At 42.4% G+C, this 62,540-nt stretch overlaps 2 protein-coding genes across 2 annotated transcripts; one reads left to right on the forward strand and one right to left on the reverse strand.

The window, feature by feature from the left end:
* Positions 1-42,104: 42,104 nt before the first annotated feature.
* On the forward strand, positions 42,105-50,243 carry LOC137097617 (NADH-ubiquinone oxidoreductase chain 5-like). The gene is made up of 4 exons (XM_067471462.1): positions 42,105-42,164; positions 47,803-47,820; positions 48,141-48,608; positions 50,034-50,243. Exons 1-4 carry the CDS (start codon positions 42,105-42,107, stop codon positions 50,241-50,243), a joined length of 756 nt encoding a protein of 251 aa, XP_067327563.1.
* FOXB1 (forkhead box B1) lies at positions 49,776-59,293 on the reverse strand. The gene is made up of 2 exons (XM_067471481.1): positions 58,948-59,293; positions 49,776-52,126 (listed from the first exon to the last, which is right to left on the reverse strand). The coding sequence occupies exon 2, from the start codon at positions 52,110-52,112 to the stop codon at positions 51,147-51,149; it is 966 nt and encodes a 321-aa protein (XP_067327582.1). The 5' UTR covers positions 52,113-52,126; positions 58,948-59,293; the 3' UTR covers positions 49,776-51,146.
* Positions 59,294-62,540: the final 3,247 nt, after the last annotated feature.

A 62,540-nucleotide genomic window follows, 5' to 3' on the forward strand; every position in this document is an offset into this window, starting at 1 on the left:
AAAGGTCTGGAGAACAAGTCCTATGAGGAGCGGCTAAAGGAGCTGGGCATGTTTAGCCTGAAGAAGAGAAGGCTGAGAGGAGATATGATAGCCATGTATACATATGTGAGAGGAAGCAACAGGGAGGAGGGAGCAAGCTTGTTTTCTGCTTCCCTGGAGACTAGGATGCGGAACAATGGCTTCAAACTACAAGAGAGGAGGTTCCATCTGAACATGAGGAAGAACTTCCTGACTCTCTTTTATGACTATGAAATGAAGAGAAAAGAGAGAGAAACAAAGAAGAAGTAAATAAACAATGAAATAAAAGATAAGAAGATCCTGAGATTGGAATGGAAGTCATTTTATTGTCGAAGGCTTTCATGGCCGGAATCACTAGGTTCTTGTGGGTTTTTTCGGACATCAGAAGAGCTGCAAGACCAAGAACAAGCCACGAGAGTAAAGATGAAGATCCACCCAGAGGAAAAGTGTTCCTGCCATACATCAAGGGAACCACTGACTGCATAGGGAAGCTGACGAGGAAACACAACATACAAACAATCTACAAACCCACCAAGAAAATCCAACAAATGCTCCGTTCAGCAAAGGACAAGAGGGATCCTCTCACCTCTGCAGGAGTCTACCATTGTGTACCATGCAGCTGTGGACAAGTCTACAGAGGGACCACCACACGCAGCATTGCCCAGGCACGCATCAAGGAACATGGAAGGCACTGCAGACTACTTCAACCAGAGAAGTCAGCCATAGCAGAGCACCTGATGAACCAGCCCGGACACAGCATATTATTTGAGAACACAGAAATGCTGGACCACACCAACAACCACCATGTCAGACTACACAGAGAAGCCATTGAAATCCACAAGAAGCATGTGGACAATTTCAACAGAAAGGAAGAGACCATGAAAATGAACAAAATCTGGCTACCAGTATTAAAAAACTCTAAAATTACAACAGCAAAACAGCAGAGAGGAAACAACCAGGCACATCTTAACACCTCTCACCAGGATATTTTCCCAGGCTCAGGCAGGCCTTCAAATGCTAATGAAGGTGGTCAGTTGAAACATTCACACCTAGCTCCAGCAGGGAAGAGCTCCTTGCCCCACCCCAGCCATTCCACAGATATATAAACCCATTGTCCTAATTCCAACAGACCTCACTACCTCTGAGGATGCTTGCCATAGATGCAGGCGAAACGTCAGGAGAAATGCCTCTAGAACATGGCCCTATAGCCCGAAAAAACCCACAAGAACCTGGAAGTCATTTTATTTTATTTTTTGGTTTTTGCATTTTTGTATTTTTGTATTTTTGTATTTTTTTTCATAGAATCATAGAATCATAGAATCAAAGAGTTGGAAGAGACCTCCTGGGCCATCCAGTCCAACCCCATTCTGCCAAGAAGCAGGAATATTGCATTCAAATCACCCCTGACAGATGGCCATCCAGCCTCTGTTTAAAAGCTTCCAAAGAAGGAGCCTCCACCACATTCCGGGGCAGAGAGTTCCACTGCTGAACGGCTCTCACAGTCAGGAAGTTCTTCCTCATGTTCAGATGGAATCTCCTCCTTTCTTTTTTTCTTTTTTTTCTCTCTGTTTAGGTTGCCGCTTTGTTGAGTTATTGTCTGTATTTCCTACTTTTCGATCTTCTTCCTCATTCTTCCCCCTCTTTCCATGTATTTATGTGTTAAACTGTTTAATAAAAAATTATTCAAAAAAAAAAAAAAGAAAAGAGAGAAAGAGAGAAGGAAAGAGAATGGAGAGATAGAAAAAGAAAAGAAAGGAAGGAAGAGAGAGAGAGAGAGAGAGAATTTTGTGCAGGTATATGTATGTGTTTATATATATCCATGCAGAAAAGAAGGAAAGAAAGAACATGGGTTGTTGTAGGTTTTTCCGGGCAATATGGCCATGTTCTGGAGGCAATTTTTCTCCTGACATTTCGCCTGCATCTGTGGCAAGCATCCTCAGAGGTAAATGATGCTTGCCATAGATGCGGGCGAAACGTCAGGAGAAAAATTGCCTCCAGAACATGGCCATATAGCCCGGAAAAACCTACAACAACCCATGGATTCCGGCCATGAAAGCCTTCGACAATACAAAGAAAGAACAGATTGTTAAGTGCCAACTTTAATTGCCACCCTGACTGTTCACAAAACAAGCATTTCCTGCAGAAATCCACAAAACCTGCAAGTTTTCCCCCCCAGTCCATGCAGAGTGCGATCGATGCGCTTGAGAGGGGACCTCCAGCCCAAACTTGGGGCATTTGTCTCACCTTTTCATGCTCAGAGGGCCTGAGTCAACAAAATGGGGTGTAAACACATTACAGACATGAGCGAATTGACCGCCTGGTCACCCGGGGGGGGGGGGCGGGAGCACTTCCACCCCATAAAGACAATGCCGTGCAACCGATGCATATAAGGCCTTTCAGGGCCGTTGCTAAGGGACGCCCGGGGAGCGTGGAAACATGCGCCGAGTGGAAAGGACAGAAACACACAATGCGCTCTGGTTCGATGTGCGCCTTGATTCAGTGGGTTATGAAGATGGTGACAAACTCAGAGACTGACCAAAGGAACTGAGAATGAGAAGAGTCCATATATAGACTAATAGAGTTGAAAGAGACCTCATGGGCTATCCAGTCCAACCCCATCATGGAAGCAACAAGTTGAGTAGAATGATAGACTTGGAAGAGACCTCATGGGCCATCCAGTCCAACCCCATCATGGAAGCGACAAGTTGGGTAGAATCATAGACTTGGAAGAGACCTCATGGGCCATCCAGTCCAACCCCATCATGGAAGGAAGAGACCTCATGGGCCATCCAGTCCAATCCCATCATGGAAGCAACAAGTTGGATAGAATCATAGAGTTGAAAGAGACCTCATTGGCCATCCAGTCCAACCCCATCATGGTAGCAACAAGTTGGGTAGACTAATAGAGTTGATAGAGACCTCATGGGCCAACCAGTACAACCCCATCATGGAAGCCACAAGTTGGATAGAATCATAGAATTGGAAGAGACCTCATGGGCCATCCAGTCAAATCCCATCATGGAAGCAACAAGTTGGGTAGAATCATAGAGTTGATAGAGACCTCATGGGCCATCCAGTCCAACCCCATCATGGAAGCAACAAGTTGGGTAGAATCATAGAGTTGGAAGAGACCTCATGGGCCATCCAGTCCAATCCCATCATGGAAGCAACCAAGCTGGGAAGAATCATAGAGTTGGAAGAGACCTCATGGGTCATTCAGTCCAACCCCATCATGGAAGCCACAAGTTGGGTAGAATCATAGAGTTGAAAGAGACCTCATGGGTCATCGAGTCCAACCCCATCATGGAAACAACAAGTTGTGTAGAATCATAGAGTTGGAAGAGACCTCATGGGTCATCCAGTCTAATCCCATCATGGAAGCAACAAGTTGGATAGAATCATAGAGCTGAAAGAGACCTCATGGGCCATCCAGTCCAATCCCATCATGGAAGCAACAAGTTGAGTAGACTAATAGTGTTGAAAGAGACCTCATGGGCTATCCAGTCCAACCCCATCATGGAAGCAACAAGTTGGGTAGAATCATAGAGTTGGAAGAGACCTCATGGGCCATCCAGTCCAACCCCATCATGGAAGCAACAAGTTGGGTAGAATCATAGAATTGGAAGAGACCTCATGGGCCATCCAGTCCAATCCCATCATGGAAGCAACAAGATGGGTAGAATCATAGAATTGGAAGAGACCTCATGGGCCATCCAGTCCAACCCCATCATGGAAGCGACAAGTTGGGTAGAATCATAGAGTTGAAAGAGACCTCATGGGTCATCCAGTCCAACCCCATCATGGAAGCAACAACTTGGGTAGACTAATAGAGTTGGAAGAGACATCATGGGCCATCCAGTCTAACCCCATCATGGAAGCAACAAGTTGGATAGAATCATAGAGTTGGAAGAGACCTCATGGGCCATCCAGTCCAATCCCATCATGGAAGCAACAAGTTGGATAGAATCATAGAATTGGAAGAGACCTCATGGGCCATCCAGTCCAACCCCATCATGGAAGCGACAAGTTGGGTAGAATCATAGAATTGGAAGAGACCTCATGGGCCATCCAGTCCAATCCCATCATGGAAGCAACAAGTTGGGTAGAATCATAGACTTGGAAGAGTCCTCATGGGCCATTCAGTCCAATCCCATCATGGAAGCGACAAGTTGGGTAGAATCATAGAGTTGGAAGAGACCACATGGGTCATCGAGTCCAACCCCATCATGGAAGCAACAAGTTGGGTAGAATCATAGAGTTGAAAGAGACCATGGGGCCATCATAACTTCAAGAGGTGACTTAGAGGAACGTATTAACGCACAAGGAGAGTCAGCCCTAGTTCATCCTTGGATATTTCTTGGACCATCAAGAAATATCAAGGTAATGAGCCTTGATCTTCAGAGTTGCCCAGTGCTCAGACCACAGCATCCTGTTGGTCTTTGGACATGGAAGTGTTTCCCTATGAAGATGGTGACAAACTCAGAGACTGACCAAAGGAACTGAGAATGAGTCCATTGCATTTCCACTCCATCAGAAAGCAACAAGTTGGGTAGAATCATAGAGTTGGAAGAGACCTCATGGGCCATCCAGTCCAACCCCATCATGGAAGCAACAAGTTGGGTAGAATCATAGAGTTGGAAGAGACCTCATGGGCCTTTCTTCTTTCCTTCCTTCTTTCTTTCCTTCCTCCCTTCCTTCTTCCCTTCCTCTCTTCCTCCATTCCTCCATTCCTTCTTTCCTTCTTTCCTTCCTTCCTTTCTTCCTCCCTCCCTCCCCCTTCCTTCCTTCTTCCTTTTCTTTCTTCCTTCTTTCTCTCCTTCCTTCCTTCCTTCCTTCCTTCCTTCCTTCCTTCCTTCCTTCCTTCCTTCCTTCCTTCTTTCCTTCCACCCTTCTTTCTTTCCTTATTCCCTTTCTTCTTCTTTCCTTCCTTCTTTCCTTCTTTCCTCCCTCCCTTCCTTCTTCCCTTAGTCTCTTCCTCCCTCCATTCCTTCTTTCCTCCCTTCCTCTCTCCCACCCTTCCTTCTTCCTTTTCTACCTTCCTTTCTTTCTTCCTTCCTTCCTTCCTTTCTTCCTTCCTTCCTTCCTTCCTTCCTTCCTTCCTTCCTTCCTTCCCTCCATCCTTCTTTCTTTCCTTATTCCCTTTCTTCTTTCTTTCCTCCCTTCCTTCCTTCTTCTCTTCCTCTCTTCCTCCCTCCATTCCTTCTTTCCTCCCTCCCTCCCACCCTTCCTTCCTTCTTCCTTTTCTTCCTTTCTTATTTCTCTCCTCCCTTCCTTCCCTCCTTCTTCCCTTCCTCTCTTCCTCCCTCTATTTCTTCCTTCCTTGCTCCCTCCCCCCCACCCTTCCTTCCTTCTTCCTTTTCTTCCTTCTTTCCTCCCTCCCTTCCTTCATTCCTTCCCTCCCTCTTTCCCTCCTTTCCTTCTTTCTTATCTTCCTTCCTTCTTTCTCTCCTTTTTTTCCTTCCTTCTTTCTTCCCTTCCTTTCTCTCTCCCTCTCTTCTTTCCTTCCCTCCTCCCTCCTTCCTTCCCTTCTCTCTTCTTCCTTCCTTCCTTCCTTCCTTCCTTCCTTCCTTCCTTCCTTCCTTCCTTTTCTCCTTCCATCTTCCCTTCCTTCTTTCTTCTTCTGAGAAAGGCCTTTCTTGCTGGACCCTGGAAGAGTCCTCGGTCCACACAAAGTGCTTCTGCATTCAAACTTTGAGATGGTAAACAAAAAAGCGGCAAGTGATGGATGAAAGGGAGAGCAGAGGCGGCTTCCCATCCATTTGTCTTCCTTTTGTCCTCAATCTTGATTTGCCCTGTAGGTTAGTCCTATCATAAAGACAGTATGAATGACTCTCCCTGCGCTTTTTCTCATTAATGCGGCAGAAAAATTGATGAGCAGCGCACTTGAACAGTGAGGGGTGGGATATATATATATATATGGCAAGAATTATCGTCCCTATTTATTTTGGAGGGACCCGTGTGGCGCGCTAAGTCAATACGACGCACAGATCCTTTCCCCCAAAATAAACAGCACGAGTAATTGCCTGATATATGAAGTTGACATTTTGGTTTTTGCATTTTTTGCAATATATATATATATATAAATCTCATTTTCTTCCTGGGATGATGCCTTTGCAAAAAAAGGGGGAAAATGCAAGTAAATTAGAACCAGCAGTTTACCGAGAAAGTGAGTAATAAGACTCTGTTATAATAGATCAATATTGATTCTGCGGCTTCTCAAATTAACCCCCCAAATCTAGTTTCTCGGGACGCCGGAGGAAATAATGGGAGAGAAAACATGATGTTTGTTTGATTCTGGCTGAGACGAGCAAAGGAAAGGGGTGGGTTTCCTGAACCCACACATGCAGGCATTCCTTTGCAGAAATGCTGGATATTTGCATCTCATTTGCATTTAGTTCATAGTTGTGGAAGCAAAGTTGTGCCTGAAATGTCATTGGGCAGGAAGTCCATCCTGCGTTCAGCACAGAATCATAGAATCATAGAGTTGGAAGAGACCTCGTGGGCCATCCAGTCCAACCCCATTCTGCCAAGAAGCAGGAATATTGCATTCAAAGCACCCCTGACAGATGGTCATCCAGCCTCTGTTTAAAAGCTTCCAAAGAAGGAGCCTCCTCCACACTCCAGGGCAGAGAGTTCCACTGCTGAACGGCTCTCACAGTCAGGAAGTTCATCCTAGAGTTGGAAGAGACCTCGTGGGCCATCCAGTCCAACCCCATTCTGCCAAGAAACAGGAATATTGCATTCAAAGCACCCCTGACAGATGGCCATCCAGCCTCTGCTTAAAAGCTTCCAAAGAAGGAGCCTCCACCACACTCCGGGGCAGAGAGTTCCACTGCTGAACGGCTCTCACAGTCAGGAAGTTCTTCCTCATGTTCAGGTGGAATCTCCTCTCTTGGAGTTTGAAGCCATTTTTCCGTGTCCTAGTCTCCAGGGAAGTAGCAGAATTCAGAATGATCTTGACAGATTAGAGAGATAAGCCAAAACTCACAAAATGAAGTTCAACAGGGACAAATGCAAGATACTCCACTTTGGCAGAAAAAACGAAATGCAAAGATACAGAAATGCAAAGATACAGAAATGCAAAGATACAGAATGCCTGGCTCGAGAGCAGTACGTGTGAAAAAGATCTTGGAATCCTCATGGACAACAAGTTAAACATGAACCAGGAATGTGATGTGGCAGCAAAAAAAGCCAATGGGATGTTGGCCTGCATCAATAGGAGCATAGTGTCTAGATCAGGGGTCCTCAAACTACGGCCCGGGGGCCGGATACGGCCCTCCTAGGTCATTTACCCGGCCCTCGCTCAGGGTCAACCTAAGTCTGAAACGACTTGAAAGCACACAACAACAACAACAACAACAACAACAATTCTATCTCATCAGCCAAAAGGAGGCCCACACTTCCCATTGAAATACTAATAAGTTAATATTTGTTAAATTTGTTCTTCATTTTAATTGTTATATTGTTTTTAAGTGTTTTTTGCACTACAAATAAGATATGTCCAGTGTTCATTTGTGTTTTTTTCAAATTATAATCCAGCCCTCCAACAGTTTGAGGGACTGTGACCTGGCCCTCTGCTTAAAAAGTTTGAAGACCCCTGGTCTAGATCTAGGGAAGCCATGCTCCCCATGCTCTATTCCGCTTTGGTTTGACCACACCTGGAATATTGTGTCCAATTCTGGGCACCACAATTCAAGAGAGATATTGACAAGCTGGAATGTGTCCAGAGGAGGGCGACTAAAATGATAAAAGGTCTGGAGAACAAGCCCTATGAGGAGCGGCTTAAGGAGCTGGGCATGTTTAGCCTGAAGAAGCGAAGGCTGAGAGGGGATATGATAGCCATGTATAAATATGTGAGAGGAAGCCACAGGGAGGAGGGAGCAGATCAAGGGTCTGGAGAACAAGCCCTATGAGGAGCGGCTTAAGGAGCTGGGCATGTTTAGCCTGAAGAAGAGAAGGCTGAGAGGAGCTATGATAGCCATGTATAAATATGTGAGAGGAAGCCACAGGGAGGAGGAGGGAGCAAGCTTGTTTTCTGCCTCCTTGCAGACTAGGACAAGCTTCAAACTACAAGAGAGGAGATTCCATCTGAACATGAGGAAGAACTTCCTGACTGTGAGAGCCGTTCAGCAGTGGAACTCTCTGCCCCGGAGTGTGGTGGAGGCTCCTTCTTTGGAAGCTTTTAAACAGAGGCTGGATGGCCATCTGTCAGGGGTGATTTGAATGCAATATTCCTGCTTCTTGGCAGAATGGGGTTGGACTGGATGGCCCAGGAGGTCTCTTCCAACTCTTTGGTTCTATGATTCTATTCTATGACCCTTCGCCCCCTCAAAGGCCAAAACCAACACCTGACCGCTCCATCTCTCCCGCTTAAGGTGAATGCGAGTTTATTATTATTATTCCAGCGCCTGCCCTTGTGTATTAGGCAAAGCATAAATTGCGCATACTAATTACCGCAAATGGGGCCCCGCTTTAATGAATTCTTTTAAATTAAACGGCAACGCGGTGTCTTTGCTTGGTGCGGCCTATATTTCATCACAAGCTCGGCTAACCTTCATCTTTGTCGACGGCGAGCCACGTCCAACTTGTTTTTAATTCTTTTAAGTAGCGTGTGTGTGAGAGAAGGAGGATATTTCATTATGAACATATAGTGCGATTACGCACTCAGGTTGCCTGCCCTATTGAAGTCGAGCATGTCCGCTCCCCCCCCCCCCCCAATAAAGGATGGTGACTTATAGTTCTGCAAAGGGCAAGGGTACCAGACTGCACAAAGGGGTTACGTTTTGGTCAATTTGCCAAGACACTAGCAACAACAAGGACCCCGTGAGGCTTTCAGGGAAGAGCCTGACCTTGGGGCCCCAGTCCTTGGAGGGAGTTATAGTTTCCCGAGGACCAAAGACCAACTCGATCCTGGATGCTAACACGGGCCCCTTACAGAGAGAGGTCAACCCCCCTGTTTAGGGAGCTCCACTGGCTGCCGTTTATTTTCCGAGCCCAATTTAAGGTGCAGGTGCTTACCTACAAAGCCCTGAACGGTTTGGGACCATCCTACCTACGAGACCGCATCACAGTCTACGAACCCACACACTCGTTCCGGTCATCTGGAGAGACCCTGCTCGTGATCCCACCTGCCTCGCAGGCGCATCTGGTGGGGACGCGGGACAGGGCCTTCTCTGTGGTGGCCCCCTGCCTCTGGAATGCCCTCCCGAAAGATCTCAGACAGGCCCCCACCTTGGCGGTTTTTAGAAAAAAACCTGAAAACCTGGCTATTCCAACGTGCCTTCTCAGATTAGGAACCCCACTATCAAAGCCCAGAAGCACTTTAGTAGAGTCAAGATCACCCTCAACGCACACCGCACTTATACTTTAATCTCATATCCCCCCGACACTTTTTCAGCACTTTTAACCCTGTACCCCACTTCAGCCGGCTCACTTTTTAATAATGTCCTGTTGTATTGTTATCGCTGTTGTTTTTCTGCTTTAACTGTTTTATTTGCTACTAGCTGTACCTGCCACGCGTTGCTGTGGCCAACCTTCCCCCTATCTCCCCTTCTTTCCCTCCTTCCTTCACTCCCTGTCTTCCTTCCTTCCTTCCTTCCTTCCTTCCTTCCTTCCTTCCTTCCTTCCTTCCCGTCTTTCCTTCTCTCCTTCCTTCCTTCTCTATCGCTTTCCTTCCTTCCCCCTTTTTCTTTCTCTTCTGCTGTCTCTCTTTTCTTCCTTCTCTCTTTCCTCCTTTCTTTCCCTCCCTCTTTCTCTACATCTTCCCCCCTTCCTTCGCTCCCTCTTTCCTTCCTTCTTCCTTTTTCTCTTCTGCAGTCTCTCTTTTCTTCCTTCTCTCTTTCCATCTTTCCTTCCCTCCCTCTTTCTCTACATCTTCCCCCCTTCCTTCACTCCTTCTTTCCTTCCTTCTTTCCCTTTTTTCTTTCCTTCTCTCCTTCCTTCTTTCTCTAACTTTCCTTCCTCCCCCTTTTTTTTCCCTCCCTCTTTCTCTCCTTCCTTTTCTACCTCATTCCTTCCTTCTTTCTTTCCCTCCCTCTTTCTCTCCTTTCTTCCTTTTCTACCTCATTCCTTCCTTCTTTCTTTCCCTCCCTCTTTCTCTCCTGTCAGGGGTGATTTGAATGCAATATTCCTGCTTCTTGGCAGAATGGGGTTGGACTGGATGGCCCAGGAGGTCTCTTCCAACTCTTTGATTCTATGATTCTTCCTTGACAGATTAGAAGGGGGCGTGGCTTGGAGGTAACGTGAGGAGGGTAAGAGGGAGGAGGGGAGGGGGGATGGGGGCGCGCGCGTGTGCCAGTAGGAAATTTCTATATATAGATATATTGTATTGTTGTATTGTTGTATTGTGTTGTGTTGGGCTCCGGCCTGTTGTAAGCCGCACCGAATCCCTTGGGAGATGCTAGCGGGGTACAAATAAAGTTTAATAATAATAATAATAATAATAATAATTGCAGAACAATCGCGCTTGCGACGCAGGTGGGATCGTGAGCAGGGCCTCTCCAGATGATCGGAGAGATCGTGTGGGTTCGTATACGGAGATGCGGTCACACATTGTGTATTGTGCATTATGAAATAGCACCCAGCCATTGACATGCATTGTGCCATGTTGCTATCCTTTGTGAAGTGCTGATGTGGCATAATGTCTATTATTAGGCCTGGGTAACAACGGAAAAATTTGTTTCTAAAATCAATTTGTATTTGGGTTTTTTTTTTGTTTCGATATTTAAAATAATTACAAAATTTTCCTTTTAAAAAGTTCAATATTTACGAAATTTCGTAAATGGTAAAAAAATTAACGAATCGATTTCCGAAACAATAACGAATCGATTCGTTAATGGCGGACGTGACCGCGAAATACGCTAAAAAACCTCCAAAACCTTCTGAAGCTTCCCTCTCCCTCTGTTCTTGACTGTTGGTGTGATATTATAATTTTTTTTCACTAATTAAACCATAAAACTGGCCCAGACATGCGGAAATAATAACGAAACGACCTCAAAACAATATCGAAACGAATACAATATCGAAATACGAAGCATTTACAAAACGTTTTTGAAAATTCGTTTTTTTTAATAATTGCTCCAGAATGGTTCGTTATCGTTTTGTAATTGAAAAATTAACGAATTATTAACGAATTACGAATTAACGAAACGAAACCGCCCAGCCCTATCTATTATTATTATTATTATTATTATTATTATTATTATTATTATTTGAAACACAACAAGATGAGTCCACAGCAGACATTCCGCTGGCTGTTGTATTGGATCACACGTCGGACACTTCCCAAGTGTCTAGGACTGTGTGATGTCTCGACGAATAAGACAGGCAGACAAATGTCAGCGTGCTGGAAGAAGCAAAGACCACCAGCATCGAAGCAATGGTCCTCCGCCATCAATTCCGCTAGACCCAGAGGCGACCCTAGGTAATTTTCAACGGTAAGCAAACAGTATTTTGGCACCCCCCACCAATCACTGAAATATATTTCCTGTTCGTCGTGGGAGTTCTGTGTGCCATATTTGGTTCAATTCCATCATTGGTGGAGTTCAGAATGCTCTTTGATTGTAGGCGAACTATACATCCCAGTAACTACAACTCGCATATGTCAAGGTCTATTTTTCCCCCAAGAGCACCTCAAGAGTGCCCCCGGGAAAAATCAACTATACTGCAAATGCTTACTTTGCGTAATGGGTTGCCGAGGCTCCCCCCGGACTGCTAGGCCTGTTGTGAGCCGAGGGGGCGCTCCTCAAGTGGCGGTCGAGGGGCATTTACAGAGGCAGCTCTGCGCCCCTGGCAAAAAAAAAGTGTACTGCGACCGCTTACTTTGAGTAATGGACGAGCTGCCCCTGGCTAGACCAGCCACATTGTCCAGATGCCTGACCACCGTCTCCCAAAGCAGTTGCTCTACTCCAAACTCAAGAGCGGAAAACAGAATGTTGGTGGACAGGAAAAGAGATTTAAAGATGGGTTCAAAGCCAACCTTAAAAACTCTGGCATAGATATTGAGAACTGGGAAGCCCTGGCCCTTGAGCGCTCCAGCTGGAGGTCAGCTGTGACCAGCAGTGCTGCAGAATTTGAAGAGGCACGAATGGAGGGTGAAAGAGAGAAACGTGCCAAGAGGAAGGTGCGTCAAGCCAACCCCAACTGAGACCGCCTTCCACCTGGAAACCAATACTTACTTACTTAGGCAATCCCTCATTGGACGAGTAAGATGGTCTTCCATGATGGGTTTCCTTGTGGATTTGTAGGTGGCTGTGGAGCCCTATTCTTGACCCGCATCTTCTCCCACAGTGAAGGCATTGGTTTCCAGGTGGAAGGTGGTCCTGGTCGGGGTTGGCTTGACGCGCCTTTCTCCTGGCACATTTCTTCCGCTCGTGCCTCCTCGAATTCTGCAGCACTGCTGGTCACAGCTGACCTCCAACTGGAGCGCTCAAGGGCCAGGGCTTCCCACTTCTCAGTGTCTATGCCAGAGATTTTAAGGTTGGCTTTGAGCCCATCTTTAAATCTCTTTTCCTGCCCACCAATGTTCCGTTTTCCATTCTTAAGTTCAGAGTAGAGCAACTGCTTTGGGAGACAGTGGTCAGGCATCCGGACAATGTGGCTGGCCCAGCGGAGTTGATGGCAGAGGACCATCGCTTCAATGCTGGTGGTCTTTGCTTCTTCCAGCACGCTGACGTTTGTCCGTTTGTTTTCCCAAGAGATTTGAAGGATTTTCCGGAGGCAGCGCTGATGGAATCGTTCCAGGAGTTGCATGTGACGTCTGTAGACAGTCCACGTTTTGCAGGCATAGAGCAGGGTTGGGAGGACAATAGCTTTATAGACAAGCACCTTGGTATCCCTACAGAAACCAATGCCCTCACTGCGGAAGAAGATGCAGATCAAGAATAGGGCTCCACAGCCACCTACGAACCTACCCCCAGAACACCGAACTTGGAGGAACATCATCCTTGGACTACGAGGGGTCGCCGAAGTAAAGCAAGCCCTTCCTTGTGTTGACATGTGCCAATGTGAAGTGTTCTGCTCTCCATTTGGCCCGTGTGTGCTTCCACGCATCTTCTGGCGCACGCTCTTCCTGCTCATGTATTCAGCACTGTCCGCCTCGATTCTCCGCCGCTTTGATCCCCGTTTGATATCAGCTGCTTCCTTGATGCTCGCTCGGGGGCCTTGCCTCGCATGCGCCGCCTGCAAGCTGCACTCGTGTGCGACATATGTTTCCGATACCAGCACCATCTGGTTCCCCTCCCAGTGGCAGCTGTATGACAACCTTCCCTTTTATCTCACTCTCGCTTTGGCAAGAGAGACGCACTGAGTACATGATGTGCTTTGCCCTTTGGTTTGCGTTTCTTGCGTTTCTTGCTTTAACAGGTGTCAAAGCCATGCGCAGGGCGAAAGTGGATAAGGAAAGGACTTCCTTCCATGTCTCTATCATATAAATAGTTGGGGATGCACCATTCATTCTGGGCATGGTGCCACGCCAGCAGGCGTTTGGTCTCCACAAAAGCAGGCGAAGCATTGCTGGACGGTGCAAAGGAACTCGCAAGCAAGGAATGACCCAGTTCCAGGCAACACAATGCAAGAATTGAGTGCCGGGCAGGGGCGGCTCGTCCATTACGCGAAGTAAGCGGTCGCAGAACACTTTTTTTTGCCAGGGGCGCAAAGACGCCTCTGTAAATGCCCCTCGACCGCCACTTGAGGAGCGCCCCCTCAGCTCACAACAGCCCTAGCAGTCTGGAAGGAACCTCGGCTTTCTTGCCTCGCTGCCGGGCGATCCTCTCCCCAAAGGGGCCGGGCCCTTGAGCCTCGCCTAGCCCCTCTCGTTCCTGCTCCACCCGGCCACCGGATGCACAAGCAGAGCCGGCGCTCAATCATTCTCCGCGTTCGATCCCTTCCCCATGACCGGCTCCCTTTCCCGATCCCCCGGCGCTCCACCCGCCTCCTCTCCCCAATCCGCGAGTGGGCCAAGGGGCGGAGCCGCCGCGCCTGGCCCTCTTCGGGTCCGGAGGCGTGTCTGAAGACCCCAGCATGCGCACCAAAAGTCACCTCTTCTCCTGACTTTCTCTTCAGCCATTGGGACCAAGAGAGAGAGAGAGAGAGAGAGAGAGAGAGCCCCTCCAGCTGGAGGTATCTCCCATCTCCGCTCCCTCCTTTGTTTTTGTGCCTACCTTCAGGAAAGGTGGGCATCTCCACCTCTGCCTCTCTCTCTCTCTCTCTCTCTCTCTCTCTCTTGGTCCCAATGGCTGAGGAGAAAGTCAGGAGAAGAGGTGACTTTTGGTGCACACGCTGGGGTCTTCAGGCACGCCTCTGGACCCAAAGCGGGCCAGGCAAGGGAGCAAGTGCGGCAAGTGTAGTTACTGGGATGTATAGTTCACCTACAATCAAAGAGCATTCTGAACTCCACGAATGATGGAATTGAACCAAATATGGCACACAGAACTCCCACGATAAACAGAATATATATATCAATGATTGGTTGGGGGGGGGGGGGGTCAAAATACTGTTTGCTTACCATTGAAAATTACCTAGGGCCGCCTCTCGTGCTGGGATACAGAGTGGGTGGCATTTGGCTTGAGAGCAGTATGGGATCTAGGAGTCTGGCTAAACCATATGAGCCAAAAGGGCGATGCAGCAGCTCAAAAGGCCAATGCGATTCTAGGCTGCACTAATAAGAATAATAGTGTCTAAAGCACAGGAATTGTGGGAGTTGGAGTCCAAATCAAAGTTTGCCCATGTCACTGTCCCATCATCTTCCACTTTGGTCACCTGGAATCATATTCTCTCCACTTCCTGGCATTCGTAATTCAAGAAAGAGATAGGCAAGCCTAGAGAGGTGGCCAAAGAAAGGCTATCAAAAGGGTCAAAGGTCTAGAAGCCAAGCCTAACAAGGAAGTTGGAGATGGAGAATGAAACAGCCGTGGCTTTTGCATGATAGAACATGAAACGTCATCAGCAGTTGGATGCAATAGCGCCCTTCCTAATATGTTTGTACAAATTTGCACTATATGCAATCTTCGTTTAGGATTTGGGCCATAACTAACTCCCAAATGGGGTAGCATGCAATTAGCAACAAGAATACCTTCCTTCCTCATTTACTTCTTTTCTTCCATCTCCATTCCTCCTTTCCTTTATATTTTCCTTCCTTCCTATATTCCTATCTTCCTTCTTTTATATCTTCCTTCCATCCTTCCTTCCTATCTTTTGTCCTTCCTTCCTTCCTTCCTTCCTTCCTTCCTTCCTTCCTTCCTTCTTTCCTTTTATATCTTCCATCCTTCCTTCCTATCTTTTGTCCTTCCTTCATTCCTTTAGACCTACCTTCCTTTTATAGGTTCCTTCCTTTCTTGCTTCCTTGCTTCCTTTATATCTTCCTTCCTTCTTTGCTATCTTCTGTCCTTCCTTCATTCCTTTACTCCTTCCTTCCTTCCTATCTTCCTTTCTTTATATCTTCCTTCCTTTATATCATCCCTCCACCTTTATATCGTCCTTCTTCCTATCTTCTTTCTTTTATATCTTCCTTCCATCCTTCCTTCCTACCTTCTTTCCTTCCTTCCTTCTTATCTTCCTTCCTTCCTTTATATTATCCTTCCACCTTTTATATCTTCCTTCTCTCCTTCTTTTATATCTTCCTTCTGTTATATCTTCCTTCCATCCTTCCCTCCTGTCTTCTATCCTTCCTTCCTTCCTTCCTTCCTTCCTTCCTTCCTTCCTTCCTTCCTTCCTATCTTCCTTCTTTTATATCTTCCTTCCATCCTTCCTTTCTATCTTTTGTCCTTCCCTTCCTTCCTTTATATCTTCCATCCTTCCTTCCTATCTTTTGTCCTTCCTTCATTCCTTTAGACCTTCCTTCCTTTATAGGTTCCTTCCTTGCTTGCTTCCTTGCTTCCTTTATATCTTCCTTCCTTCTTTCCTATCTTCTGTCCTTCCTTCATTCCTTTACTACTTCCTTCCTTCCTATCTTCCTTCCTTTATATCTTCCTTCCTTCATATCTTTTTCTTTTATATCTTCCTTCCATCCTACCTTCCTTCCTTCCTTCTTATCTTCCCATCTTCCTTCCTTTATATTATCCTTCCACCTTTATATCTTCCTTCTCTCCTTCTTTTATATCTTCCTTCTGTTATATCTTCCTTCCATCCTTCTTTCCTGTTTTCTATTCTTCCCTCCTGTCTTCTATTTTTCCTTCCTTCTTCCTTCTTTCCTCCACTTCCCGTCCCTTCCCTTTCTCTTTCTTTCTTTATTTCTTTATTTCTTTCTTTCTTTTTTTCTTGTCTTTCTCCTTCCCTTCTGCCATGATGCCCGAGGCCTGACCTCCCCTTCAAGATGGATCCTCCCGGCCGCCTCCCTTCCTCCGTGTCGCTCTTATGTAACAGGGGCAATTACTTTATGTTTCCAGGATTATAATATAGGTAATGGATAATAAAAACTCGGTAGAGTCATCAACGTAAGTGTTGGCTAAGTAGATGGGCAACACAACGCCTCCCGTTACCGGAATGCGCTTCATTCATAAAGTGACTTATCTGCTCAGAGGGACTGTCAGCTCTCCCTTTGTTGCAAGATAATTAAATCAGCTAACCCCTAATTATTTATTTTCTCCCATTTACATAGTAGGGCTCTTTGGGAGAGGAAAAAAACAAAGAAAGAGGCATTGCTTCCCTGTACTCTCATTTAAAATGAAGGGATAAATCTAAGAGTTGTCATGGACTCAAGGTGGTTGGCCAAGGGTGCGTCTACATTGTAGAATTGATGCAGATTAATACCACTTTGCAAGACAAAACTTTATTACGGTCGCTGACCAGCACAAATGGACTCCCTAGCATTGAAGTACTTGAGTGCATGACAAATGTTTCGGGGTACGGTGTCATCTGTACGCAGATGACGTCCAACTCTGTCACTCCTTTCCACCTGCTACTAAGGAGGCTGTCGAGGTCCTGAACCGGTGCTTGGCCGCTGTGACGGTCTGGATGAGGGCAAACAAATTGAAATTGAATCCAGACAAGACAGAGGTACTCCTGGTCAGTCGCAAGGCCGAACAGGGCATAGGGTTACAGCCCGTGCTGGATGGGGTCGCACTCCCCTTGAAGGCGCAGGTTCGCAGCTTGGGTGTGATCCTGGATTCATCGCTGAGCCTGGAGCCCCAGGTCTCGGCGGTGACCAGGGGAGCATTCGCACAGCTTAGGCTCGTGCGCCAGTTGCGCCCGTATCTTGGGAAGTCTGACTTGGCCATGGTAGTCCACGCTCTGGTTACATCCCGCTTAGACTACTGCAACTCTCTCTACGTGGGGTTGCCTTTGAAGACGGCCCGGAAGCTCCAACTGGTCCAACGTGCGGCAGCCATGACACTAACAGGAGCGGGATGTAGGGAGCATACAACCCCCCTGCTGTACCAGCTCCACTGGCTGCCGATCTGCTACCGAGCTCAATTCAAGGTGCTGGCATTGGCCTATAAAGCCCTAAACGGTTCCGGCCCAAAATACCTAACTGACCGCCTCTCGGCCTATGAGCCCTCGAGGACTTTGAGATCTTCCGGGAAGGCCCTGCTCTCGATTCGACCTGCCTCACAGGCACGGCTGGTGGGGACGAGAGATAGGGCCTTCTCGGTGGTGGCTCCTCGGCTGTGGAACACCCTTCCCGTGGACATCAGGCTAGCCCCCTCCCTGCTAATATTCCGCAGGAAGCTAAAGACCTGGCTATTTAAGAAGGCATTTGATCAATAGTGCAATGACTGGCAATTGACCATAGGAATGCAACACCGGAAATGAGATCGGATTGTGGCTTGACGATGAGACGATTCGGAATGTAGTAATAATTTTGTTAAGATATTTTTATGATTATGATGAATTGTACACTGTTTTGCACTATGCTCTGTAGATTGCACTTGTTTTTGTCATGTTGTACACCGCAATGAGTCGCCCTTGGGGGCTGAGAATTGCGGTATATAAGCGCAGTAAATAAATAAATAAATAAATAATAAATATTGCCAAGTTCTTCCTTGTACAAGAAGCACGTAATACAATATGAAATAATGCAAAAAGCTGCACAGAAACGCTGTGTTTGCTTTCCTTGATGATATGTATGAACAAAGCTGCATATACCCAACACAAACTATAGCACTCCCCTTGTTTAAAAACACATAGGGATCAAAAAATACTCAATCTATATTTGATGTCCATAAATATTCATGGCGCTCGAGGCCCTTAGAACTCATTCCAAACATTGTGTTGGTGTTGATCCTCTTCTCTTGTTTATTGTGGTGCTATTTCCCTCGATCCCAAACCGTGGATCATTATGATGTCCCTTTGCTGATGAAAATAAAAACCCCAAGTTTGGTCTCTGGAAAGCTTTTGTCAAAAGTGCGATGCAAACACAAATCCCGCGGTACAAGGTTTGTATGGGGATGAGTCCCTAAAACAATTATTTAGGCAGAAAAAGCACACAATTCGGGGAAGAAAGGGATTTCCTTGGGGGGGAACCCATTGGGATGTTGAGGAAGTGGCTCCATGGCCTAGAAATACATTGTTTTCATTGGTTCCTATTGAGTTGATTTCATCTTATGGTGACCTCATGGATGGAGACCTCCAAAAGTGTGTCTACTAGGGCTGGGCAACCACTGGAAAAATTTGTTTCTAAAATCGATTCATTTTTTGGGGGGGTTTGCGTTTCGATTTTTAAAAGTATTCCGAAATTTTTCTTTTAAAAAGTTCGATATTTACAAAATTTCGTAAATTACAAAACAATACGAAACAATTACGAAACAATTACGAATCGATTCGTTAATGGCGGACGCGACCGTGTAATACGCTAAAACCCTCCAAATGGGACAGCGGGAACTTCTGAAGTTTCCCTCTCCCTCTGTTGTTGACTATTGGTGTGATATTTATAATTTTTTTTCACTGATTAAACAAACAACTATAAAACTTGCCCCAGACATGCGGAAATAATAACGAAACGATTTCAAAATGATAACAAAACGAATACAAAACAAATTCAAAACAATTACGAAATGAATTTAAAAATTCATTTCGTTTTTTAATTGCTCCTGAATGGTTCGTTATCGCTTCGTTATTAAAAAATAACGAATTTTTAACGAATTACGAAATTACGAAACGAAACCGCCCAGCCCTAGTGTCTACATGGTAGAATTAACACAGTTCGACACCACTTTGGTAGCCATGGCTCAAGGCATTCTAATGGGTCCACCACCCCTGCGGAGGTTAGGAGGCACAGTAAGTCTAAACCTGATCAGGTGGTGATCGGTCCATGGCAATGGAGCGATGGTCAGCTCCTCCACCCCGTCATCTTCATCCCATCCCTGAGAGAAAACCAAATCCAGTGTGTGCCCGGCACTATGGGTGGGACCAGATACTAATTGGGACAGGCCCATGGTTGCCATGGCGGCCATGAAGTCCTGAGCCGCCCCTGAAAGAGAGGTCTCAGCATGGACGTTGAAATCTCCCAGGACTAAAAGCCGTTGGGAGCTCAACGCCAAATCCGAGACCACTCCTGCTAGCTCAGGTAAGGAGACTGTTGTGCAGCGGGGTGGTCGGTACACTAACAGAATCCCTATCCTGTCCCGGTCACCTATCCTAAAGCCGGCACACTCAAAAGAAGATGACTGTGGGATCTTATAGACCACTGTGACTCCACCTCCCCACCCTCCAGGTCTTGGTTGGTGCTGCACAGAGTAACCTGGCGGACAGAGCTGGGAGAAGTTCACCCTTCCCCCTTCGTCTAGCCAGGTTTCTGTTATACAAGCCAGGTCAGCTTGTTCTTCCTGGATTAGATCTTGAATAATTGAAGTTTTCCCATTTACTGACCTGGCAGTACATGGCAGAATTAACACAGTTTGACACCACTTTGGTAGCCATGGATCAAGACATGGTTGTCATTGGTTCCTATTGAGTTGACTTCAACTTATGGTGACCTCATGAATGGAGACCTCCAAGAGTGCATCAACATGGCAGAATTAGACTTCCTAGATTGTTTCTACACAGCAGAATTACCACAGTTTGACACCACCTTGGCAGCCATGGCTCAAGACGTTGTTGTCATTGGTTCCTATTGAGTTGAGTTCAACATATGGTGACCTCATGGATGGAGACCTTCAAGAGTACGTCAACACGGCAGAATTAGCACAGTTTGACACCACCTTGGCAGCCATGGCTCAAGACATGGTTGTCATTGGTTCCTATTGAGTTTACTTCAACTTATGGGAACCTCATGGATGGAGACCTCTAAGAGTGTGTCTACACGGCAGACTTAACACAGTTTGACAACATTTTGACAGGCATGGCTGAAGACATTGTTGCCATTGGTTCCTATTGAGTTGACTTCAACTTATGGTGACCTCATGGATGGAGAGTGCATCTACATGGCAGAATTAGACCTCCAAGAGTGCATCTGCATGGCAGAAATACCACAGTTTGACACCACCTTGGCACCCATGGCTCAAGATGTTGTTGTCATTGGTTCCTATTGAGTTGACTTCAACTTATGGTGACTTCATGGATGGAGACCTCCAAGAGTGCATCAACACGGCAGAATTAACACAGTTTGACACCACTTTGGCAGCCATGGCTCAAGACATTGTTGTCATTGGTTCCTATTGAGTTGAGTTCAACTTATGGTGACTTCATGGATGGAGACCTCCAAGAGTGCAACAACACAGCAGAATTAGACCTCCAAGAGTGTGTCTACACGGCAGAATTAACACAGTTTGACACCACCTTGGCAGCCATGGCTCAAGACGTTGTTGTCATTGGTTCCTATTGAGTTGAGTTCAACATATGGTGACCTCATGGATGGAGACTTTCAAGAGTGCGTCAACACGGCAGAATTAACACAGTTTGACACCACCTTGGCAGCCATGGCTCAAGACATGGTTGTCATTGGTTGCTATTGAGTTGAGTTCAATTTATGGTGACCTTATGGATGGAGACCTCCAAGAGTGTGCCTACACAGCAGAATTAACACAGTTTGACAACACTTTGGCAGCCATGGCTCAAGACATTGTTGTCATTGGTTCCTATTGAGTTGAGTTCAACTTATGGTGACCTCATGGATGGAGACCTTCAAGAATGCATCAACATGGCAGAATTAGACCTCCTAGAGTGTGTCTACACAGCAGAATTACCACAGTTTGACACCAGTTTGGCAGCCATGGCTCAAGACGTTGTTGTCATTGGTTCCTATTGAGTTGACTTCAATTTATGGTGATCTCATGGATGGAGACCTCTAAGAGTGTGTCTACATGGCAGAATTACCACAGTTTGACACCACTTTGGCAGCCATGGCTCAAGACGTTGTTGTCATTGGTTCCTATTGAGTTGATTTCAACTTATGGTTACTTCATGGATGGAGACCTCCAAGGGTGCATCTACATGGCAGAATTAACACAGTTTGACAACACTTTGGCAGCCATGGCTCAAGACATTGTTGTCATTCTTTCCTATTGAGTTGAGTTCAAGTTATGGTGACCTCATGGGTGGAGATCTCCAATAGTGCATCAACACGGCAGAATTAGACCTCCTAGAGTGTGTCTGCACAGCAGAATTACCACAGTTTGACACCACTTTGGCAGCCATGGCTCAAGATGTTGTTGTCATTGGTTCCCATTGAGTTGAGTTCAACTTATGGTGACCTCATGGATGGAGACCTCCAAGAGTGCATCAACATGGCAGAATTACACCTCCAAGAGTGTGTCTACACAGCAGAATTAACACAGTTTGACAACACTTTGACAGGAATTGCTCAATACATGGTTGTCATTGTTTCCTACTGAGTTGACTTCAACTTATGGTGACCTCATGGATGGAGACCTCCAAGAGTGTGCCTACACAGCAGACTTAATACAGTTTGACACCACTTTGGCAGCCATGGCTCAAGAAGTTGTTGTTATTGGTTCCTATTGAGTTGAGTTCAACTTATGGTGACCTCATGGATGGAGACCTCCAAGAGTGCAACAACACAGCAGAATTAGACCTCCAAGAGTGTGTCTACACAGCAGAATTACCACAGTTTGACACCACTTTGGCAGCCATGGCTCAAGACGTTGCTGTCATTGGTTCCTATTGAGTTGAGCTCAACTTATGGTGTCCTCATGGCTGGAGACCTCCAAGGGTGCATCTACATGGCAGAATTAACACAGTTTGACACCACTTTGGCAGCCATGGCTCAAGACATTGTTGTCATTGAGTTGACTTCAACTTATGGTGACTTCATGGATGGAGACCTCCAAGAGTACGTCAACACGGCAGAATTAACACAGTTTGACACCACTTTGGCAGCCATAGCTCAAGACGTTGTTGTCATTGGTTCCTATTGAGTTGACTTCAACTTATGGTGACTTCATGGATGGAGACCTCCAAGAGTACGTCAACACGGCAGAATTAACACAGTTTGACACCACTTTGGCAGCCATAGCTCAAGACGTTGTTGTCATTGGTTCCTATTGAGTTGACTTCAATTCATGGTGAACTCGTGGATGGAGACCTCCAAGAGTGCGACAGCATGGCAGAATTAGACCTCCAAGAGTGTGTCTACACGGCAGAATTAACACAGTTTGACACCACTTTGGCAGCCATGGCTCAAGACATGGTTGTCATTGGTTCCTATTGAGTTGACTTCAACTTATGGTGACTTCATGAATGGAGACCTCCAAGGGTGCATCTACATGGCAGAATTAACACAGTTTGACATCAGTTTGGCAGCCATGGATCAAGACAAACATTATTAATGTTCCTAACGCAGATGCTGCTAAACAAAATGCCAAGGATGAGGAAGCTTTATAAAACTGCCATATAATCCACACTATCAATGCAGATAAATCCACATTATTTGCTTTGAACTGTATTATATGAGTCTACACCACCATATAATCCAATTCAATATGGATTTTATATGGAGGTGTAGATGAGGCCTAAGTTAACGGAGATATATCTGTATCAGAATAAATGGAACTAGGGCAATAAGAAACAAAAAAAAAGCTCGGATTCATGTGTATATAATATCTATATAGCTATTCCCCATGCACAGTGTGAGAGAAAATGGAAGAGGAGATGCAACTTAAAAGATGCAAATTGCGAATGTATGTGTGTGTGTGTTAATTGTGAAGAAAACACATCTAAGTCAATATTGACAAATAAGCCCTTTACGTCGAGCGTTTTGTGTGCCTTGTCTATGGCAATTTCCAAAGTAGGGCACAAGGAAAGGAAGCGGGAGCCGAATATTATTCTTGGCTCGCACATCTCTCAGAGGAGATGCTCTAATTAATGCAAAACAGGCCGCTTACTACTTAATAAAGCACCCAGCCCTGGAAAAGACAACACGGCGGGCAGGGAATTAAATGCCGATATTTAGCAAAGCCTATAATCAAGGAAACGTTTCAGGGATGGACGGCGAGGAGAGGGTTCGGATCCACAACCGTGTGGCCTCCTGCACACAAGGCCGGATCTCTGTCGGTGGGATTTGGCCATAGACTTGCACAAGGTCACATCTGCCAATCCTCAAATCTGTAAAAAGTCAAAAACTTGGAATGAGGAAGGCCGGTTGGATTTTATGGGCTTTAAATTGGGTTGGTTCTGTTAGTGATCCTTTGAGATCTTGAGAGAGAGAGTAGGATGTAAATGTAGAGAGAAAGAGAGAAGGAAGGTAGGAAGGTAGGAAGGTAGGAAGGCAGGAAGGCAGGAAGGAAGGAAGGAAGGAAGGAAGGAAGGAAGGAAGGAAGGAAGGAAGGAAGGAAGGCAGGCAGGCAGGCAAGGAGAAGGAGGAAGGAGGAAGGAGGAAGGTAGGATGGATTTATAAAAGGAAGGAAAGAGAAAGGGGAAAGAGAAGGGAAGGGAAGGGAAGGGAAGGGAAGGGAAGGGAAGGGAAGGGAAGGGAAGGGAAGGGAAGGGAAGGGAAGGGAAGGGAAGGGAAGGGAAGGGAAGGGAAGGGAAGGGAAGGGAAGGGAAGGGAAGGGAAGGGAAGGGAAGGGAAGGGAAGGATAGGAAAGGAAATGAAATGAAAGGAAAGGAAAGGAAAGGAAAGAAGGAAGGTGAAAAGGAAAGAACAGGAAAGAAGAAAGAAGGAAAGAAGGAAAGAAGGAAAGAAGGAAAGAAAGAAAGAAAGAAAGAAAGAAAGAAAGAAAGAAAGAAAGAAAGAAAGGGGAGAGGTTAAGAAGGAAGTAAAGAAGGATGGAAAGGGAAGGGAAGGGAAAGGAAAGGAAAGGAAAGGTAAGGTAAGGAAAGAGGGTAAGAAGGAGAGATGGTAAGAAGGAAGTAAGGAAGGATGGAAAGGAAAGGAAAGAAGGACGGTGAAAAGGAAAGAACAGGAAAGAAGAAAGAAAGAAAGAAAGAAAGAAAGAAAGAAAGAAAGAAAGAAAGAAAGAAAGAAAAGATAGACAAGGAGAGAGGGTAAGAAGGAGAGATGGTAGGAAGGAAGTAAAGAAGGATGGAAAGGGAAGGGAAGGAAATGAAAGACATGGAGAGAGGGAAGAAGGGAGCAAAAGAAGGTAATAAGGAAAAGAAAGGAAAGGAAGACATGGATAGGGAAGGAGAGAAGGTAGGATGGAGGCAAAGAAGGAAGGAAGGTGAGAAATATAGGAAGGAAGGAAGGAAGGAAGGAAGGAAGGAAGGAAGGAAGGAGGGAGGGAGGGAGGGAAGGAAGGATGTGGTGAGGGAAGAAAAAGAATGAAAAGGTAGTAAAGAGGGAAGGAAGGTAGAAAGAAAGGAAAGTCATAGAGAGGGAAGGAGGAGAGAAGGTAGGAAGGAAGCAATGAAGAAAAGGAGGTGGAAAGGGAAGGGAAGGGAAGGAAAAAAGGACATGGAGAGGGAGGAAGAAAAAAGTATAAAGGAAGTAAAGAAGGAAGGAAGGTAAAAGGGGAATGGGAGGATAAAGGATGAGGTAAGGGAAGGATGGAAGGCCGGAAAGAATTTAAAAAAGGATGAAAAGTGAAAGGGGAAAGTGAAGGGAGGTAGGAAGGAAGGAGAAAAGAAGGAAGGAAGGAAAGAAGGAAGAAGGATGCACGAGGGAGGGAAGGAAGGGAATCCTGGCCTTTTTGTGGGGAAGCTTGAATTGTGTTTTTGGGAAACTAGATGCCACAAACCTGTTCAAATTTCCGCAACCTTTCAAAGGAAAGCCTAGTTGAATAAAGACATGAATGAATAAATAAAGAGCGGGCAGATGTGTGTGTGGCGGAGGGGAGAGCGTCTGTTAGCTTTTGGAAACAAAGCAAAGCAAAGTGAAGGATTGCAACCGCTTTCCCTGAGCAGCGCCTTGGGTTGTTGCAGCCGGGAGTTGCCTCTTGATGCATGATGTGAAGAAGCCGAGAAGGAGTGCACAGCGAAGCACTTTTGCGCGTGCAAAGAACACCCTAATGAGACATCTCAGCCCCTTTATGTTTGCTTGTTCCAAATTCTTTCCCATTGGTTGTCCCTTTCTGACTTGATTTGGTTTCTGTTTGAGTTGCTGCAAGAAGAAGCAACACAATGAGTGGTTCAGTCCCATAGCATTGAGCCATGGCAATTAAAGTAGTGTTGAACAGTATTGATTTCACAATGTAGATGCCAGATGTGTTCCAATTTCACTCTGCTGAGGCTGAGAGTGTGTCAACAGAACCCTGATCTCTGCACTTATGGACCAATGCTCAGACCAAGGCCTACGGTGCAGTAGAATAATAATAATAATAATAATAATAATAATAATAATAATAAGTAGTAGTAGTAGTAGCAGTAGTAGTAATAGTGATTATAATAATTTTATTTCATACCTGCCTCTCCTTATGGTTCCCTTGTTGTTGTTATTATTATTTTACTGATACAAAAACACAGTGTGTCACAGCAAATGAGACTTATATGCTGGATTTCGTATCACAAAATCACAAGTCGAACATTTCCCAAGGACTGTGTGATGTATTGGCATTATTATTATTATTATTATTATTATTATTATTATTATTATTATTTACCCTCCTCTCCTCATAGCATCATCATCATCATCATCATCATCATCATTATTTGCAACACAACAAGATGAGTCCACAGCAGACACTCTGCTGGCTGTTGTATTGGATCACACGTCGGACACTTCCCAAGTGTCTAGGACTATTATTATTATTATTATTATTATTATTATTAATTTGAAACACAACAAGATGAGTCCACAGCAAACACTCTGCTGGCTGTTGTATTGGATCACACGTCGGACACTTCCCAAGTGTCTAGGACTATTATTATTATTATTATTATTATTAATTTGAAACACAACAAGATGAGTCCACAGCAAACACTCTGCTGGCTGTTGTATTGGATCACACGTCGGACACTTCCCAAGTGTCTAGGACTATTATTATTATTATTATTATTATTATTATTAATTTGAAACACAACAAGATGAGTCCACAGCAAACACTCTGCTGGCTGTTGTATTGGATCACACGTCGGACACTTCCCAAGTGTCTAGGGCTAGCACCAATTGTGTTTAAGTGCAGGCCAAGGTCTTGAGGCACTGCACCCAGTGTGCCAATCACCAATAGGACCCCCTTGACTGTATTATTATTATTATTATTATTATTATTATATTATTATTATTATTATTATTATTATTATTATTATTATTATTGGGGGCCCTGGTGATGCAGTGGGTTAAAGCACTGAGCTGCTGAGCTTGTTGACCGAAAGGTCACAGGTTCGATTCCGGGGAGCAGCATGAGCTTCCGCTGTCAGCCCTAGCTTCTGCCAACCTAGCAGTTTGAAAACATGCAAATGTGAGTAGATCAATAGGTTCCGCTCGGGCAGAAAGGTAACAGCGCTCCATGCAGTCATGCCAGCCATGTGACCTTGGAGGTGTCTTATTATTATTATTATTAATGGGAGTTGTAGTTTGCTGGGACACCAGCAGCAAAAAAAAAAAAAAAAAGGCCAAAGACAGCTGCAATACTTCTGTTCTGTCACGTGCTGGGCCTGTAACCTTTGCCCAGCGGGAAGCCAGGGGGCCCAAGGAGAAGTTCTCAGAGGTTTTCCACCACAAATGATCTTTAGATGGCTTGTGAAGTCTAACAAAGTCCTTTATTAATGAACAATCAAACAGAAACTTCTCTTGTCTTCAGAAGGTTAAACAAATGATTCCAGGCTTTTAGGCAACTGGTGAATTCCTAATCTTGCCCACGAAGGACAGGCAACTGTCTTCAATAACTTCTTCTTTAAAGGAAAATCCCCTTTTTAACTTCTTCCAGGCTGACTGCAATCTAACCCTTACTGATGTGGGCTCTGCTACCGGGTCGAACTGCTTCTCGAATGCCTAGTGGACCTACCAGTAAAGGCTTAGATGTTCTCCAGCTGGAGTTTTTTGGTCTTTAGGGCTGTTTCCCTGGAAATCTTTGGAGACTCTTAAGACTGTTTCCCCCCAGAAAGTCTTAAGGGATGAAGCTTTTGTCCAGGGGAAGCTTGCACACGTCCTGAACTTTAGCTTTCCTTGCTGAGACTAACTAAAAATGGCTCCCTTCCCCTCCCAATTGCCCTGATTAAGGGACGGAACCAAAACTTAACGATGATGGACAAGGTGACTAGCCCTATGACCGCAACCAAAGGAAGCCACCTATCTGCAGTTAGCTTAACGATGATGGAGAGGTGACTTGCCTTATGACTGCAACCAAAGGAAGCCACCTATCTGCAGTTAACGATGATGGATAAGTGACTTGCTCTATGACTGCAACCAAAGGAAGCCACCTATCTGCAGTTAACTTAACAATGATGGACAGGTGACTTGCCCTATGACTGCAACCAAAGGAAGCCACCTATCTGCAGTTAACTTAACAATGATGGACAGGTGACTTGCCCTATGACTGCAACCAAAGGAAGCCACCTATCTGCAGTTAACTTAACGATGATGGACAGGTGACTTGCCCTAGGACTGCAACCAAAGGAAGCCACCTATCTGCAGCTAACTTAACGATGATGGACAGGTGACTTGCCCTAGGACTGCAACCAAAGGAAGCCACCTATCTGCAGTTAACGATGGTGGCCAGGTCACTTGTCCTATGACTGCAACCAAAGGAAGCCACCTATCTGCAGTTAACTTAACGATGGACAGGTGACTTGCCCTATGAGTGCAACCAAAGGAAGCCACCTATCTGCAGTTAACTTAACAATGATGGACAGGTGACTTGCCCTATGACTGCAACCAAAGGAAGCCACCTATCTGCAGTTAATGGTGATGGACAGGTGACTTGCCTATGACTGCAACCAAAGGAAGCCACCTATCTGCAGTTAACTTAACGATGATGGACAGGTGACTTGCCCTATGACTGCAACCAAAGGAAGCCACCTATCTGCAGTTAACTTAACAATGATGGACAGGTGACTTGCCCTGTGACTGCAACCAAAGGAAGCCACCTATCTGCAGTTAACTTAACAATGATGGACAGGTGACTTGCCCTATGACTGCAACCAAAGGAAGCCACCTATCTGCAGTTAACTTAACAATGATGGACAGGTGACTTGCCCTATGACTGCAACCAAAGGAAGCCACCTATCTGCAGTTAACTTAACGATGATGGACAGGTGACTTGCCCTATGACTGCAACCAAAGGAAGCCACCTATCTGCAGTTAACTTAACGATGATGGACAGGTGACTTGCCCTGTGACTGCAACCAAAGGAAGCCACCTATCTGCAGTTGACTTAACGATGATGGACAGGTGACTTACCCTACGACTGAAATCAAAGGAAGCCACCTATTTGCAGTTAATTTGCCCTATGACTGCAACCAAAGGAAGCCACGTATCTGCAGTTAACTTAACGATGATGGACAGGTGACTTGCCCTATGACTGCAACCAAAGGAAGCCACCTATCTGCAGTTAACTTAACGATGATGGGCAGGTGACTTGCCCTAGGACTGCAACCAAAGGAAGCCACCTATCTGCAGCTAACTTAACGATGATGGACAGGTGACTTGCCCTAGGACTGCAACCAAAGGAAGCCACCTATCTGCAGTTAACGATGGTGGCCAGGTCACTTGTCCTATGACTGCAACCAAAGGAAGCCACCTATCTGCAGTTAACTTAACGATGGACAGGTGACTTGCCCTATGAGTGCAACCAAAGGAAGCCACCTATCTGCAGTTAACTTAACAATGATGGACAGGTGACTTGCCCTATGACTGCAACCAAAGGAAGCCACCTATCTGCAGTTAATGGTGATGGACAGGTGACTTGCCTATGACTGCAACCAAAGGAAGCCACCTATCTGCAGTTAACTTAACGATGATGGATAGGTGACTTGCCCTATGACTGCAACCAAAGGAAGCCACCTATCTGCAGTTAACTTAACAATGATGGACAGGTGACTAGCCCTATGACTGCAACCAAAGGAAGCCACCTATCTGCAGTTAACTTAACGATGATGGACAGGTGACTTGCCCTATGACTGCAACCAAAGGAAGCCACCTATCTGCAGTTAACTTAACGATGATGGACAGGTGACTTGCCCTGTGACTGCAACCAAAGGAAGCCACCTATCTGCAGTTAACTTAACAATGATGGACAGGTGACTTGCCCTATGACTGCAACCAAAGGAAGCCACCTATCTGCAGTTAACTTAACGATGATGGACAGGTGACTTGCCCTATGACTGCAACCAAAGGAAGCCACCTATCTGCAGTTAACTTAACGATGATGGACAGGTGACTTGCCCTGTGACTGCAACCAAAGGAAGCCACCTATCTGCAGTTAACTTAACAATGATGGACAGGTGACTTGCCCTATGACTGCAACCAAAGGAAGCCACCTATCTGCAGTTAACTTAACGATGATGGACAGGTGACTTGCCCTATGACTGCAACCAAAGGAAGCCACCTATCTGCAGTTAACTTAACGATGATGGACAGGTGACTTGCCCTGTGACTGCAACCAAAGGAAGCCACCTATCTGCAGTTGACTTAACGATGATGGACAGGTGACTTACCCTACGACTGAAATCAAAGGAAGCCACCTATTTGCAGTTAATTTGCCCTATGACTGCAACCAAAGGAAGCCACGTATCTGCAGTTAACTTAACGATGATGGACAGGTGACTTGCCCTATGACTGCAACCAAAGGAAGCCACCTATCTGCAGTTAACTTAACAATGATGGACAGGTGACTTGCCCTGTGACTGCAACCAAAGGAAGCCACCTATCTGCAGTTAACTTAACAATGATGGACAGGTGACTTGCCCTATGACTGCAACCAAAGGAAGCCACCTATCTGCAGTTAACTTAACAATGATGGACAGGTGACTTGCCCTATGACTGCAACCAAAGGAAGCCACCTATCTGCAGTTAACTTAACGATGATGGACAGGTGACTTGCCCTATGACTGCAACCAAAGGAAGCCACCTATCTGCAGTTAACTTAAGGATGATGGACAGGTGACTTGCCCTATGACTGCAACCAAAGGAAGCCACCTATCTGCAGTTGACTTAATGATGATGGACAGGTGACTTGCCCTATGACTGCAACCAAAGGAAGCCACCTATCTGTAGTTAACTTAACGATGATGGACAGGTGACTTGCCCTATGACTGCAACCAAAGGAAGCCACCTATCTGCAGTTAACGATGATGGACAGGTGACTTGCCCTATGACTGCAACCAAAGGAAGCCACCTATCTGCAGTTAACTTAACGATGATGGACGGGTGACTTGCCCTATGACTGAAATCAAAGGAAGCCACCTATTTGCAGTTAACTTAACGATGATGGACAGGTGACTTGCCCTATGATTGCAACCAAAGGAAGCCACGTATCTTCAGTTAACTTAACAATGATGGACAGGTGACTTGCCCTATGACTGCAACCAAAGGAAGCCACCTATCTGCAGTTAACTTAACGATGATGGACAGGTGACTTGCCCTATGACTGCAACCAAAGGAAGAATCCCTGAAACCTGGGACTGCAAACAAACATTTAATACAAAGTAAATAAAGTTGGAGCTCCTGGTACAGCCGTACCAGAACAACTTCCATGAATCCCCAACAGTTCAAGTGATGTCAAACTGCATTCATTCTCGAGTGTGGATGCATGCGATTCCCTTTCTCTCTCTCTTTGTTTGTTTGTTTTCCTCCCTTTCCCTCCCTTCTCTTTCCCTTGCCATAAATCTTTTCAAACACTCAGCTTTTCCTCTCTTTTTTTTCCTTCCACCCACCAAAAGAGATGCCAATGCAAACTTGCTCCACTGTGCAAACAAGGCTCCCATCTCCGGCCTTCCCCACTCCAAAATAGGAATGAGAAAAGAAAGAAAGAAAGACAGAAGGAAAGAAAAGGGGGGGAGGAAGAAAAGAAAGGCAGGGGGAGGGAGGGAGGAAGAAAAGAAAGTGCATTGAAATTCCAGCAGAGTTTCAAGGGTGGTTTCCTAGTGCTGGAGTGAGAAATGTGTTTGTGAAAATGCAAGCTTTTTGTCTCCTGGAAAAAGAAAGAAAAAGAAGGGGTGAAAGAGGAGGAGGAGGGATGGAAGAGGGGGGGGGGGGGGGTCCCTCGGCTAAATCTACATCGGTGGCCCACGGTCTGGCTTCCCCATTCTCTGCCTTTCTCTATTCAAGTCAATGAAGTGCCCTGGGACCCTGTTTTTTGATCTAGTCCATTGGAGAAAGTGACAGGATTCTAATATATTTGTTTAATGCTTTTCAATGGGGAGCCTTTTCACAGCCCCCCACCCTTTTCGGACTCTTCTTTTGGGGTGGAAATGAAGCCCCCAAAGGAAGGGGAAGAGGGCGGCTTGTCTGGACCCAGAGAGGGAGGGAAGGAGCTCTCCTTGGCTTGCTTTTCTTCTTTCTTTCTCTTCATTTTCTCTCCCAGCTTCCAAACTTGGCACTTCCATCATTTCTGCAACTCGGGTTTTGTTGTTGTTTTCTTGGAGCAAGTTGGGAGGCCAGAAAAGCTGTTTTCCTCGCTGCTTTTCTTCTTTTTCTGCTTGGCATTTTGTCTCTCCCAAATTCCAAAGTTGGCACAGAACAAACTTCATCATTTCTGCAGTTTTGACTCTATCTAATAATAATAATAATAACAACAGGGCTAGAAGGCATGATCATCAAGTTTGCAGATGACACCAAATGGGGAGGGAGAGCCAATAGTCCAGAGGACAGGAGCAGGATTCAAAACGATCTTGACAGATTAGAGAGATGATTGGCCAAAACTAACAAAATGAAGTTCAACAGTGACAAATGCAAGATACTCCACTTTGGCAGGAAAAATGAAATGCAAAGATACAGAATGGGGGACAATGCCTGGCTCGAGAGCAGTACGTGTGAAAAAGATCTTGGAGTCCTCGTGGACAACAAGTTAAACATGAGCCAGGAATGTGATGTGGCGGCAAAAAAAGCCAATGGGATTTTGGCCTGCATCAAGAGGAGCCTAGTGTCTAGATCTAAGGAAGTAATGCCACCCCTCTATTCCGCTTTGGTTAGACCACACGTGGAATATTGTGTCCAATTCTGGGCACCACAATTCAAGAGAGATATTGACAAGCTGGAATGTGTCCAGAGGAGGGCGACTCAAATGATCAAGGGTCTGGAGAACAAACCCTATGAGGAGCGGCTTGGGGAACTGGGCATGTTTAGCCTGAAGAAGAGAAGGCTGAGAGGAGATATGATAGCCATGTATAAATATGTGAGAGGAAGCCACAGGGAGGAGGGAGCAAGCTTCCTTTCTGCTTCCTTGGAGACTAGGATGCGGAACAATGGCTTCAAACTACAAGAGAGGAGATTCCATCTGAACATTAGGAAGAACTTCCTGACTGTGAGAGCCGTTCAGCAGTGGAACTCTCTGCCCCGGAGTGTGGTGGAGGCTCCTTCTTTGGAAGCTTTTAAACAGAGGCTGGATGGCCATCTGTCGAGGGTTATTTGAATGCAACATTCCTGCTTCTTGGCAGAATGGGGTTGGACTGGATGGCCCAGGAGGTCTCTTCCAACTCTTTGATTCTATGATTCTATAACTTCCTGACTGTGAGAGTCGTTCAGCAGTGGAACTCTCTGCCCCGGAGTGTGGTGGAGGCTCCTTCTTTGGAAGCTTTTAAACAGAGGCTGGATGGCCATCTGTCAGGGGTGATTTGAATGCAATATTCCTGCTTCTTGGCAGAATGGGGTTGGACTGGATGGCCCAGGAGGTCTCTTCCAACTCTTTGATTCTAGGATTCTATGATTCTTCTGCTTTTCATTTTATCTCTCCCAAATTCCAAAGTTGGCACAGAACAAACTTCCATCATTTCTGCAGTTCTGACTATCTATCTATCTATCTATCTATCTATCTATCTATCTAACTAACTATCTCTGTCTCTCTATCTTTCAAAATTTCATTATAAATGGCAGTTCCTAATTGGTTCTGTCCTAAAAATCGCCATTAACAAAATAATAATGAAATTTTGAAAGTTTTGTTAGAGTTCTGAAATTTTCACCACCATTTAGAACCATGGATCACACATGCCTAATAGATAGATGGATAGATAGATAGCAGGCATGTGTGATCCATGGTTCTAAAGTATTTACAAAACTAGAGGTCACTGGTGCTTTGCTTCTAAAGTGTTTCTAAAGTTCTGGTGGTGAAAATCTTCGAACTCTTACAAAACTAGGGAGTGCTGGTGCTTTGCTTCTAAAGTGTTTTTAAAGCTGGAGCTCTATCTATCTATCTATCTATCTTTATCTATCTCTATCATCAATCCATCATCTCTATCTATCCTTATCTCTATTTATCATCTATATATCCATCTTTATCTATCTACCTATCCATCCATCTATCTATCTATCTTGGAGAGGAGACAAGAAAAATTATTTCCCCTTTCCTCTTTCCGTCTGTTTTTCTATCCTTCTTTCTTCTCTTCTTTTTCTCTCTCAACTTTCATCATTTCTACAGTTCATCATTTCTACTCTATCTACTTATCTATCATCTCTATCTATCCCTATCTCTGTTTATCATCTATCATCTATATCGATCTCTATCTATCTATCTATCTATCTATCTATCTATCTATCTATCTGTCTCTATCATCTATCTATCATCTCTATCTTTATCTCTATTTATCATCTATATTGATCTTTTTCTATCTACCTATCCACCTATCTATCTATCTATCTATCTATCTATCTATCTATCTATCGTGGAGAGGAGACAAAAAAAATCCCTTTTCACTTTCCGTCTGTCTTTCTGTACTTCTTTCTTCTCTTCTTTTTCTCTCACAACTTTCATCACTTCTACAGTTCATCATTCCTACTCTTTCTATCTGTCTATCATCTCTATCTATCTATCTATCATTTTTCTATCTATCATCTCTATCTATCTCTATCTCTATCTCTGTTTATCATCTATCATCTATATTGATCTTTCTCTATCTATCTTTCATCTATCTATTTATCTATTTACCTCTATCATCTATCTATCTATCATCTCTATCTATCTTTATCTCTATTTATCATCTATATTGATCTTTATCTACTTATCCATCTACATATCTATAGGCCTGGGTAACAACGGAAAAATTTGTTTCTAAAATCGATTCGTTTTTGGGGGTTTTTGCGTTTCGTTATTTAAAATAATTACAAAATTTTCCTTTAAAACAGTTCGATATTTACGAAATTTTGTAAATATGAAAAAAATTACAAAACAATAACGAATCGATTTCCAAAACAATAACGAATCGATTCGTTAATGGCGGACGCGACCGCGCAATACGCTAAAAATCCTCCAAATGGGTCAGGGGGAACTTCTGAAGCTTAATTAAACCAAAAACAACTATAAAAACCCTTAGAAAACCAAAAACAACTATAAAACTTGCCCCAGACATGCGGAAATAATAACGAAACGACCTCAAAATGATAACGAAACGAATGCAATAACGAAATACAAAACATTTACGAAACGATTTAAAAATTTGTTTTTTTAAAAAATTGCTCCAGACTGGTTTGTTATCGTTTTGTAATTGAAAAATTAACGAATTTTTTAACGAATTACGAATTAACGAAACGAAACCGCCCATCCCTACTATCTATCTATCTATCTATCGTGGAGAGGAGACAAAAAATATTTCCCTTTTCCTCTTTTCATCTGTCTTTCTATCCTTCTCTTATTTTTCTCTCTCAACTTTCATCATTTCTACTCTTTCTATCTGTCTGTCCGTCTATCATATCTATCTATCTATCTATCTATCTATCTATCTATCATCTCTATCATCTATCTATCATCTCTATCTATCTTTATCTCTATTTATCATTTATATTGATCTTTCTCTACCTATTTATCTATCTATCTAACTATCGTGGAGAGGAGACAAAAACTATTTCCCTTTTCCTCTTTCCGTCTGTCTTTTTATCCTTCTTTCTTCTCATCTTTTTCTCTCTCAACTTTCATCATTTGTACAGTTCATCATTTCTACTCTGTCTGTCTGTTTGTCCTATCTATCTATCTATCTATCTATCTATCTATCTATCTATCAAGCTTGGGGGGAGGACCAGAAAGAAACCTATTTCCCTTCCCTTTCCTCCATCCTTTTTTCTTTCTATCTTCCATTCTTTCCCACTTTCTTTCTTCTGTTCTTTTCCTCACTCAACTCACTTGGCACAAAGCAAACTTTCATCATTTCTGAAATTCTGACTTTAGATTGATTGATAGATAGATAGATTGGAGGAGTTACTAGAAAAAAACTTTTTTCCTTCCCTTTCCTTCTTCCTTCCATTTTTCTCTTTCTTTCTCTCTCCCCCCCCCCCTTCTTTTTCCCCACCTGACTCACTTGGCACAAGGTGAACTTTCATCATTTCTGAAGTTCTATCTTTAGATAGATAGAATGATTGACTGAAGGAATTACTAGGAAAAACTACTTTCCTTTCCTTTCCTCCTTCCTTCCATTTTTCTCTTTCTTTCTTTCTTTCTTTTTCCCCACGCGACTCACTTGGCACAAGGCGAACTTTCATCATTTCTTAAATTCTAACTTTAGATAGATTGATTGATAGATTGAAGGAGTTACTAGAAAAAAAACTATTTTCCTTCCCTTTCCTCCTTCCTTCCATTTTTCTCTTTCTCCCCCCCCCCCCCTTCTTTTCCCCCACTCAACTCACTTGGCACAAGGTGAACTTTCATCATTTCTGAAGTTCTATCTTTAGATAGATAGATAGATAGATTGAAAGAGTTACTAGAAAAAACTATTTTCCTTCCCTTTCCTCTTTCCTTCCATTTCTCTCTTTCTTTCTTTCTTTCTTTCTTTCTTTTCTTCTATTTCCCCATTCGACTCACTTGGCACAAGGTGAACTTTTATCATTTCTGAAGTTCTATCTTTAGATTGATTGAATTACTAGAAAAAAACTACTTTCCTTCCCTCTCCTCCTTCCTTCGATTTTTCTCATTCATTCATTCATTCTTTTCTTCTTTTCCCCCACTCAACTCACTTGGCACAATGCGAACTTTCATCATTTCTGAAGTTCTAACTTTAGATTGATTGATTGATAGATAGATTGGAGGAGTTACTAGAAAAAACTATTTTCCTTTCCTTTCCTCCTTCCTTCCATTTTTCTCTTTTTTTCTTTCTTTCTTTCTTTCTTTCTTTCTTTCTTTCTTTCTTTCTTTCTTTTTCCCCACTGGACTCACTTGGCACAAGGCGAACTTTCATCATTTCTTAAATTCTAACTTTAGATAGATTGATTGATAGATTGAAGGAGTTACTAGAAAAAAAACTATTTTCCTTCCCTTTCCTCCTTCCTTCCATTTTTCTCTTTCTCCCCCCCCCCCTTCTTTTTCCCCACTCAACTCACTTGGCACAAGGTGAACTTTCATCATTTCTGAAGTTCTATCTTTAGATAGATAGATAGATAGATTGAAAGAGTTACTAGAAAAAACTATTTTCCTTCCCTTTCCTCTTTCCTTCCATTTCTCTCTTTCTTTCTTTCTTTCTTTTCTTCTATTTCCCCATTCGACTCACTTGGCACAAGGTGAACTTTTATCATTTCTGAAGTTCTATCTTTAGATTGATTGAATTACTAGAAAAAAACTACTTTCCTTCCCTCTCCTCCTTCCTTCGATTTTTCTCATTCATTCATTCATTCATTCATTCTTTTCTTCTTTTCCCCACTCAACTCACTTGGCACAATGCGAACTTTCATCATTTCTGAAGTTCTAACTTTAGATTGATTGATTGATTGATAGATTGGAGGAGTTACTAGAAAAAAATATTTTCCTTTCCTTTCCTCCTTTCTTCCATTTTTCTCTTTCTTTCTTTCTTTCTTTCTTTCTTTCTTTCTTTATTCTCTTCTTTTTCTCACTCAACTCACTTGGCACAAAGCGAACTTTCATCATTTCTGAAGTTCTGACTTTAGATTGATTGATTGATTGATTGATTGATTGATTGGAGGAGTTACTAGAAAAAACCATTTTCCTTCCCTTTCCTCCTTCCTTCCATTTTTCTCTTTCTTTCTTTCTTTCTTTCTTTCTTTCTTTCTTTTCTTCTTTTTCCCCACTCAACTCACTTGGCACAAAGCGAACTTTCATCATTTCTGAAGTTCTATCTTTAGATAGATAGATGGATTGATAGATTGAAAAAAACTATTTTCCTTCCCTTTCCTCCTTCCTTCCATTTCTCTCTCTCTCTCTCTTTCTTTTCTTCTTTTTCCCCACTTGACTCACTTGGCACAAGGGAAACTTTCATCATTTCTGAAGTTCTATCTTTAGATAGATTGATTGATAGATTGAAGGAGTTACTAGAAAAAAAACTATTTTCCTTCCCTTTCCTCCTTCCTTCCATTTTTCTCTTTCTTTCTTTCTTTTTTCTCTTCTTTTTCCCCACTCGACTCACTTGGCACAAAGCGAACTTTCATCATTTCTGAAGTTCTATCTTTACATAGATAGATAGATAGATTGATAGATTGATAGATTGAAGGAGTTACTAGAAAATAACTATTTTCCTTCCCTTTCCTCCTTCCTTCCTTCCTTCCTTCCATCTTTCTTTCTTTCTTTCTTTCTTTCTTTCTTTCTTTCTTTCTTTCTTTCTTTCTTTCTTTCTTTGTTTTCTTCTTTTTCCCCACTCCACTCACTTGGCACAAGGCTAACTTTCATCATTTCTGCACCTCCTATTTGCTTGTTTTTTTGTTTTAGTAGATCTCAGAGAGACCAAAGAAGTTGTTTACTTTTTTCTTTCCTTCCTTTTAGACTCTCTTTTCTCTTCTTTTCTTTGGTGTGTAAGCCTGTGTGTTTTGTGTGCGCCTTCCCTTCCCTTCCCAAAGAGCAGGCCTTTGGAGAGGGATAAAGCCACAGCTGTGGAGGGATTGTGGGGGGACCCAGGGAGGCCATTGTGGGGCCCGGCGGGGGTCCCAAGCCCCCTTTTCACAGGCTGTAATTGAAACATATTAATTAGATAATTTGTTGTTGGTTTAAAAGAAACCAATACAGGCCCTTCCAAGGCTTTGCAGAGGAGCCAGCCTGGCCTCTCCCTCCCCTCGCCCTCCTTTCCTTCCTTCCTCCTTTCCTTCTTTCCTTCTTTTTCTCCTCCATCCTGTAACTGAAACCTGTCAGTGAAATAATTCTTTGTGAGTTTAAAATAAAGCAATGCATGGTGAAATTGGGCCAGAAACGTGGGAAGAACAATAGGAATAGAGGAATGGGAGACGATCTGGAAGAAAAAGCTGAAATATCTAAAAGCATACGACATGAGAGAGAACTGGCTTAAAGTCTTCTTCAGATGGTATATGACGCCTGCTAAAATATTGGGCTAGGCAAAACTACGGTGAGGTGGATCAGTAATTGGTTAAATGGACGAACCAGAGGGTGCTCACCAATGCTTCCTCTTCATCCTGGAAAGAAGTGACAAGTGGAGTGCCGCAGGGTTCCGTCCTGGGCCCGGTCCTGTTCAACATCTTTATTAATGACTTAGATGAAGGGCTAGAAGGCAGGATCATCAAGTTTGCAGACAGACACCAAATTGGGAGGGAGAGCCAATAGTCCAGAGGACAGGAGCAGAATTCAAAACGATCTGGACAGATTAGAGAGATGGGCCAAAACTAACAAAATGAAGTTCAACAGTGACAAATGCAAGATACTCCACTTTGGCAGAAAAAATGAAATGCAAAGATACAGAATGGGGGACAATGCCTGGCTCGAGAGCAGGACGTGTGAAAAAGATCTTGGAGTCCTCGTGGACAACAAGTTAAACATGAGCCAACAATGTGATGTGGCGGCAAAAAAAGCCAATGGGATTTTGGCCTGCATCAAGAGGAGCCTAGTGTCTAGATCTAAGGAAGTAATGCTACCCCTCTATTCTGTTTTGGTTAGACCACATCTGGAATATTGTGTCCAATTCTGGGCACCACAATTCAAGAGAGATATTGACAAGCTGGAATGTGTCCAGAGGAGGGCGACTCAAATGATCAAGGGTCTGGAGAACAAGCCCTATGAGGAGGGGTAGCATGACTTCCCTAGATCTAGACACTAGGCTCCTCTTGATGCAGGCCAAAATCCCATTGGCTTTTTTTGCCGCCACGTCACATTGTTGGCTCATGTTTAACTTGTTGTCCACGAGGACTCCAAGATCTTTTTCACACTTACTGCTCTTGAGCCAGGCGTCACCCATTCTGTATCTTTGCATTTCATTTTTTCTGCCAAAGTGGAGTATCTTGCATTTGTCACTGTTGAACTTCAATTTGTTAGTTTTGGCCCTCTCCCCCCTCAGATTCTACTGTCTGTATCTTTAAGAAAATTGCAATAAAGAAAATTAAAAAATAAAGCAATGCAGACTCTTCCAGGCTTCACATTTTCCCCTTCCTTCTCTTCCTTCCTTCTTTCCTTGCTTTTTCTTCGTCCATCCTTCAGGTATCTCATTCTCTCTCTTTCTGCATCCCTCCTTCTTTATGTTTTGAAATTATGTATCATAATATTTATTTATTTATTTATTTACTATGCTTCTATACCGCCATTCTCAGCGGTATAGAATTAAATTAATTAATGAATATTTAAGTATTATCATTAATAGAATGAAATTAAATTAATGAATATTCAAGTATTATTTGTTCCATATATGTGTGCTTATGTGTCTGTGTATATATAATGTGTGTGTTTATCTGTTCATATATATCTATGTGTGTGCATTTATGTATTTATATATATAATGTGTGTATGTGTATATATAACGTGCGTGTTTATATGTTTTTATATATGTGTCCAGATATATATCTATGTGTGTGTGTGCATGTGTGTGTATATATATGTGTGTGTGTGTATGTGTGTATACATAATGTGTGTTTATATGTATTACTATTTATATGTGTGTTCATATATATCTATATGTGTGTATCTGTATATATGTGTGTGTTTATAAGTATTTATATATGTGTTCAGATATATATCTATGTGTGTGTATGTGTGTATACATAATGTGTGTTTACATGTATTACTATTTATATGTGTGTTCATATACATGTGTGTGTGTGTGTTTGTGCATTTATGTATTTATATGTGTGTATGTATGTGTATACTTAATGTGTATGTATTTATATGTATTTATATATGTGTCCAGATATATATCTATGTGTGTGTGCGCATGTGTGTGTATATATATGTGTGTATGTGTGTATACATAATGTGTGTTTACATGTATTACTTTTTATATGTGTGTTCATATATATATCTATGTGTGTGTATCTGTATATATGTGTGTGTTTATATGTATTTATATATGTGTCCAGATATATATCTCTGTGTGTACATGTGTGTATATATATATGTGTATGTGTGTATACATAATGTGTGTTTATATGTATTACTATTTATATGTGTGTTCATATATATGTGTGTGTGTGTGTGTGCATGTATGTATTTATATATGTGTGTGTATGTATGTGTATATATAATGTGTATGCGTTTATATGTATTTATATATGCGTCCAGATATATATCTATGTGTGTCTGTGCATGTGTTTATATATATATATGTGTGTGTGTGTGTATACATAATGTGTGCTTATATGTATTTATATGTGTTCAGATATATATCTATGAGTGTATGTGTATATGAGTGAGTGTATACATAATGTGTGTTTATATGTATTACTATTTATATGTGGGTTCATATATATATGTGTGTGTGTGCATTTATGTATTAATATATGTGTGTACGTATGTGTATATATCTGTATGTGTTTATATGTATTTATATATGTGTCCAGATATATATCTATGTGTGTGCGCATGTGTGTGTATATATATGTGTGTATGTGTGTATACATAATGTGTGTTTACATGTATTACTTTTTATATGTGTGTTCATATATATATCTATGTGTGTGTATCTGTATATATGTGTGTATTTATATGTATTTATATATGTGTCCAGATATATATCTCTGTGTGTACATGTGTGTATATATATGTGTGTGTGTATGTGTGTATACATAATGTGTGTTTATATGTATTACTATTTATATGTGTGTTCATATACATATTTGTGTGTGTGCATTTATGTATTTATATGTGTGTATGTATGTGTATATATAATGTGTATGCGTTTATATGTATTTATATATGCGTCCAGATATATATCTATGTGTGTCTGTGCATGTGTTTATATATATACATATATCTGTGTGTGTGTATACATAATGTGTGTTTATATGTATTACTATTTATATGTGCATTCATATATATATATATGTGTGTGTGTGTGTGTGAATTTATGTATTTATGTGTGTGTATCTGTTTATATGTATTTATATGTGTTCAGACAGGCCCGTAGCCAGGATTTCGTTTCGGGGGGGGGGGCTAAAAAATTTTCAGGGGGGGTTTCGGGGGGGCTGAGTTTCGGGGGGGGGGGGCTGAGTCTGAGTGAAAGAGGGTCTAGCCTAGCAAACCTTTTGTATCATTACCCCAATACCCCCATCATGCATATGGGATATATTGAGAATGGTGATCAAATCATGATATTAATAAACATAACAGTTTAAATAATGCACCAGTAAGGCCTTTTCGCGAACCACCATGAGAATTTCGGGGGGGGCTGAAGCCCCCTCCCCCCCCCCTCCCCCCCCCCCCCCCCGGCTACATGCCTGTGTTCAGATATATATCTATGAGTGTGTATGTGTATATGAGTGTGTGTATACATAATGTGTGTTTATATGTATTACTATTTATATGTGTGTTCATATACATATTTGTGTGTGTGCATTTATGTATTTATATGTGTGTATGTATGTGTATATATAATGTGTATGTGTTTATATGTATTTATATATGTGTTCAGATATATATCTATGTGTGTGTTCATGTGTGTATATATATATATGTCATGTGTGTATATATAATGTGTTTATATGTATTACTATTTATATGTGTGTTCATATATATCTATGTGTGTGTATCTGTATATATGTGTGTGTTTATATGTATTTATATATGTGTTCAGATATATATCTATGTGTGTGTATGTGTGTGTATATGAGTGTGTATACATAATGTGTGTTTATATGTATTATTATTTATATGTGTGTTCATATATGTGTGTGTGTGCATTTATGTGTGTGTGTATGTATGTGTATATATAATGTGTATGTGTGTATCTGTATATATGTGTATGTGTTTGTGTGTGTGTGTGTGTGTGTATATATATATATATATATATATATATATATATATATAATGCAGGTGAAGGAGAGAATTTTTCTTCTCTTTCATCCGCATATTATATATATATTATATATATAATATATAATATATATTATATACACACAACACACACATTTATATGATATATATCAATATATATGATTATATACATTAATTTTTCCTCTCCTTCATCTGCATATTATATATATACACACACAACACACACATTTATATAATGATATATATCCATATATATATGATTATATATATATATGATTATATATATATATATATATATATATATATATATATATATATATATATATAATAATGCAGGTGAAGGAGAGAATTTTTCCTCTCCTTCATCTGCATATTATACACACACACACACACACACACATATATATATAATTTTCTCTCCCTTGCTCTCTCTCTCTCTCTATATGTGTGTGTGTGTATGTGTGTGTATGTATATATATATAAAATGCAGGTGAAGGAAAGGATTTCTCTCTCTCACACACACACACACACATGCACACACACACACACATTATGATATATCTATATATATAAATTATATATATTAATTCTCTATCTATCTATCTATCTATCTATATATATATAATTTAGGTGAAGGAAAGGAAAAATCAAGATATTTCCGGCATTTGTAAATTTTGTGTATATGTAATACAATACAATACAATACAATACAATATAATATAATTTTAGATGAAGGAAAGGAAAAACCAAGATATTTCCGACCTTTGTAAATTTTGTGTATATGTAATATACTATACTATACTATACTATACTATACTATACTATACTATACTATACTATACTACAATACACTACAATACAATATAATATAATTTTAGGTGAAGGAAAGGAAAAACCAAGATATTTCCGACCTTTGTAAATTTTGTGTATATGTAATATACTATACTATACTATACTATACTATACTATACTATACTATACTATACTACACTACACTACACTACAGTACAATATAATATAATTTTAGGTGAAGGAAAGGAAAAACCAAGATATTTCCGACCTTTGTAAATTTTGTGTATATGTAATATACTATACTATACTATACTATACTATACTATACTATACTATACTATACTATACTATACTATACTATACTACAATACAATACAATACAATATAATATAATTTTAGGTGAAGGAAAGGAAAAACCAATATATTTCTGACCTTTGTAAATTTTGTGTATATGTAATATACTATACTATACTATACTATACTATACTATACTATAATACAATACAATACAATACAATATAATATAATTTTAGATGAAGGAAAGGAAAAACCAAGATATTTCCGACCTTTGTAATATAATATATAATATATAATATATAATATATAATATAATATAATATAATATAATATAATATAATATAATATAATATAATATAATATAATATAATATAATATAATATAATATAATATAATATAATATAATATAATAGGGGGGAGGAAAGTGTCCCTCTCTGCTCCTTCTGGAGGCTGTTTTCCTTGTTCTCTCTCCAGAGAAATCCATTCAACACCATTCAAGAAGAAAGAAAACACCACACACTTGTTGACTTAGGTCCTCTCCATTTTTTTGCATAAAATTTGCATAAATTAACGCACCCCACCAGCCCCTTTTTTTCGGAGAAGCAACAAAAACAAGAAGAAGACCAAGGGAAGACCATGTTGAACATCTTTTAATGAGAAAATAATTATTTGGACGCCTAGTTTCATAATTTAAGGTGGAGAGAGAGACCCCTCCAGAGAAGAAGAAGAAGGAGGAAGAGGAGGAGAAGACTCATTGCAAGATACAATGCAACACAAGCCCCCAAACATTGTTTCTGTCAACAACGCGCATGCCGGGGAGTCTAAGGGAAGGAGGACATTCCTATGTTCAGGATCATGCTCATCAGGGTTTCTGTACAGGAGGGGAAAGCAAGTGAAGTGGAGGGGTGTCTACATCCAGCAGGAAGGGAAAGCCACCTCTCCTTCTGCCTGGGCTGCATTGCACCCCAAAGTCCTCATTCTGTACATTTGGGTTCCTCTCCCTTCTCTTTGACTTCAAGAGTTCACAAACATGTCGTTTGCTTTCCAGCAAAGCTATCCAAAATAAAGGGGGGGGGGGGTTCACGACGAACAAAAAGTGCATTGGACACGGCTGGTAAATCATTCCTATTCACAACATCAATGTACATCAGTGGGGCTCCCCTCCCTTGCTTCCCCATGTGGACCATTCCCCTTTGGATGCCCCATTTCCATGCCACATTCAATGGAATTCCAGGCAATATCAACATCCAGATTGCCTGTTTTGAGACCCATATCAACCGGTTCGAAACGGATAATCCGGATTATGCGAATTTATAATCCGGATTATAATACCAGTGTCGCATTTGTAATCCAGATTGTAATATCAATACCCTAGTCTCCTCCGGCTGCCATTTCAATTTTAAAAATGATACAATCCGATTAGAAACAAATAATCCGGGTTATTTGATTCTATAATCCGGATTAGATTAGTGTCGTTCAGGCCTTGATGTCCTTCGGCTGTCAGTGTCGAACCAGCCTAAATCTCCTCAGGCTGTCATTTCAATTTAAAAAAATTATACAATCCCATTAGAAACAAATAATCCGGGTTATTTGATTCGATAATCCGGATTATTTGATTCTATAACCCGGATTATATAGCAGTGTCGTTCAGGCCGTGATGTCCTTCGGCTGTCACTTCAATACATAAATAAAAATAATATAATCCGGTTTGAAACTAATAAACCGGGTTATTTGATTCGATGATCCGGATTATTTGATTCTATAATCCGAATTATATAACAGTTTTTTTTCAGGCCTTGGTATCCTTCGGCTGTCACTTCAATACATAAATAAAAGTAATATAATCCGAATCGAAACGAATAAACCGGGTTATTTGATTCTATAATCCGGATTATTTGATTCTATAATACGGATTATATAATAGTGTCGTTCAGGCCTTGATGTCCCTCGGCTGTCACTTCAATAAATGAATAAAAATAATATAATCCGGTTTGAAACGAATAAACCGGGTTATTTGATTCGACAATCCGGATTATATGATAATGTCATTCCGGTCTTGGTATGCTTCGGCTGCCATTTCAATAAATAAATAAAAATATTATAATCAGGTCAAACGAATAAACCGGGTTTATATCCTTCGGAGGTCATTCCAATAAATAAAAAAGAAAGGCCCATATAATCCGGTTCAAAGCAGATGTCAACCGAAGGAGACCAAGGCTGTCATATAATCCGGATTGATAAATTAGATAATACGTATTAGCCGGTTCAAAGCAGATTCGGTTCGGCTGACATTTCAATGAATATATAAAAACAATATAATCAGGTTCGAAACGAATAAACCAGGCTATTTGATTCGATAAGCCGGATTATATGGCAATGTCGTTCCAGTTTTGTCGGCTGTCATTTCAACAAATTACAAAAAGAAAGCCCCATATAATCCGGTTCATAGCAGATAATACGTATTATCTGATGTATTAATCCGGATTATGTCCGTATAATCCAGTTTTTGTCTCCTTCGGCTGTCATTTCAATACATGAAAAAAGAAAGACTCATATAATCTGGTTCAAAACAGATAATTTTTTTTAAAAAAACGGATTATATGGCAGTGTCGTTCCAGCCTTGGTCTGCTTCGGCTGTCATTTCAAGATGAATTAAAACTATAAAAACTGATATAATCCGGTTCAAAACAGATAATCCGGATTATTCTGTCGGATAATCCGGGTTATATGGATGTGTCGCTCCAGCTTTGGTCTCATTTCATTTCCATTGTAAATAAACACAAAACCGCCGGAAATTTTGGAGCCCACGCATTTCCCACGCATTTCAGATCTATTTTCTCCTTCTGCCGCTCTGAAACCAAACCTTGAAGGAAAGTTTTCAAAATTAGAGAGAGGAAAAGAGAGAGAAGAAAAGTCCGAATTTAGGCTGGATCCCAGACTGCCTCACAAAATCCAGATCCGGCAGTGTAGGATCATATACTCCAGATGATCCGCTTTGAATGGGATCCTTCGGCAGTGTAGGATCATATATTCCGGATCAAGACCGGATAATCCGGATTATTTGCATCAATAATTCGGGTTATATAGCGGTCTCGACCCGGACTTAGCATTGCAATCCCTTTGTAAAACGGGGACCTCGGATTCGCTTTGAATGGGATCCTTCGGCAGTGTAGGATCATATATTCCGGACCAAAACCGGATAATCCGGATTATTTGCATCAATACTTCGGGTTATATAGCGGTCTCGACCCGGACTTAGCATTGCAATCCCGTTGTAAAACGGGGACCTCGGATTCGCTTTGAATTGGATCCTTCGGCAGTGTAGGATCATATATTCCGGATCAAGACCGGATAATCCGGATTATTTATATCAATAATTCGGGTTATATGGCGCTCTCGTCCCGGATTTAGGATTGTAAAACGGGGACCTCGGATTTTCGGGTAGGTCTACTCCCGACTAATAATAATAATAATAATAATAATAATAATAATAATAATAATAATAATAATAATAATCCGATCCACTTTTAACTCGGAGGGAAAACACTCCACTGGGTTCCAATTGCGATGACTGAATTTTTGCGTTACTCCTCGACCCAAACGCCTTGGGGGGAACTTCGTTTGTAACTAATTTACCCCCAAAAAACACGTTTTTCCCCACTTTGCAAACAATAACAACAGGTAAAGGGAGGATCAAGATGGGGAGGAAAATTCGCAATAGGAAAACTGGGAGATTTGGAAATCTGGGGCATCTTGGCACGCTTTGAATGGGATGTATTGGGGGGAAGGGGCTTACCAATGCGAAGGAATTCGGATTCAGAGGGATTCGGATTGGATCCCATCCGGAAAATTCGCATTTATGTCATGCCTTAATTCAATTTGCGGGGCAAACAACGAAGGTCGGCTCGGAAGAGAAAACCCGACTAGAGAGGAGTTCCTTCTTTCTGGTTTTCCCCTTCCTTCCTTCCTTCCTTCCTTCCTTCCTTCCTTCCTTCCTTCCTTCCTTCCTTCCTTTCTCTTTCCCTCTCTTTCCATCCATCCTTTCCAAAGCTGAAATATTTTATATACACACACACACATACATCTGTATATATACATATACATTGACATATACGTGTGGGTATACATATGCATATAGGTGTGCATACATATACACATACTTGTGTATATACACATATCCATATACAGATACACATACATATACATATACGTGTATATACACATACATGTGTGTATACATTTATGTGTGTATACATATATATATGCATATACGCGTGCATACATAGACACATACACATGCATGTGTGTATATACATATATACACATACACATACATGTGTGTATACATATACGTCTGTGTATATATACCCATACACATACATATAAATGTGTGTATATACTTATACATTTACATATACGTGTATGTATACATATACATATGCATATACGTGTGCATACATATACACATACACATACCTGTGTGGATATATATATATATGCATATACACATACATATACATGTGTGTATATACTTATACATTTACATATACGTATATGTATACATATAAATATGCATATACGTGTGCGTACATATACAAATACACATACTTGTGTATATGCATACACATACATACTTGTGTATATGCATATACACATACATATACATTTGCATATACGTGTATATATACACATACATGTTTGTATACATTTATATGTGTATACATATACATATGCATATACCTGTGTGTATATATACATATGCATATATATACACATACACACATGTGTATATACATATACATGTGTGTATATGCATATATATTTACATATACGTGTGTGTATACATTTATGTGTGTATACATATACATATGCATATACGTGTGCGTACATATGTGCGTATACATATACATTTACTTATACGTATATATATACACATTCATGTGTGTATACATATACATATACTTGTATGTATATATACACATACATTTGTGTATATACATATACATATACATGTGTGTATATGCATATATATATACATATACGTGTGTGTGTATACATATACGCGTATATACATATACATAGAACATTATAGATATTTCAAAGCGGCAAAAGGCGGAGAGTGCGTTGGGAAACCGAGTGGGAAAGGTGGGCTCCAAAAGCAGAATCCTTTCTCAGGTTTTGACCAGAGCCGAAGGAAATGGCAATATTTTGGGCAATATTTGGGGCAATATTTGGGGCCAAGAACAAAAGCTTTCCCCCCATTATTTCCCTCTCCCTCCACCTGCAAAGCCCTGCATCATTGCGCCTAATACCTCCCCCTCCCCACAATTGTCCTTTCAGAAGGGTGGGGGTCACAGAAAGGCGACTCAACAATCCCACCAAACACCCCACTTAGTCTGTGCGTAATTGCGCATTCCCTTTCTGACACCTGTTTGTTGTCCTTTCCTCCCTTCCAAGTCCCAACGCAGAAGGAGACGGGATTGGGTGGGATTGGGGGGGGGGGTCTTTGGGGAAGGGGCTCCCCTTATAGAGAGGCCAAGTCCATGGAGGAGCCCCCAACTTATGCCCCAAGGGAGCCCCCAACTTATGCGCCCCAAAAGGGAGGCACTTCTGTCCTTCATTCTGGCCCGGCGCCTTCTGTGCGCCCTCACCAAATCCACCCGCGACGTCCCTTTCGCCTTCGGTATCTCGGCGTGGGAGGGGTCTCTGTGGGCAAGCGTTGGTGTGGGTCATTAGGGGGTCTCCCTTTATCGCTGTCCTTCGTGGGGGGCGGGAAGTCACTGGAGGAGCCCCTAAACATCAGTCCTTCGTTCTGTCCGGGCGCCTTCTGTGCGCCCTGACCAAATCCACCCGCGACATCCCTTTCTCCTTCCGTATTTCGGCGTGGGAGGGGTCTTTTGGGGCAAGGATTGGTGTAGGTCATTAGGGGGGCTCCCTTTATTACTGTCTTGCGTGGTGGGGGAAGAGAAGTCAGTGGAGGAGCCCCTAAACATCAGTCCTTCGTTTTGCCCAGGCACCTTCAGTGCGCCTTGACCAAATCCACCCGCGGCACCACTTTCTCCTTCGGTATCTCGGCGTGGGAGTGGTCTATGGGGGCAAGTGTTTGTGTGGGTCATAAGGGAGCCTCCCTTTATTGCTGTCCTTCGTGGGGGTGGGAAGTCAATGGAGGAGTCCCTAAACATCAGTCCAGGCATCTCAGTGCGCCCTGACCAAATCCACCCGCGGTACCACTTTCTCCTTCGGTATCTCCGCGTGGGAGGGGCGAGGGTTGGTGTGGGTCAAAAGGGGGCCTTCCTTTATTGCTGTCCTTCGTGGGAGGTGTGAAGTCAATAGAGGAGCCCCTAAACATCAGTTCTTCGTTCTGTCCAGGCACCTTCAGTGCGCCCTGACCAAATCCACCCGCGGCTCCACTTTCTCCTCCCGTATCTCGGCGTGGGAGGGGTTTTTGGGGGCAAGGGTTGGCGTGGGTCAGAAGGGGGCCTCCGTTTATTGCTGTCCTTCGTGGGGGGCGGAACGTCAATGGAGAAGCCCTTAAACAGCAGTCCTTCGTTCTGTCCGGGCACCTTCTGTGCGCCCTGACCAAATCCACCCGCGGTGCCACTTTCTCCTTCGGTATCTCGGCGTGGGAGGGGTCTATGGGGGCAAGTGTTTGTGTGGGTCATAAGGGAGCCTCCCTTTATTGCTGTCCTTCGTGGAGGTGGGAAGTCAATGGAGGAGTCCCTAAACATCAGTCCAGGCATCTCAGTGCGCCCTGACCAAATCCACCCGCGGCACCACTTTCTCCTTCGGTATCTCCGCGTGGGAGGGGCGAGGGTTGGTGTGGGTCAAAAGGGGGCCTCCCTTTATTGCTGTCCTTCGTGGGGGTTGTGAAGTCAATAGAGGAGCCCCTAAACATCAGTTCTGTCCAGGCACCTTCTGTGCGCCCTGACCAAAAACACCCACGGTGCCACTTTCTCCTTCGATATCTTGGCGTGGGAAGGGTCTATGGGGGCGAGGGTTGGTGTGGGTCACAAGGGGGCCTCCCTTTATTGCTGTCCTTCGTGGGAAATGTGAAGTCAATGGAAGAGCCCCTAAACATCAGTCCAATGGAAGAGCCCCTAAACATCAGTTCTTCGTTCTGTCCAGGCACCTTTACTGCGCCCTGACCAAATCCACCCGCGGCTCCACTTTCTCCTCCCGTATCTCGGCGTGGGAGGAGTTTTTGGGGGCGAGAGTTGGTGTGGGTCACAAGGGGGGCTCCCTTTATTGCTGTCCTTCGTGGGGGGTGGGAGGAGGGCTCCGTTCGCCCACAGCGGACCCAAACACTCATCCCGTGCGTCCTGGCAATACCGCCCTTCGCGCGCTTGGTTTGTTCCTTCCACATTTCCAGAATTTGAGGGAAAAGCTGTCTTTGGGGAGTTCCCAAACAAGTCACAGAGCTGTCCACGACACGGAGGGGAGTCAAAAGAAAGAATAGACGGGTCTGGGAGCGGGAAGGCTTGGTCAGTGGACGGCGACGACGGCGTGGAGCACCGTTTGGCTCGGAGTGGCCGGGCTGCTCTGGCTGGCGGCGCTGGGCGGGCTGAGCGAAGGCGGCGAGTGCGAGAGGATGGCCGGAAGGGGCAAGGACTGGCCTGAAGCCGGGGTGGCCTTGATGGGCACCGGAATGGCGGGCAGAGTGGGCCCTCCTCCTCCTCCTGAGTGGCACAAGGGCTTGAGTGGCACCCCGTAGCCATACTCCGTTCCTCCTCCGGACTCTAGCATCCCCCCAGAGCCGTAGACTTGGGACCAAGCGGTTGGCACAGCCGCCAGTTGGTTGGGCAAGGGGTACGCCCCGGGCATGGGCTGCATGGCAGCGGAGAAGGCCAACCCACCGGGCATCTTGTACTCTCGGGCGATGATGTTCTCAATGGCGAAGGGGTGCTTGAAGCTGGAAGGAGGCGAGGCGTGGAAAGGGGGGCCCATGGGAGGCGGCAGAGGGTGAGAGGCAGCCGCTGCCGCTGCCGCCAGGGCGCTCAGCCGGAGCTTGGCTTGTTGCTGCAAGTACTGCGCCGCCGCCGCCGCCTCCGAGGGCTTGGCGGCCAAGACGGCGTTGGGCCCGGCCCCCGAGGAGGCGCCCAGGGGGTCGGCCTTGAGCACCTTGAAGCGCTTCCTCCGCCGCAGGAAGCTCCCGTTCTCGAACATGTCCCCGCAGGAAGGGTGCAGCGCCCAGAAGCTGCCCTTGCCCGGCTGGTCCGGCCGGCGCGGGATCTTGATGAAGCAGTCGTTGAAGGAGAGGTTGTGCCGGAGAGAGTTCTGCCACCGCTGCGTGTTCTCCCGGTAGTAAGGGAAGCGGTCCATGATGAACTTGTAGATCTCGCTCAAGGGGAGCATCTTCTCCGGGCAGCTCTGGATGGCCATGGCCGTCAGAGAGATGTACGAGTAAGGGGGCTTCTGGTCGCTGTAGGTGTTGCGGCCCGGGCGGGGCATCCTGGCACCTTCCCCTGCGCAGAGGAGGAGGAAGGAAGGAAAGAGAGGAAGGGAAGGAAAAGGAAGGAAAAGGAGGGAGAGAGAGAGGGAGGAAAGAAGGGAAAAGGGAAGGAAAGGAGGGAAAAGGAGGAGAGAAGGGAGAAAGGTAGGAAAGAAGGAAGGAAGGGAAAAAGGAAGGAAGGAAGAAGGGAGGAAAGGAGGAATGAAAGTAGAAAGGAAGGAATGAAGGGGAAAGGGAAGGAAAGGAGGGAGGAAAGGAGGAGAGAAGGGAGAAAGGTAGGAGAGAAGGAAGGAAGGGAAAAAGGAAGGAAGGAAGAAGGGAGGAAAGGAGGAATGAAAGTAGAAAGGAAGGAATGAAGGGGAAAGGGAAGGAAAGGAAAGGAGGGAGGAAAGGAGGAGAGAAGGGGGAAAGGTAGGAAAGAAGGAAGGAAGGGGGAAAGGAAGGAAGAGAGAAAGGAAGGAAAGGAGGGAGGGAGGGGAAGGGAGGGAGGAAAGAAAGAAGGAAGGAAGGAAGGAAGGGAAAAGGGAAGGAAAGGAGGGAGGAAACGAGGAAAGAAAGGGGAAAGGTAGGGAAGAAGGAAGGGGAAAAGGAAGGAAGGAAGGAGGAAAGGAGGAATGAAAGTAGAAAGGAAGGAAGGAAGGAAGGAAAGGAGGGAAGAAGGGAGAGAGAGAGGGAGGGAGGAAAGAAAGAAGAAAGGAAGGGAGGGGAAAGGGAAGGAAAGAAGGGAGGAAACGAGAAGGGGGAAAGGTAGGGAAGAAGGAAGGAAGGGAAAAAGGAAGGAAGAAAGGAGGGAGGAAAGGAGGAAAGAAGGATGAAAGGAAGGAAGTAAAAGAGGAAGGAATGGAAGAAGGAAGGGAGAAAGGAAAGAATGGAAGAGGGAAGGAAGAGAGAGGGGAAGGGAAGAAGGAAGGAAGGAAAGAAGGGAGAGAGGGAAAAAGGAAGGAAGGAAGGAGGGAGGAAAGGAGGGGGAGAGAGAGAGGGAGGAAGGGAAAAGGGAAGGAAAGAAGGGAGGAAATGAGGCGAGAAAGGGGAAAGGTAGGAAGGAAGGAAGGAAGGAAGGGAAAAAGGAAGGAAGGAAGAAGGGAGGAAAGGAGGGAAGAATGAAAGAAGGAAGGGAGAAAGGAAGGAATGGAAGAGGGAAGAAAGAGAGGGGAAGGGAAAAAGGAAGGAAAGAAGGGAGAGAGGGAGGAACGAAAGAAGGAAGGAAGGGAAAAGGGAAGGAAAGAAGGAAGGAAGGGAAGAAGAGAGAGAGAGGGAGGGAGGAAAGAAGGAAGGAAGGAAGGAAGAAGGGAGGAGAGGAGGAAAGAAAGAAGAAAGGAAGAAAGCAAAGGAGGAAGGAATGAAAGAAGGAAGGGAGAAAGGAAGGAATGGAAGAGGGAAGGAAAAGAGAGGGGAAGGGAAGAAGGAAGGAAGGAAAGAATGGGGAGAGGGAGGACAGAAAGAAGGAAGGAAAGAAGAGAGGAAAGAAGGAAATAAAGAGAAAAGGAAGGGAGGGAGGAAAGTAAGAAGGGAGAAAGGAAGGAAGGAATGGAAGAGGAAATGAAGAGAGAGGGGAAGGGAAGAAGGAAGGAAGGAAAGAAGGGAGAGAGGGAGGACAGAAAGAAGGAAAGGGGGAAAGAAAGAAAAAAGGAAGGGAAGAAGGAAGGAAGGAAGGAAGGAAGGAAGGGAGGAAAGGAGGAAGGAAAGAAATAAAGAAGGGATGGAAGAGGGAAGGAAAAGGAGACGGAAGGAAGGGAGAAAGGAAGGAAGGAAGAATGAAGGAAAGGAAGGATGAAAGGAAGGGAGGAAGGGAAGAGGGAAGGAAAGAAAGAAAGAAAGAAAGAAAGCAAGAAAGAAGGAAGGGAAGAGGGGGCGAAGAAAGGGAGGAAGGAAAGAAGGAAGGAAAGAAAGGAGAAAAGAAAGAAAGAAAGAAAATGGAATGAAGGAAGGAACGGAGGAAGGAAAGAAGAAAGGAAGGGAGAAAAGAAAGAAGGGAAAAGGGAGAGAGGGAGGGAAGAATGAAGGAAATCAAGAAGGGAGGAAGGAAAGGAAGAAGGGAGGAAGGGAAGAAGGAAAGAGGGAAGGAAAGGAGGAAGAAAAGAAGGGAGGGAGGGAAGCGAGGAACGAAAGAGGCAAGGAAGGAAGGAAATAAGAAAGGAAGAAGAGGGAGGGAGGAAAGAAAGAGATCTTGAGGCTGGATCTTAAACTGATTTTCAACAATACATTCAGCTGTTTATAAGTCGGAACAAGGACTTTTTACAGGTCTAACTCCAGCCAAATAGATTACTATGACTACTACTAATCCTCATTATCCTCTCTGAACTGGATTATATGAATCTACAAAGACAGATAATCCAGTTCAGAGCAGATCATCTGGAGTTTCCATGGCAGGGGAGAAGGGTCCTCCAAGCGTGTCCGTACCACTTCAAACCTACAAACATGAAAAACAGAATTAAATAGCATTGGTATTGGAAACAGATTGAGTTTAAATCCCTACAAACAGATTCAGAACTTGAAAACACTTTGGGATGGCACAGGGAAGGGTGGAAGCAGAGCTGTTGTTCAAGCGTGGAACTCACTGCTTTTGAGCAGAGACCGGAAGGCCATCTGTCGGGGCTGCTTGGATTGGGCTTTTTCCTGCCTGATAGGTCTATATTATTCTCCTTGACCTCAGCAGGTTAGATATCTGGGTTGCTGTGAGTTTTCCGGGCTGTCTGGCCATGTTCCAGAAGCATTCTCTCCTGACGTTTCGCCTGCATCTATGGCAGGCATCCTCAGAGGTTGTGAGGTTAGGTATCCTTGGAATGGGTCCCTTAGATCCACTCTGGAAAGGAGCGCCAGATCCACTGGAATTTCAAATAATACTAATAATAATATTATTAACACTAACATAATACTAATACCAATAAGAGTAATATTAATATAATACTAATACCAATAATCATATCAATAATACTAATATAATACTAATACCAATAATCATATTAGTCACACTAATATAATACTAATACCAATAAGAATAATATTAATATAATACTAATACCAACAATCATATCAGTAATACTAATTTAATACTAATACCAATAATAGTAATATTAATATAAAACTAATACCAATAATCATATCAGTAATACTAATATAATACTAATACCAATAATCATATTAGTCACACTAATATAATACTAATACCAATAAGAGTATTAGTAATGTTAATCTAATAGTAATACCAATAAACATATCAGTAATACTAATCTAATACTGATACCAATAATAGTAATATTAATCTAATACTAATACCAATAATCATATCAGTAATTCTCATCTAATACTAATACCAATAATAGTAATATTAATCTAATACTAACACCAATTATCATATCAGTAATACTAATCTAATACTGATATCAATAGTAGTAATATTAATCTAATACTAATACCAATAATCATATCAGTAATACTAATCTAATACTACTACCAATAATAGTAATATTAATCTAATACTAACACCAATAATCATATCAGCAATACTAATGTAATACTAATACCAATAATCATATTAGTCACACTAATCTAATACTACTACCAATAATCAGATTAGTCATGTTAATATAATACTAATACTAATAACCATATTAGAAATACTAACAAAACTAATAATACTACTATACTAATAAATATCAATAATCATATTAGTAAGACTAACAATGCTAATAATACTAATATACTAATAACATCTAGAATAATATTAGTAATACTAATGATACTAACAATACCGATATTCATATTAGCAATACAAACAATGCTAATAACAGCATCATGTTAATAATTTCAATATTCATATTAGTAATATTATCAAAGCTAATAATGCTAACATACTAATAATATCAAGAATGATATTAGCAATATTAATGATACTAATATGCTAATAATACCAATAATCATATTAGTAATATTATCAAAGCTAGTAATATTAATATACTAATAATATCAAGAATGATATTAGCAATACTAATGATACTAATACACTAATAATACCAATAATCATATTAGTAATACTAACAAAGCTAATAATACTAACATGCTAATAATATCAATAGTATTAGTAATGCTATGAAAGTTAATAATGTCAAGAATAATATTAGCAATACTAATGTTACCAATAATACTAATAATAAAATTTATAATACTAACAATGTCAATAATAGTAACATACTAATAATACAATAATCATATTTGTAATGCTAACAGTGCTAATATCAATAATAGTATGAGCAATGCTAACTATGCTAATTATAGCAACATGCTAGTAATATCAATAATCATATTAGTAATACTAACAATGCTGACAATGCTAATACACTAATCAATAATATTAGTAATACTAAAAAAGCTAATAATATCAATCATATTAGTAATACTGACAATGGTAATAATACTAATATACAAATAATATCAAGAATGATATTAGCAATTCTAATAATGTTAATAATATTAATATATTAATAATATCAATAATTCTATTATATGACAATACTAATATCAATAATAATATTAGCAATATTAGCAATGCTAATACTATTATACTAATAATATCAATGATCATATTAGCAGTACTAACAAATCTAATATATTAATATAATTATAATATCAATAACCATAAGAGTAATACTAACAATGCTAATGCCAATAATCATATTTGTAATAGTAACAATGCTATTATCAATAATAACATTAGCAACACTACAATCAATACAGTCAATAATATTAGCAATTCTAACAATGCTAATAATACTTACATACTAATACAATCAATAATATTAGCAATTCTAACAATGCTAATCATACTAACATACTAATACAATCAATAATATTAGCAATTCTAATAATGCTAATAATACCAACATACTAATATAATCAATAATATTAACAGTTCTAACAATGCTAATAATACTAACACACTAATACAATAAATAATATTAGCAATTCTAACAATGTTAATAATACTAACATACTAATATGATCAATAATATTAGCAATTCTAACAATGCTAATAATACTAACATAATAAATAATATTAGCAATTCTAACACTGCGAATAATACTAACATACTAATACAATCAATAATATTAGCAATTTTAACCATGCTAATAATACTGACATACTAATATAATCAATAATATTAGTAATTCTAACAATGCGAATAATACTAACATACTAATATAATCAATATTATTAGTAAAGCTAACAATGGTAATCATACGAACATACTAATACAATAAATAATATTAGCAATTTTAACCATGCTAATAATACTAACATACTAATATAATCAATAATATTAGCATTTCTAACAATGCTAATAATACTAACATAATCAATAATATTAGCAATTTTAACCATGCTAATATTAGTAATAGTAACAATGACATACTAATATAATCAATACTAATATAATCAATACTAATATAACTGACATACTAATATAATCAATAATATTAGTAATTCTAACCATGCTAATAATACCAATAATAGTAGTACTGAGCTAATAATACCAATATATTAATAACACCAATGATATTAGTAATACCAATAATGATATTAGCAATACTAACAATGCGAATAATACTAACATGCAATAATAATATTCGTAATGCTAACAATACGAATAATACGAATATACTAAGGATACCAATAATGATAATGCTAATAACACTAGCATACTAATTGTATAATAATAATAATAATAATAATAATAATAATAATAATAATAATAATATACTGACAATATCAATAGGCATATAATGCTCATAGATAGCAATCATGCTGCAGAATTACGACTATTAGGTGGAGGTAAAGGGATGGGTCTCCCCACGCGCTGAGACCCACTCGAGAAAAGGAATTCGGGTGGAAAGGCTGCTTCCTACTGGGAGTGGGTTTCAAGCCCTTTCTTTGCGACTGGAGAGGAAACTTGGGGCCGGAAAAGAGGGGCCGAAAAGGGAGGGAGGGGATAAGCATGGCCCCCTCTTTCCCACGGGGCAAGGCCCCCGTCGCGAGGGGTCAGACCACCCGAAAAGCAGAGAGACCCCCCAAGTCCCTCCACTTTCCTGGCGGAAGGCTTGGGATGCGTCCCAAGTCGCACCTTCTTTTTGGATGCCTTGCCTTCCATCTAAAAGGGAGGAAATTGGGGTCTGGGTTGGGGAGGGGGTCACCTATCACCCCATAAGCCCCCTCCCCGAGGACAGACACCCCCCGGCTTTAAATCCGCCTCCAAATTGGGACTCCGGAGCCCGAAAGAAACCCGAATCTCTCGTTGTTGGGATGTTCTCAGCTCAGAAAGTCTTCCATCTAAAAGGGGGGAAATTGGGGTCTGGGTTGGGGAGGGGGTCACCTATCACCCCATAAGCCCCCTCCCCGAGGAGAGACACCCCCCGGCTTTAAATCCGCCTCCAAATTGGGACTCGGGAGCCCGAAAAAAACCCGAATTTCTCCTTGTTGGGATGTTCTCACCTCAGAAAGCCTTCCTTCTAAAAGGGGGAAAATTGGGGTCTGGGTTGGGGCGGGGGTCACCTATCACCCCACAAGCCCCCTCCCCGAGGAGAGACACACCCCGGCTTTAAATCCGCCTCCAAATTGGGACTCCGGAGCCCGAAAAAAACCCGACTCTCTCCTTGTTGGGATGTTCTCACCTCAGAAAGCTCGGCGGCGCATCCGTGGGGAGGCCGCCCCTCTTTGCGAGCAGCCCGAGACCTCCTTCCTTAGGTCCCGAAGGAAGAGAAGAAGGAGACAAGAGAAAAGGAGGAAGAAGGAGAAGAGGAGAAAAAACCCCGAATCTCTCCTTGTTGTGATGTTCTCACCTCAGAAAGCTCGGCGCATCCGTGGGGAGGCCGCCCCTCTTTGCGAGCAGCCCGAGACCTCCTTCCTTAGGTCCCGAAGGAAGAGAAGAAGGAGACAAGAGAAACGGAGGAAGAAGGAGAAGAGCTGGAAAGTGGGCTTCACTTCCGAAGGAAGAAAAGGAATTGGTATGTACTCAATGGAAGAAGAAGAGGAGGAGGAATGAGAGAGGAAGAGGAGAAGGAGGGAGAAGAAGAGGAGTTGATTTCAGGCTGGAAAATGCGCTTCAGTCCCGAAGGAAGATGGAGAAGGAAGGAAAGGAATGGCTCTGAGTCTGGACTTAATGGAGGAAGAGAAGAAGGAACAAGAGGAGGAATGAGAGAGGAAAAGGAGGGAGAAGAAGAAGAAGAAAGGGAAGAGGAGGAGGAGAAGCAGTGGAGTTGACTTCTTCAATCTCGAAGGAAGAGGAGAAGGGAGGAAAAGAATGGCTCTGGGATCAAAAGAGGAAGAGAGGAAGGGGGGAGTAGAAGAGGAGGAAGGGGAGAAGCAATGACTTCAGTGGGCTTCAATCCCGAAGGAAGAGGAGATGGGGAGGAAAAGATTCAATGCGGGGAAGAGGAGAAGGAGACAGAAGAAGAAGAGGAGAAGTAATGAGGGAGGAGGAAAAGGAGAAGAAGAGAACTGCAGGAGGGCGGAAGCGGGGAAAGAGAAAGCCAAGAAGGAGAAAAGGTTGTCGGAATGCGAGGCAGGAAGAGGAGAAGAAGGAGAAAGAAGAGGAGGAGGAGAAGTAATGACTTTAGGCTGAAAAGTAGGCTTTCAGTCCCGAAGCAAGAGGGGAAGGAGACAGAAGAAGAGGAGGAGGAGAAGTGTTGAGGGAGGAAGAGGCGAGGAAGAGGGGAAAGAGAAAGCGAAGGAGGGGAATGAATGAAGGAGGAGGAAGAGGAGGAGAAGCGAGGGATTTGGCTTCAAGCTGGAGGGCGGAAGAAGGGAAGGAGAAAGCCAAGGAGAAGGAAAGGTTGTCAGAAGAGAAAGAAGAGGAGGAAAAGTAACGAGGGAGAAAGAGGAGGAGGAAAAAAAGAAGGGAAGGAGAAGGTTATCAGAAGAGAAAGAAGAGGGGGAGAAAGAAGAGGAGAATAAGTAATGAGGGAGAAAGAGGAGGAAAAGAAGAAGAAGAAGAAGAAGAAGAAGAAGAAGAAGAAGAAGAAGAAGAAGAAGGGAGGGCGGAAGAAGGGAATGAGACAGCCAAGGAGAAGGAAAGGTTGTCAGAAGAGAAAGAAGAGGCCAAGGAGAAAGAAGAGAAGGAGAAGTAAAGAGGAGGAAGAGGAGGAGAAGGGAGTGCGGAAGAAGGGAAGGAGAAATCCAAGGAGAAGGAAAGGTTGTCAGAAGAGAAAGAAGAGGGGAAGGAAAAAGAAGAGGAGGAGAAGTAATGAGGGAGAAAGAGGAGGAGGAGGAGGAAAGAGGGCAGAAGAAGGGAAGGAGAAAGCCGAGGAGAAGGAAAGGTTGTCGGAAGAGAAAGAGGAGGGGAAGAAAAAAGAGGAGAAATAATGAGGGAGAAAGAGGAGGAGGAAAAGAAGAAGGGAGGTCGGAAGAAGGGAAGGAAAAAGCCGAGGAGGAGAAGGAATGCGGGGAGGGAGAGGAGGAGGAGAAAGAAGAGGAGGAGGAAAGTGAATGAGAAAGAGGAGGAGGAAAAGAAGAAGGGAAGGAAAAAGCCAAGGAGAAGGAAAGGTTGTCAGAAGAGAAAGCCAAGGAGGAGAAGGAGAGGAGGAGGAGAAAGAAGAGGAGGAGGAGGAGGAAGAGGAGAACCGGGCAGGAGGGCGGAAGAGGGGAAGGAGAAAGCTAAGGAAGGGAAAGGGAAGGATTTGAGGAACGGAGGAGGAGACAGAAGAAGGGAGGAAGAGAAGAAGAGAAGAAGGAAACAGGAAGGCGAGAAGGAGACAGGAGAGGAGGAAAAGTTAAGGAAGCGAGGCTGTGAAGCAGCAGCGTCGAGGGAAGACGGGAAGGAGAAAGGCGACGCGGAGGAGGAGGAGAAGAAGAAGGCTTGCGGCTCCGGCTTGCGGCTCTGCGGAGGAAGACCCGAAGGAGGCAGAAGCGGAGGAGGAGAAGAAGGAGAAGGGCCAGCTCAAGGGGCCCGGGGCTCTTCTTCCGCGTCGGCCAGGGCTTCTTCCTCCATCTCCCTCGCCTTCCGCGGCCAGCCTGCTGAATGGGCCACTTCTGGGCTCGCAGATGACGAGGGAGGGAGGGAAGGAGGGAAGGAGGGAGGGAGAGGAGAGGAGGAGGAGGAGGAGGAGGAGAGACCTAATCCGGTTCCATTGACACCTCTTGGGCGCGACCAATGGCGTCGGCGAGGAAGGAATCCGGCGGAGGCAGGAGAGGGGGGGGGGGGTGAGCAGCCCTGGCCTCCCCCCAAATCCCCCCCAAGACCCTCCAAGGGGAGGACAAGGGCTCCCTTTGCAGCCCTGGCCAAAAAGCAGCCAGCTTGGCCTTGGAGGAAGAAAGGCTCCCAAACTTTTGCTGAACTTCTGCTTCCTTTTTCAATTTTATTTACAATCCTATCGTCCTGTGTTATTCCTTTCAACCTGACTGTTTTGGGGAAGCTGCTACTACTATATTTATTATATATTATATTTATTATATATTATATTTATTATATATTATATTAATTATTATCATGCAATATATCTATTATATATTATATTAATTATTATCATGCAATATATTTATTATATATTATATTAATTATTATCATGCAATATATTTATTATATATTATATTAATTATTATCATGCAATATATTTATTATATATTATATTTATTATATATTATATTAATTATTATCATGCAATATATTTATTATATATTATATTTATTATATATTATATTAATTATTATCATGCAATATATCTATTATATATTATATTTATTATATATTATATGTATTATTATCATGCAATATATCTATTATCTATTATATTTATTATATATTATATTTATTATTATCATGCAATATATCTATTATATATTATATTTATTATATATTATATTCATTATTATCATGCAATATATTTATTATATATTATATTTATTATATATTAAATTTATTATTATCATGCAATATATTTATTATATATTATATTTATTATTATCATGATATTTATTGTTGTTGTTGTTCTACTATTATGTTTATTTTTGGGAAACTGCCACTACTATTATAATATTTCTTCTTCTTATATTTATTATTGGGAAGCTACTATCGATTATTATATATAGATCATATAATATCTATATATAATAATAGATAGTAATAAATATAATAGTAATAGATATAATAGTAATAGTAATAGTACTATTACTATTACTATTATATCTATTACTATCTATTATTATATATAGATATTATATAATAATGTCTATTATTATAATATTTATTATATTTATTATTGTTATTCTACTTCTATTATTATATTTATTATATTATTATATTATTATTGTTGTTGTTGTTCAACTGCTACTATTATTATTATATTTATTATTGTTGGTCTTCTACTAACATTACTATTATATTTATTATTATTTGATTTATTATTGTTATTCTACTACTATTATATTTATTATTATA

Source organism: Anolis sagrei, chromosome 9 (genome assembly GCF_037176765.1).
Source record: "Anolis sagrei isolate rAnoSag1 chromosome 9, rAnoSag1.mat, whole genome shotgun sequence".
NCBI classification, from domain to species: domain Eukaryota; kingdom Metazoa; phylum Chordata; class Lepidosauria; order Squamata; family Dactyloidae; genus Anolis; species Anolis sagrei.

Bases quoted from the DNA above. Each gene is read 5' to 3' on its own strand.
- LOC137097617 (XM_067471462.1), top strand. From the start codon at position 42,105: ATGTGTGTTCATATACATATTTGTGTGTGTGCATTTATGTATTTATAT. The intron at 48,609-50,033 runs GTATACATATAC...CGTTCTGTCCAG, and splicing joins ATATATACACATTCATGTGT to GCACCTTCAGTGCGCCCTGA.
- FOXB1 (XM_067471481.1), bottom strand. From the start codon at position 52,112: ATGCCCCGCCCGGGCCGCAACACCTACAGCGACCAGAAGCCCCCTTAC.